The sequence below is a fragment of the Mixophyes fleayi genome, chromosome 4, assembly GCF_038048845.1.
Source record: "Mixophyes fleayi isolate aMixFle1 chromosome 4, aMixFle1.hap1, whole genome shotgun sequence".
Taxonomy (NCBI): domain Eukaryota; kingdom Metazoa; phylum Chordata; class Amphibia; order Anura; family Limnodynastidae; genus Mixophyes; species Mixophyes fleayi.
The window spans coordinates 12,565,135-12,637,223 of NC_134405.1; the positions used below are offsets into that span (position 1 = coordinate 12,565,135).

Consider the following 72,089-nt stretch of genomic DNA (forward strand, 5'->3'; position numbering starts at 1 on the left):
TGTGGTGACCCACTCCTCTACGCAGTCCAGGTACAATTATTGGTGCGAATCATAAAGGTTCAGGGTTTTTAAGATATTGTGGTGACCCACTCCTCTACGCAGTCCAGGTACAATTATTGGTGCGAATCATAAAAGTTCAGGGTTTTTAATATATTGTGGTGACCCACTCCTCTACGCAGTCCAGGTACAATTATTGGTGCGATTCATAAAAGTTCAGGGTTTTTAATATATATTGTGGTGACCCACTCCTCTACGCAGTCCAGGTACAATTATTGGTGCGAATCATAAAAGTTCAGGGTTTTTAAGATATTGTGGTGACCCACTCCTCTACGCAGTCCAGGTACAATTATTGGTGCGAATCATAAAAGTTCAGGGTTTTTAATATATTGTGGTGACCCACTCCTCTACGCAGTCCAGGTCCAATTATTGGTGCGAATCATAAAAGTTCAGGGTTTTTAATATATTGTGGTGACCCACTCCTCTACGCAGTCCAGGTACAATTATTGGTGCGATTCATAAAAGTTCAGGGTTTTTAATATATATTGTGGTGACCCACTCCTCTACGCAGTCCAGGTACAATTATTGGTGCGAATCATAAAAGTTCAGGGTTTTTAAGATATTGTGGTGACCCACTCCTCTACGCAGTCCAGGTACAATTATTGGTGCGAATCATAAAAGTTCAGGGTTTTTAATATATTGTGGTGACCCACTCCTCTACGCAGTCCAGGTCCAATTATTGGTGCGAATCATAAAAGTTCAGGGTTTTTAATATATTGTGGTGACCCACTCCTCTACGCAGTCCAGGTACATTTATTGGTGCCATTCATAAAAGTTCAGGGTTTTTAATATATATTGTGGTGACCCACTCCTCTACGCAGTCCAGGTACAATTATTGGTGCGAATCATAAAAGTTCAGGGTTTTTAAGATATTGTGGTGACCCACTCCTCTACGCAGTCCAGGTCCAATTATTGGTGCGAATCATAAAAGTTCAGGGTTTTTAATATATTGTGGTGACCCACTCCTCTACGCAGTCCAGGTACATTTATTGGTGCGATTCATAAAAGTTCAGGGTTTTTAATATATATTGTGGTGACCCACTCCTCTACGCAGTCCAGGTACATTTATTGGTGCGATTCATAAAAGTTCAGGGTTTTTAATATATATTGTGGTGACCCACTCCTCTACGCAGTCCAGGTACAATTATTGGTGCGAATCATAAAAGTTCAGGGTTTTTAATATATTGTGGTGACCCACTCCTCTACGCAGTCCAGGTACAATTATTGGTGCGAATCATAAAAGTTCAGGGTTTTTAATATATTGTGGTGACCCACTCCTCTACGCAGTCCAGGTCCAATTATTGGTGCGATTCATAAAAGTTCAGGGTTTTTAATATATATTGTGGTGACCCACTCCTCTACGCAGTCCAGGTACAATTATTGGTGCGAATCATAAAGGTTCAGGGTTTTTAAGATATTGTGGTGACCCACTCCTCTACGCAGTCCAGGTACAATTATTGGTGCGAATCATAAAAGTTCAGGGTTTTTAATATATTGTGGTGACCCACTCCTCTACGCAGTCCAGGTACAATTATTGGTGCGATTCATAAAAGTTCAGGGTTTTTAATATATATTGTGGTGACCCACTCCTCTACGCAGTCCAGGTACAATTATTGGTGCGAATCATAAAAGTTCAGGGTTTTTAAGATATTGTGGTGACCCACTCCTCTACGCAGTCCAGGTACAATTATTGGTGCGAATCATAAAAGTTCAGGGTTTTTAATATATTGTGGTGACCCACTCCTCTACGCAGTCCAGGTCCAATTATTGGTGCGAATCATAAAAGTTCAGGGTTTTTAATATATTGTGGTGACCCACTCCTCTACGCAGTCCAGGTACAATTATTGGTGCGATTCATAAAAGTTCAGGGTTTTTAATATATATTGTGGTGACCCACTCCTCTACGCAGTCCAGGTACAATTATTGGTGCGAATCATAAAAGTTCAGGGTTTTTAAGATATTGTGGTGACCCACTCCTCTACGCAGTCCAGGTACAATTATTGGTGCGAATCATAAAAGTTCAGGGTTTTTAATATATTGTGGTGACCCACTCCTCTACGCAGTCCAGGTCCAATTATTGGTGCGAATCATAAAAGTTCAGGGTTTTTAATATATTGTGGTGACCCACTCCTCTACGCAGTCCAGGTACATTTATTGGTGCCATTCATAAAAGTTCAGGGTTTTTAATATATATTGTGGTGACCCACTCCTCTACGCAGTCCAGGTACAATTATTGGTGCGAATCATAAAAGTTCAGGGTTTTTAAGATATTGTGGTGACCCACTCCTCTACGCAGTCCAGAAAGATACCTTGTTGCAACGTTTTGGACTAATAACTATATTGTGAGGTGTTCAGAATACACTGTAAATTAGTGGAAATGCTTGTTATTGAATGTTATTGAGGTTAATAATAGCCTAGGAGTGAAAATAAGCCCAAAAACTTGATTTTTAAACTTTTTATGTTTTTTTCAAAAAAAATCCGAATCCAATACCTTAAATCCGAACCGAGACCTTTCGTCAAGTGTTTTGCGAGACAAATCCGAACCTCAAAAATAACGAAAATCCGGATCCAAAACACAAAACACGAGACCTCAAAAGTCGCCGGTGCACATCCCTAATTTCCTTACACCAATGTACACAAGAGACTTTCTAATCAAAGACTTATTGTATCAGATATATGCATTAGAAATAATGCATTTCCTCTAGCAAGGTTAAAACAGAAAAAAAAACGAAGTTACATAGTTGATGAGGTTGAAAAAGACACCAGTCCATCAAATTCAACCTATTTTGGATCTCCTGCGATCCCACACTTATATTTGAAATTGATCCAGAGTAAGCAACCGCCAATCTGTTTCAATTGTGAAAATCCCCCCAGACCCAATATTGCAGTCCTATTTTTACCCAATATCCACTACTATCCTTCATTTTAATTAACGGTTGTATCCCTGGATACACTTTTCCGCAAAAAATTTGTCTAACCCTTTCTTAAACATATCTATTGAATCTGCCATCACAACCTTCCCTAGCAGTGAGTTCCATATCTTGACTGCCCTTACTGTAAAGAAACATAATGTTCACTGTAACAACCATCTGAGATAACCGTTTAATAAATATTAATGTCCGGTAAGAAAAGTCACCAAATTTTACTATTAAAGTCTGGTTATTTTTCATGTTCTGCAATATTACATTTGTAACAATATTCCCAGAATGACCGGATAATTGGGTCCAGCGAGTCCTTCCAATCATTTATGATCTCCTTGGTTCACCAAACTGCTCAATTCCAGAGTGTAGCTGTTTGGGGTTTTACAATTTGCAGACCTCTTGTTTGGGGACAGAGTGAAGAGAACACATGTACTAATGAGATGTTTATCCAAAGCATTAATTAATGAGGGGCTGTATGTTTGTCGGACACAGGTTTACTCCAAAGACTGCAATAATTTTTTCTCTAAACGTTCAAGCATCGATCTCCCAAGATAATTTGTGATATAAAAGAACCAAAAATTACAGGTAAATAGTATAGACAGGAAAGATCAGGTAACTAAGGTACACGTGAATACATATCCTGTAGATGTTTGGATCTTCTCCAGGGTCCAAGATACCGTAAGTAGATGTTGATAAAGTTGATGATAAATGTGGCTTAAGGTATGAAATTGGGACTGAGTAAAGGTCCTAAATAAAGATGCCATTATACATTATATAATGATTTGTAACTGGAAAAAATAATTTGCTACTATACATTGCATTTAGAATTGTTCAATTTACTAATAATCTATCCATGCTTAAAATGATTCTTATATCTAATAATGTCAATATCAGGATAAATAGTACACATGGAGTTTACAGTGGAACATTCCTACTGTCTAGAAAATGTAAAAGAAAATTCAGTATTTCTTTCCAGGATCAACTGAAAACAATAAAGGAACCTTGTCAAACATTATTTTAATTACCCTAACTATTTTGCAACAGTAAAATTTCAACTGGTTCCATAGTAAACTGTATTTCCTAATGTTAGTATGCGTGTATGTGTGTGTGTCTGTCTGTCTGTGTGTGTGTGTGTGTGTGTGTGTGTGTGTGTGTGTGTGTGTGTGTGTGTGTGTTTGTGTAGGTGTGTGGCTTATTGCCATATCAGAATTAGTCATTAGGGGCCTGATTTATTAAGCATCTTAACTTGAGAAACTTCTTATTTCAGTCTCCTGGACAAAACCATGTTACATTGCAAGGCGTGCAAATTAGTATTCTGTTTTGCACATAAGTTAAATACTGACTGTTTTTTCATTTAGCACACAAATATCAACTTTAAGTTTCAGTGTACAAATAAGCTATCAAGTATTTGTGTGTTACATGAAAACACAGTCAGTATTTAACTTATGTGCAAATAGAATACTAATTTGCACCCCTTGCATTGTAACATGGTTTTGTCCAGGAGACTGAAATAAGAAGTTTCTCAACTTAAGATCCTTAATGAATCAGGTCCTAGATCTTCAGGTCGGTAACAGTTAAGTCAATAAAAATAAATCACAAGGAAAAATAGCATAAATGATGAACTGCACTTAAATAAAGCCTGTATATTTGGTGTAATACTATAGATATAATTAGGATATATTTGTGAGGTTGCACCAGATATTTGGAAAGAACACAAGTGTAATAACTATCAGGAATCAGCGTCTGTATAATAATTATGAACGTATCAAATTCTTGTGCTGCCTGAGCAAATATTTGAACTGAAACACAACTGTGTAAGGGAAATTGGTTTAATAAGCATCAGAGGCGTTTACCATGAGATGCTGTTTGTTGGTTAATTTATGTACCATATTTATGTTGTCTTTTCCATTTTAACCCAGTGGTATACTGTATATTTTCTATGGATTCTAGACCTCTTTGTGATCTACATTTATTTAGTGTTTATTAATGGTGTTTTGATTCATTCCATATGGAATTATTATGGATACAGGCTAAAATGATTAGTTTTTTTATTCTTTACATACATATGAAAATAATGTATTCTATCTTCTCTATGATACCTTTCTAAGGGATTTACATTTAATTAGCTATCTCCAATAAGTTATTATTCTAGATTTTCTCATTTTCCCATTTCGTTGGGATAGCTTTATGAAAATCAATATATTTGTATTTAGAGTGAGAGATATTGCTGCCTTTAATGTTTGCATTCTGTTTGCTTCAAGCGGCCCATGGCTAAATGGAAATAATAGAATTCCCTGTTAAATTTTGTTTCTCTTTAAACAATTTTAATGGACTGTTAGTTCTTAATAAACTACCATGTATTGGTAAAATAGTCATCTGACCTTGTGAAATATTTTTATAATTTCCTTCACACCCATGCATGAAGGAAATTCTAAAAACTGTTAAACTGAGCTGAAACGTTGGTAAATTATAATTTCCCTACACAAAACTAACATAGCAAGTTAACAATTTTTTTTTTTTTACTGAAACAAGAACACGTTCTATGGTTTAAACAGACAGAAATAAGTGTTATAGTATTCTTAAAACAAACATGAAAACGTGACATTCAATTCTCTTGGGGGTCATGATGTCTAGAAAGCAAACTGGAGAAAAATTACCATTTAATTCAGGGTTTTTTCTGTTGACAATCTCACCAAGAAACATTGTGCAGTAAAAGAATTCTGGGGTCCATAAAGTTTGACTTTTCGTTCTAATAACCTTAGTTTTGTGACACAAATAAACAAAATAGTTTACTTCAAATTATATACCTTTATCCTGCACCATATTTTACTGACTTTAATTAATGAATCCTAACCTAATGCCTGAATAACCTTATTATTATTATTATTATTATTCATTTTTATTTATAGGGCGCCACTAGGTATCCGTAGCGCCGTACAGGGACAGACAGAAACACGATACAGGGTGAGACAGCACGGTACAGTTAACAAAAAGCACATTAACGCAGAAGCTCAATGTACAGCTAGATGAGAGGTAAGAGCCCCCAGCGGGGTAGAGAGAGGGGTAGAAGGGCAGGAGGACCTCACAGAAGAGACAAGGAGCTGGAGAGCAGAGTTAAGGTGGTGGAGAACAGGAGGAGAGGAGGCCCTGCTCGAAGGAGCATACCATCTAAGGGGAGGGTAGGACGGACAGAGACGCAATGGTAGGAGGAGGGAAAGGGGAGAACGGAGGCAGAGACGGAGAGGGGGGGAGAACAGTATTACAAACAGTATCAATAAATGTGAGGTTTTTTTCCCAGCTATCTTGTCCATAATCTTTCCAGTCACAAAATCACCAAAGGGTAAATGTATCAAGCTGAGAGTTTTCCGATGGGTTTGAAAAGTGGAGATGTTGCCTATAGTAACCAATCAGATTCTAGCTATCATTTTGTAGAATGTACTAAATACATGATAGCTAGAATCTGATTGGTTTTTCAAACCCGCCGGAAAACTCTCAGCTTGATACATTTACCCCCAAGTGAGAACTGTCTGCTGTGCAAGGTTTTTGCACACAAACCTATCCCCACCTCGATAAAAAATGATAGAAAAATTAACCTGATTGTTTTTGGTTACACTGAAATCTCTAAAATATGTGTGAAGAGCTCTGAGACAATATGCTCTTATAACGGTGGTTAATCATATCAAAATGACTTAATAAGCTGTTGCCCGCCATAATAACAGGAGGGGGGAAATAGTAATGTCCTTTTTTGGCAAATTAAACATTTCTTTAGTAGAAATGTGATGCTACCATGGAGCCAATATGGGGGGCAACTCAATTGACACACCCAATGTTTATTTCCTCTATTGTTTCTAGTAAATAGGTTGATTCCATCTTCTCTGATTGGACAATCAACATCATTACTACAATTATAGTGAAAAACATGTTATACACATTAATCCAACATTAGTTGGGGCATTGTCAGGCGCCGTCCCTGTGCCACGTCTGCCGCACAGGGACGGGCGCCTGTCTCCTCCTGCAAGTGTCTGGTTGCTAGGCAACCAGACGCACTATGGGTCCATGTCCGTGGCGCTTCTTGTTGCCTAGCAACGCTACTCTCAGACTCCGGCGGTGGTGTTCAGCGTCACCACCGCCAATAGATAGCGCTGCCCCCTCTCCCTATAAATATCTAGCTCTGGCACCTAATGAGTGCCAGAGTATTAGGTCTCCTGTACTCCTGCGCTCCAGTACTATATTCCTGTGTTTCCTGTGCCTAGCAGTGTATGACCCGGCTATGTTCTTTGACTACTCTCCTTTTTCCAAGTGTTCCTCGTGTATGACCTGGCTACGTTACTGACCTTTCTCCAGTCTCCTGTGTTCCAAGTACCTGACCCGGCTAGTTATTTGACCTCGTTTTCGGATTTCCCTATTGGCACCTCTTGCTTGCACGGCTTGACCCAGACCGCCTGACTCCTCTTCCATCTACGCTTCACTGGTTGCTCTCTCTGAGGATGGCGACCTGCGTGTCTCCCGCAGCAAGGTCCATACTCCCTTGCGGGAGTCTCTGGCGAAGACCTGGGAAACGTTAGACCCCGCACCCCTTTGCTGAGCAGCGCAGAAACCAGTAAGCTACACACCCTTAGTTCCGTGACAGACATATTCAATTAAGCTGGCACATCGGGGTTGCGGAGGGAAACCCGCGATGTTGCGGTACTGTATTGACACTTTAAATATGCAGCCAAGCGTATCCGCGATGTGCCGACTCAATTGAATATGCCCATCAGTGTCCAATGATGCCCCCTACTTTCTAGTATATAACTAGTATATAGTTAATTCAGTATAGTAGTACTAGTATATAATGAGTACACAAATTAGCTGCAATTTTGTTATTTCTGTTTATTTTAAACGAAAAATCACTTCAATTACTCTGATTTTAAAACCATGAAAGGAACATCCCACATGGTTACTCAGTGGTCATTATTATAATACTGTAAATAAAATGATTTTAAAAACATTCAAACTGCAAGCATTTGCTAGTAATGCTATTTATGACAAATACAGTTTATACCGTGTTACCTAAAGTGTGGTAGTTATAAATGCTGTTGATGATGATTATAACAATAATCATTATCATCAATACAAAGAGGCAAAGCCCTTTCTGTATGAATGTTCTAATGATCAATGGCTTGTGGATAATTTAAATGATTAACTCTTGCCTTTCTGCTATGTAAATCTCTTTTAACCTTGATTTATTCTTATAAAATAAATGACCTATTTTCAATTTGATTAGAAAGGGAAATTGTCATTCATGCGACCTTCATCAGTACCATGTAAGAAAGTCACAGATAAGACAACTAAACTAAATCTCTATATGTGGGTGTCAGAAACAAAATATCTTTAAAGCCCATGTGGATATGTCTACTGTTTAATAGCATTTGTATTTTTTTCTAGGTTGGAGAAAGGAGGTGTCTCCGAACATGTGCACAGATAATCAGACGGAGGTGACACAACTGGTTCTCCTTGGGTTCTACAATACCGACAAGATCAAGATTATCTTATTTAGTTTGATTCTCCTTGTGCACATATTTACATTGGTTGGAAATCTTTTGATTATTCTTTTGGTTTCCACTAATTTTCTCCTTTACCGTCCAATGTACTTGTTCATCTCAAATTTGGCTCTTGCTGACCTCATTATTACCGTCAGTGTTGTGCCCAATATGTTGTGTATCATATGGCTGAATGGTCACAGCATGTCCATAACGGGCTGCATTTCACAATACTTCTTTGTATTTGTCTCAACATATGCTCAGTGTTGTCTTCTCCTGGTGATGTCTTTTGACCGATATTTGGCTATTTGTATCCCACTACGGTATTCCTCAATTATGAACAACAGTTTTTCTATCCAGTTGATACTTTGGTCTTGGTTGATTGGTATTACCCTGATTAAAGTTGAGGTAATCATGATATGTCAATTACAATTCTGCACCTCCAACGTCATAGACCATTTCTTCTGTGATTTTGCCCCTCTCCTCGCTCTATCTTCTACAGACGTCTATGTACTAACATGGCTTGACTTTTCATTTAATATCTTTGTCATATTCCTCCCATTCCTTTGTATCATTGTATCGTACATCTGCATCTTTATTGTGATCTGCAAAATTTCCTCTACGAGTGGGAAGAAGAAAGCCTTCTCCACCTGTAGTTCTCATCTAATCATTGTTTGCACTTACTATGGCTCGCTTATTGCTGTATATATGTCATCGTCACATGGAAGCGCATTGTATGAAGACAAATTTAAATCTCTGCTGTTTGTTGTCCTCACCCCTTTCACCAACCCAATAATATACAGCCTGAGAAACAAAGATATCAAAGGAGCATTGAAACAATTTTACAGAAATAGGCAACTAAGGGACTAGGTCTAATAAATTGTGAACAAAATCAAATGATTACTGTAAATCTCTTTTAATCAATGGCTTTTCTTAAATTGGATTTCCAGAAGAAAGTACAAAGGCAAGCTTGTGTAAACAGAGCAGAGTAATGTTATAATGTATCCAATGTTTGTCTTGAAGTTGCGTTCTATGGACAAACATCTGCAAAATGTGGCAGCACGGTGGCTCAGTGGTTAGCACTTCTGTCGTACAGCACTGGGGTCATGAGTTCAATTCCTGACTATGGCCTTATCTGTGAGGTGTTTGTATGTTCTCCATGTGTTTGCGTGGGTTTCCTCCAGGTGCTCCGGTTTCCTCCCACACTCCAAAAACATACTGGTAGGTTAATTGGCTGCTAACAAATTGACCCTAGTCGGTGTCTCTGTCTGTGTGTGTGTTAAAGAATTTAGAATGTAAGTCCCAATGGGGCAGGGACTGATGTGAGTTCTCTCTACAGCGCTGCAAAATTAGTGGCGCTATATAAATAAATGGTGATGATGATGATATGTCCTTATTATGTCATGAGGTTGTTCACTATGAAAACTCTGACTTACTATACTAAAATCTACACTTCTTTCAGTGTCAGTCCTCATATGTGGAATTGAACAAAGACTTATGGGTGTGCTTGCTGAAAGCTCTCTCTTGGATTTGACAAGCAAACCCTCTTAACTTGAGAAAAATTGGGCCTGGGTCTTCTGCACAGTAGTGTGTATATTTAAGGATAGGAGATACAATACTGACGCAGGCAAACACCCGAGGGGTCGGTTGAGTTAGTAGAATCTGAGTAGGGTGAATTGTAAATTTGCTTGGTTTACCTGACTTCTGTACTGGGATTTCCCAATAATGATACTAAGTGGTTTCAATCTCATACTTTATTTCCTATTTTACCCAATTCTAAAACTTTGTTACAAATTTTTGTTTTACTACTATAATATATGCATTGGTCCATCCACTCTTCTGATCATTCCAGCTCCTAGTTTTTCTTCACTTTGCTTTTTTGTTTTTTGTTTTGTATAGTTTATTTGTATTTTTATGTGCTGTGGTAAACAAAACAAAGGAAAATATACTTTGCCACAATTCTTCCATTTATCATTTTCATGCAATTGGCCTAGATATCTACCCACAGATTTAATCAGCTTTATCTCCTGGGTATAATGAAATCAAATATATATTCTCACACAACATCTGATGCATGTATAGGACCCTGGAAATAATGTAAACATTGTAGTTTGAGAAAAAAAATTCCATGGTTGGTCCAACGCATAAGTTCCAGGGGTTTGGCCACTATCATCATCATCATCATCATCTATTTATTTATATAGCGCCAATAATTATGCAGCGCTGCACAGAGAACTCATTCACATCAGTCCCTGCCCCATTGGAGCTTACAATCTAAATCCACTAACATACACACACACAGACACAGACCGAGAGAAACTAAGGGAAATTTAATAGCAGCCAATTAACCTACCAGTATGTTTTTGGAGTATGGGAGGAAACCGGAGCACCCAGAGGAAACCCACGCAAACACAGGGAAAACATACAAATTCCACCTAGATAAGGCCATGATGCTGAGTCGCTCCCACCCTCTGAGGATCCGCACCATCCATCTTCACTGAGGTTCCAACTCTGCTTAAAAGAGGCCCCAACTCTTCACCATTATGCAGAGTGGGGGTCCAGGAAGGCTAAAGCTGCATTGGGTAGAAATATTGCACTATTATTCCCCTACATTGCACTTGTACCCAGGTGTAATACACCCATGGACACAAATCAGTAGTGCAAATTAGAGGGAACATGGCTCTGGGTAGTGGGGAACCTGAGATGGTGGCAACTTGGTTTAGAGCAATATTCATTCTATGTGTCATTGAAACATTGTTACATTAATTTATAATTACCAAAAAGAATGTGTAATGTGAAAAATTCATTAGTGTCACATTATTGTTATTAGAGATGAGCGCACTCGGATTTCTGAAATCCGAGCCCACCCAAACGTTGCCGATCCGAGTCGGATCCGAGACAGATCCGGGTATTGGCGCCAAATTCAAATCTGAAACTGAGGCTCTGACTCATAATCCCGTTGTCGGATCTCGCGATACTCGGATCCTATAAATTCCCCGTTAGTCGCCGCCATCTTCACTCGGGCATTGATCAGGGTAGAGGGAGGGTGTGTTAGGTGGTCCTCTGTCCTGCTATATCTCGTGCTGTTCAGTTCTGTTCAGTTCTGTGCTGTGCTGTGTAATGCTGTGCTCAGTCCAGTGGTGCTGTGTCCTGTGCTCTGTCCTTCTGAGGTCAGTGGTGCTGCTGGGTCCTGTGCTGTGTCCTGTTCAGTCCAGTGATGCTGTGTCCTGTGCTCTGTGCTTCTAAGGGCATAGTTATTTCCCCATTATTCCCAAGTTTTTAAAAAAAAGTTATAAAAAAAATTAAAATAAAAAATGAAAAAAAAAAATAATTATAACCAAATTTGCAAAACCAATCCAGCAGTATAAGTCCATTGGTACTGCAATATTATCAAGTTCACACATTCTGCAGTATCTTGTGCTACATATAATGGAGACCAAAAATTTGGAGGATAAAGTAGGGAAAGATCAAGACCCACTTCCTCATAATGCTGAAGCTGCTGCCATTAGTCAATGCCATCAACGTCGTCTTCCAAGCCCGATGCCCAATCTCGTAGTACAGGGCATGTAAAATCCAAAAAGCCCAAGTCAAGAAAAAGTAGCAAAAAGAGAAACTTAAAATCATCTGCGGAGAAACGTAAAGTTGCCAATATGCCATTTACGACACGGAGTGGCAAGGAACGGCTTAGGCCCTGGCCCGTGTTCATGACTAGTGGTTCAGCTTCACCCACGGATCTTAGCCCTCCTCCGCCTCCCCCCCCCTACAAAAAATTGAAGAGAGTTATGCTGTCAGCAACAAAACAGCAAACAACTCTGCCTTCTAAAGAGAAATTATCACAAATCCCCAAGGCGAGTCCAAGGGTGTTGGTGGTTGTCAAGCCTGACCTTCCCATCACTGTACGGGAAGAGGTGACTCGGGAGGAGCCTATTGATGATGTAGCTGACGCTGTGGAGGAACTTGATGATGAGGATGGTAATGTGGTTATTGTAAATGAGGCACCAGGGGGGGAAACAGCTGATGTCCATGGGATGAAAAAGCCCATCGACATGCCTGGTCAGAAGACCAAAAAATGCACCTCTTCGGTCTGGAGTTATTTTTATCCAAATCCAGACAACCAATGTATGGCCATATGTAGCTTATGTAAAGCTCAAATAAGCAGGGGTAAGGATCTTGCCCACCTAGGAACATCCTCCCTTATACGTCACCTGAATAACCTTCATAGTTCAGTGGTTAGTTCAGGAACTGGGGCTAGGACCCTCATCGATACAGGGACACCTAAATCCCGTGGTCCAGTTGGATACACACCAGCAACACCCTCCTCGTCAACTTCCTCCACGATCTCCATCAGATTCAGTCCTGCAGCCCAAGTCAGCAGCCAGACTGAGTCCTCCTCAATACGGGATTCATCCGAGAAATCCTGCAGCGGTATGCCTACTACTGCCACTGCTGCTGTTAGTCGGTCATCTTCCCAGAGGGGAAGTCGTAAGACCGCTATGTCTTTCACAAAACAATTGACCATCCAACAGTCGTTTGCCATGACCACAAAATACGATAGTAGTCACCCTATTGCAAAGCGTATAACTGCGGCTGTAACTGCAATGTTGGTGTTAGACATGCGCCCGGTGTCCGCCATCAGTGGAGTGGGATTTAGAGGGTTGATGGAGGTATTGTGTCCCCGGTACCAAATCCCATCGAGATTCCACTTCACTAGGCAGGCGATACCAAAAATGTACAGAGAAGTACGATCAAGTGTCCTCAGTGCTCTAAAAAATGCGGTTGTACCCACTGTCCACTTAACCACGGACATGTGGACAAGTGGTTCTGGGCAAACGAAGGACTATATGACTGTGACAGCCCACTGGGTAGATGCATCCCCTTCCGCAGCAACAGCAACAGCTGCATCAGTAGCAGCATCTACAAAATGGCTGCTCATGCAAAGGCAGGCAACATTGTGTATTACAGGCTTTAATAAGAGGCACAACGCTGACAACATATTAGAGAAACTGAGGGAAATTATCTCCCAGTGGCTTACCCCACTTAGACTCTCATGGGGATTTGTGGTGTCAGACAATGCCAGTAACATTGTGCGGGCATTAAATATGGGCAATTTCCAGCACGTCCCATGTTTTGCCCACACCATTAATTTGGTGGTGCAGCATTACCTCAAGAGTGACAGGGGTGTGCAGGAGATGCTTGCGGTGGCGCGCAAAATTTCTGGACACTTTCGGCATTCAGCCAGTGCCTACCGCAGACTAGAGGCACATCAAAAAAGCATGAACCTGCCCTGCCATCACCTCAAACAAGAGGTTGTGACCCGCTGGAACTACACCCTCTATATGCTGCAGAGGATGGAGGAGCAGCAAAAGGCCATTCAGGCCTACACAGCCACCTACGACATAGGCAAAGGAGTGGGGATGCGCCTGAGTCAAGCGCAGTGGAGACTGATTTCCGTGTTGTGCAAGGTTCTGCAGCCATTTGAACTTGCCACACGAGAAGTCAGTTCCGACACTGCCAGCTTGAGTCAGGTCATTCCCCTGATCAGGCTGTTGCAGAAGCAGCTGGAGAAAGTGAGGGAGGAGCTGGTAAGCCATTGCGATTACACCAAGCATGTAGCTCTTGTGGATGTAGCCCTTCGTACGCTTTGCCAGGATCCGAGGGTGGTCACTCTTTTAAAGTCAGAGGAATACATTCTGGCCACCGTGCTGGATCCTCGGTTTAAAGCGTATGTTGTGTCTCTGTTTCCGGCGGACACAAGTCTACAGCGGTGCAAAGACCTGTTGGTCAGGAGATTGTCCTCTGAAGAGGACCGTGACATGCCAACAGCTCCACCCTCATTTTCTTCCACATCTATGGCTGCGAGGAAAAAGCTCAGTTTTCCTAAAAGAGGCGCTGGCGGGGATGCTGATAACATCTGGTCCGGACTGAAAGACCTGCCAACCATTGCAGACATGTCTACTCTCGCTGCATTGGATGCTGTCACAATTAAAAAAATTATGGAGGATTACTTTGCTGACACCATCCAAGTAGACATGTCAGACAGTCCATATTGTTACTGGCAGGAAAAAAAGGCAGTTTGGACCCCCTGTACAAACTGGCTCTATTTTACCTGAGTTGTCCCCCCTCCAGTGTGTACTCGGAAAGAGTTTTTAGTGCAGCGGGGAACCTGGTCAGTGAGCGGCGAAGGAGGTTGCTTCCTCATAAGGTTGAAAAAATGATGTTTATAAAAATGAATAATCAATTCCTCAATGAAGTACAGCACTGCCCTCCAGATAGTACAGAGGGACCTGTGGTTGTGGAGTCCAGCGGGGACAAATTGATAATGTGTGATGAGGAGGAAGTACACACTTTAGGGGGAGAGGAATCAGAGGTTGAGGATGAGGACGACATCTTGCCTCAGTAGAGCCTGTTTAGTCTGTACAGGGAGAGATGAATAGCTTTTTTGGTGTGGGGGCCCAAACAAACCAATCATTTCAGCCAAAGTTGTTTGGTAGGCCCTGTCGCTGAAATGATTGGTTTGTTAAAGTGTGCATGTCCTATTTCAACAACATAAGGGTGGGTGTGAGGGCCCAAGGACAATTCCATCTTGGAACTTTTTTTTTGCATTATATGACCAATCAACAGTCGTTTGCCATGTTCAAAAAGTAAAACCAAATTTAAACAAATTCAAGAAATTAAACCAAAAGTAAAATGCCCTGTCATAATTTAAAACAAGAGGTATTGACGTGCTCTAAAACTACTGTATTGTTGTTTATATTTTATAAACCCTACACTTGAAAGCTTGAGTCTTTCAATGAAAAAGTAACTCTCCATTGCATGAATATTTGCAACAGGGACAATTTTAGGGTTAAGAAAGTCAACAAATAACACTTCGACGCTGTCTGTCTTTATAAACACTACACTTGGAAGTTGGAGGAGGTATTGTGGCCCCGGCACCAAATTTACTACCGGGGCCACTCCACTGTGCAGTCCATATTTAGGTGTATCAGATATTAAACAACGGTGAAAGTTGATGCCCAATTTTTTAATTATATTGTTGGCGCTGTAAAAAATTGTGTTCCGGGCACACCACACTACGCAGTCCATACCCTTTTTTGGTGGAATTCTGACCCGTGGAGGGTTTTTTAATTATATTGTGGCCTCGGTACCAAATTGTGTACCGGGGCCACCACACTACGCAGTCAAGAAAGATAGATGCGTATCATAGATAAAGTACATTCAGTGTTGTGGGGCAAATTGAAAAATATTCAAAATGCACTGACATTATCAAAAACAAGAGGTTTTCACACGCTGAAACTCCAACATGTATATGATGGAGAGGATGGAGGAGCAGCCATATGTGCAGTGTAATGCAGACCTGTTGAAGGTTTTTTATATATTTTATTGTGGTGGCCAGTGCCCACTACTCTACGCAGTCCAGATACTATTTTTGGGTTTTATTCAGAGCTGTTGAAGGTTTTCTATATATTATATTGTGGTGGCCAGTGGCCAGTCCTCTACGCAGTCCAGATACTATTTTTGTGATTTATACTATAGCTGCAGCCTCCTAGGGTTTTAGTGTTCAGGGTTTTGTGTTGGAGAGTCCATGCGTTGGAGTTTTTGGATTCAACTGGACTAATGCTTGCTCACACTATCTGAGAACATCACCTAATGAGTGTGATAGTGTGATGAGCAGTGGGCCTTTTTTTATCAGCTTTTTACCACACTGGTGGAGAAAAAAAAATTGGGCAAAGCTGCCTGGTCTCAGAGATACAGGAGAAGAGGTGACTGCAGTTCTCTGGGCTAGAGGGGTAATTGACAGTCTGTGTGTTAAACCCAACTGGCCTTTGTTTAAATTGTATTTTTATTCTGGTGTATTGTAAAAGAAATAAAAGTACCTCTGTACTTGATAACTGATCCACCTGAGTGATTGGTGACTGCGTATACTTCTAGAAAGGTGGTGAGACTTGTAGCCTGCGGGTTGCAGGGTTTTATACCTCTAGAAAGGTGGTGAGACGAGTAGCCTGTGGATTGCAGCATAAGATACCTATATAATGGTGGTGAGATGAGTAGCCTGCGGGTTGCAGGGTTGGATACCTCTAGAAAGGTGGTGAGATGAGTAGCATGCAGATTACAGGTTTGGATACCTCTGGAAAGGTGGTGAGATGAGTAGCCTGCGGAATGCAGCGTTAGAGAACCTCAAGAAAGGTGGTGAGATGAGTAGCCTGTGTGTTGCAGGTTTGGATACCTCTGGAATGTGGTGAGACGAGTAGCCTGCATGTTGCAGGGTTGGATATCTCTGGAAGAGTGGAGAGATAAGTAGCCTGCGGATTGCAGGGTTAGATATCTCTAGAAAGGTGGTGAGATGAGAAGTCTGTGGGTTGCAGGATATATATATCCAGAAAGTCCAACATATCTCCTGGCAAACAGGAGCCGCAGGAGGCAGATCATGACAGATATCTTCACAATCATCAGCAGCACCTATCTAGCACTAGTACCCTACCCCTTCACTCCCCCATTCTCTCCACACGTAAAGAAGTGCAATGTGCAGATAACTTTAAGTCTGCACATAGATTGAGACATAGACCATTTTTCTGCACATGCACAGTACGGAAAATTGAATTTGGCACTTCAGAGATGAATTTGTGTTGAACTTATAGTCATTGCTCCATATGGTCCATAGTGTACATTATACATAATCCCAGATAGTCAGGGGACATAATCAGCATGTACACAGCATATGCATAGCCATTTACATTATTTCAAATAATTCTCTTTACATAGGTCTCTAATAGATATTACAAGGATGTGTCTACAAATCTTAAAAGTAAAATTTGTAAAACTTTGCATAGACCATACACCGATCAGTCACATTAAAATGAGTGATAAGTGAATTGAGTAACATTGATTATCTTGCAATGTTACAATGACACCTGTCAAGGGGTAAGATATATTTTGCAGGAAGTGAACAGTCAGTTCTTGAAGTTGATGTGTTGGAAGCAGGAAAAATGGGCAAGCATAAGGATCTGAGCGACTTTGACAAAGGCCAAATTGTGATGGCTAGACGACTGGGTCAGAGCATCTCCAAAATGGCAGGTCTTGTGGGGTGTTCCCGGTATGCAATGGTTAGTGGTCCCATGAAGGGCAACCGGTGAAGCAGCGACAGGTTCATGGGCGCCCAATGCTCATTAATGCGTATACGGAGCGAAGGCTAGCCCATCTCGTCCAATCCCACATGAGAGCTACTGTAGCACAAATTGCTGAAAAGTTAATACTGGCTATGATAGAAAGGTGTCAGAACACACAGTGCATTACAACTTGCTGCGTAGCTGCAGACCGTTTAGAGTGCCCATGCTGACCCCTGTCCAAGGCCGAAAGTGCCTAAAATGGGCATGTGAGCGCCAGATCTGGCTCATGGAGCAATGGAAGAAGGTGACCTGGTCTGATGAATCACATTTCTTTTACATCATGCGGACGGCTGGGTGCGTGCATGTCATTCACCTGGGGAAGAGATGGCACCAGAATGCACTGTGGGAAGAAGGCAAGGCGGTGGAGGCAGTGTGATGCTCTGGGCAATGTTGTGCTGGGAAATCTTGGGTCCTGACAGTCATGTGGATGTTACTTTGACACATACCACCAACCTAAACATTGTTGAAGACCAATTACACCCCTTCATCCCTGATGGAAGTGGCCTCTTTTAGTAGGATAATGCGAAGTGCCACACTGCAAAAGTTGATCAGGTATGGTTTGAGAAACATGACAAAGAGCTCAAGGTGTTGACTTGGCCTCAAAGTTTCCCAGATCTCAATCCGATCAAGCATATGAGGTAGGTGCTGAAGAAACAAGTCAGAGCCATGGAGGCCCCATCTTGCAAATTACAGGACTTAAAGGATTTGCAACTACCGCCTTGGTGTCATATACCACAGGACACTGTCACGGGCACTAGGAGTCTTTACCCAGGGATCACCAGGTGATAGGCTTACCAGAGCAGTATAGGTGGTAATATGGTACTCTGGTAGCAGGGTGATCACGGAACAGGAAATAGCAGATGATGAGATGCTCAGGAAAGTCTATGACTAGCAGCACTGGTAATATGGAGGTAATAATACACGAGGAACTGTATGGACAAAGGACACGTGAAGGTAGTCAGTGGTCTGCGGTAGCAAGTTGTACCACTGCTATAGTGAGGTGGAATGTCCAACAGAAGCGAGGAGGTGATGAGAGTCAGCGGTCTGCGGATAGCAAGTTGTACCGCTGTCTGAGTGAAGGAATGGAATCCAAGTGGAGGTATCCGGGGAGTCAGTGGTCTGCGTTAGCAAGTTGTACCACTGCTATGTGAGAGGATACTGGAACAGGTGACACAGGAAACAGGGATCAGTGGTCTGCCTCTAGCAAGTTGTACCACTGAATATATATGTGAGGAGGAGCACGGGGAGAGACTGCAATACAGGAGATACACGGGCACCTTAAACTTGATCCACAATAATATGCACAATATATAAATGACTGAACAGCACTGCAATAATAGAAAGTCACTTGAGGTAATCCGGCACAAGATAAAACAGTCAATGATGGCAATAGACTCAGCGGATAGCAAACTCCAGAGGAGAACCAACACAGTCCAGCAAGATATGCAATACACCAGCACAGTCAATGAGAAGTATGCATACCGTGGTTCAGAAGCAGGCTGTCAGACAGGAGTGCAGAGATACCTGAACGGCTGGAGGCCGGCAGGATGCGAAGTCCCTGGATGGGTGAAGCGGTAGTCAAGTAGGTGCAGCGCACAGGTAGGTAGACCAGCAGGGGAACAAATACTCAGGAAGCAGTAGAGTGTGGAACTGGACTCCTGGAGGACCCTGAAGAGTAGCGATGGTCTAGTTGAGAGGTAAGTAGTGAGGCGCAGATCCGATGCTGACAGGCGGGTTGAGACCAGCGGGAACACAGGAAAGCATGGAGAGCGGATCAGCGGTTGAAGGACGAGTAGAGCTGAGGAGTAGCAGCAGCAGGACTCTGCGGACACACGGAGGTAACCAATAGCAACCAGCAGGTGCAGTAACGATGGCACACGGGAGAGCGGAGCTGAGCTGGAACAGATGATCACGGAGAGTAGCGGATAGCAATAGTAGTAGCAGTCTCGAGGAAACACGGGAGAGTTGAGATGAGCTGAAGACTGAAGCGCACAGAGGCAGCGGATAGGAATCAGCCAACAGTCACGATGAAACACAGACGAGTTGCAGGTTGAAGACTGTAGTGCACGGAGGCAGCGGATCGGAATCAGCTAACAGTCACGATGATGCACAGGTGAGTTGATGTAGATTGAAGACTGTAGTGCACGGAGGCAGCGGATAGGAATCAGCTAACAGTCACAATGATATATGGTAGAGTTGAAGTGGCTTGAAGACTGTAGTGCACGGAGGCAGCGGATAGGAATCAGCTAACAGTCACGATGATACACAGGAGGGTAGAAGTGGTATGGGAACCACAGGAGTAGAAGTGGTTTGGAAACCACAGAGGTAGAAGTGGTTTGGAAACCACAGGAATCAGCAGCGCTGAATACACGAGGAAACACAGGAACACCTTCAGAGGCTCATGGGGAATGAGACTCCAAGATCAGGCAACGTGGTATTGACCACAGGTGCTTAATATAGGGAGTGTTGCCTGATCTGCCAATTAAGTTAAAGGAACATGTACTGAAGGGTTTGAAAGGGCTGCGCATGCGCAGACCCTCAGGATGGAGGACGGCCACGGTTCCTAAATGTCCGGGAAGAAGCACTCACAGTCCGGTGAGTGACAGTACCCCCCCTTTTAAAGGTGGGCACAGAACGCCTGGAACCGGGCTTGTCCGGATTTTTGGAATAAAACTTCTTCAGAAGAGCTGGGGCGTTGAGATCTTCAGCTTTGATCCATGAACGCTCTTCAGGACCAAAGCCCTTCCAATGAACGAGGAAACGGAGAACTCCTCGCGAAATTTTTGCATCCAATACCTCAGTAATCTCGAAATCCTCCTCCTGATGAACTTGAACTGGCTGAGGTGCTGAAGGAGGAGTCGAGAAACGGTTGATGATGAGAGGTTTGAGCAAGGACACATGGAAGGCATTGGAAATCCGAAGATTTTTAGGGAGTAGAAGTTTAACACATACTGGATTGATTACTTGAATGATCCTATATGGACCAATAAAACGAGGAGCGAATTTCATAGATGGGACCTTCAAACGAATATTTTTGGTAGATAACCAGACACGATCTCCAATTTTTAGTGGTGGAATAGCCCGCCTCTTCTTATCTGCGAAAGACTTATATTTGTTAGATGTCTTCTTTAAACAGGTTTTGACCTGAGACCAGATATTTTTGAAGGTTTGACAAGCAGTCTCCACAGCAGGAACTTGGGTGGGAGGGAGGGCAGGAAATTCCGGAAAAGACGGATAGTGACCGTAGACCACAAAGAATGGAGTTTTGGATGATGACTCATGGTACATGTTGTTATGGGCGAATTCAGCCCAAGGAAGCAATTCTACCCAGTTGTCTTGATTGGCTGATGAGAACATCCTTATAAAGGTCTCGAGATCTTGATTGACCCGTTCAGTTTGTCCGTTGGATTGCGGATGGTAAGAAGATGAGAGTGCTAATCGTATGCCCAAGGTTTTACAAAGGGCCCGCCAGAATCTGGAAACGAATTGTACTCCTCTATCTGACACAATCTCAGACGGACATCCATGGATACGAAAGATTTCTTTAATGAAATGTTCAGCCAGAGTAGACGAGGAAGGCAAACCAGACAAAGGGACAAAATGAGCCATCTTCGAAAATCTGTCTACCACTACCCAAATAGTATTATAATTCTTACTAGGTGGCAAATCAGTAACGAAATCCATACTAATATGGCTCCAAGGCTTGGACGGAATGGGTAGTGGTCGCAGCAACCCTGCTGGAGTTCTGCGGGAGGATTTGAACTGAGAACATAAATCACAGGAAGCAATAAACTCTTTGACGTCTCTCCTCATCGAAGGCCACCAGTAACTTCGAGAGAGAATCTCAAGGGTCTTGCGTTCACCGGCGTGTCCAGAAAAACGAGAGGCATGGAACCACGAAAGGATTTTCCTCCTCAGAGTAGGAGGCACGAGGGTCTTCCCAAATGGTAGCATTTTGGTGGATGAAGCAGCCAGCGAGATACATTTGGGGTCTAGAATAGTATGGTTGGGAACCTCTTCAACGTCAGAGGACGTCACAAAAGCTCGAGATAGAGCGTCAGCTTTTTTGTTCTTAGCAGCTGGTTTGAAGGTTATAACTAATTCAAAACGGGAAAAGAAAAGAGACCATCTTGCTTGACGAGGATTCAAGCATTGAGCAGATTGTAGATATGACAGGTTCTTATGATCCGTGAAAATCGTCACCGGATGGCGAGCTCCTTCCAATAAGTATCTCCACTCCTCTAATGCAGCTTTGATAGCCAGCAACTCCTTGTCCCCGATTGTATAATTTCTCTCTGCAGGCAGGAGACCCCGAGAGTAGAAGGCACAAGGATGGAGTTTTTGTTGCTCCGAGCGTTGGGAGAGAATGGCTCCTAAGCCCACATTAGAGGCATCTACTTCTAGGAAGAAGGGAAGTGTCACATCAGGCTGTCGAAGAATGGGAGCAGAGGAGAAGGACTCTTTGAGAATTTGAAAGGCTTGGAGAGCCTCAGATGACCATTGCTTAGTATTAGCCCCTTTACGAGTCAGGGCCACAATAGGAGATGCAATGGATGAAAAGTCTTGAATGAAGCGTCTATAGTAATTGGCAAAACCTAAAAAACGCTGGATAGCACGAAGAGTAGTTGGCTGGGGCCAATGTAATACAGCATTCACCTTGTCTGGATCCATCTTCAGGCCAACTCCGGAAACTATATACCCCAAGAATGGAATCTGGGGCAACTCGAATGAACATTTTTCTAATTTACAGAACAATGAATTTTTCCGGAGTCTGGAGAGGACCTCTGCCACATGTTGGTGATGAGAAGGCAGGTCCTGTGAAAAGATCAATATGTCGTCCAGGTAGACAACGACACATACATATAATAAGTCCCGAAAGATCTCATTGATGAAGCCTTGGAAAACAGCGGGGGCATTGCACAACCCGAAGGGCATTACTAGATATTCATAATGCCCATCTCTGGTGTTGAACGCTGTCTTCCATTCGTCACCGGAACGGATTCTAATTAAATTGTAGGCACCACGAAGATCCAACTTGGTAAAGATCCGAGCTCCCTTGATGCGATCAAATAACTCAGTGATCAGCGGAATGGGATACCGATTCTTGATAGTAATGGCGTTGAGTCCACGAAAATCAATACAGGGGCGTAGTGATCCATCCTTCTTTTTAACGAAGAAGAACCCGGCTCCAGCGGGAGAGGTGGAAGGTCGAATAAACCCTCGCTGGAGATTCTCCTGTATGTACTCAGATGTGGCTTAAATTTCAGGTAACGAAAGTGGATAGACCCGACCCCTGGGAGGAGTCTTGCCAGGTAGAAGGTCAATCGGACAATCCCAAGAACGATGAGGAGGAAGACGTTCAGACTGAGCTTTATCAAACACATCGGCAAATGAAGCATACTGAGGAGGGAGTCCCGGTGAGGAAGATGAGATGGAAGATTGCTGTACTTTAAGAGGAATGACTTTGGAAAGGCAACGATGATGACATTCAGCTCCCCAAGACGTAACTTGAGGAGTGCGCCAGTCAATCTGGGGAGAGTGACACTGAAGCCATGGAAGGCCTAAGACAATCGGACTTGTCGTAACTGGAAGAATTAAAAAACGAAATTTCTTCATGGTGCAGCACACCAATCTGAAGTGTTACTGGAGACGTACTCTGGGTGATGAGACCATTGATGAGACGTGATCCATCTATAGCAGTCACAGTAATCGGTGTTTTTAAAGTAATCACTGGTAGAGACCATTGATTCACTAGGGATTTAGAAATGAAATTTCCTGCTGCTCCAGAATCAATCAATGCCTGTGACTCAAAGGATTTGGTAGCAAAGGAAATCGTAACATCAAAAGCGCAGACTTTTAATTTCATAGAAGATGGAGAGGACTCCATGGACCCTAACCTTATCTCCCCAGTATTGGTTAGAGCCCAGCATTTCCTGGGACAAGAATTGAGCATATGCGTAGAATCGGCACAATAGATACAAAGTCTATTCTTTATTCTTCGGTCCCTCTCCTCTAAAGTTAATTTGGAGCGACCTATCTCCATGGGTATCACCGGAGATGAAGCTGGGTGAAATTGAGGATTTGAGAGAAGAGGTGTTTTAACCGAAGTTGTTTTCTCAGGTTCTCTTTCACGAAACCTCAGGTCTACACGATGGCAAAGAGAGATCAAATCTTCTAAAGAGGAGGGTAGTTCTTGTGAAGTCAGTGCGTTTTTAATTTTATCGGAATGCCCCTGCCAGAAGGCGGTGATCAGTGCCTCAGCGTTCCACTGAAGTTCAGAGGCTAATATCCGAAATCGAATGACGTACTGAGCCACCGTGCGAGATCCTTGGCGAAGACGGAGAATGCTGGATGCAGCGGAAATAACACGACCTGGTTCATCGAATACACTTCGGAACGTGGAAATAAATTCGGCACTATGCTGTAACAATGGATCGTTTCTTTCCCACAGAGGGGAAGCCCTAGCCAGAGCTTGTCCAGAAAACAATGAGATAAGATAGGCCACTCTGGAACGATGGGTAGAAAAATTTTGAGGTTGGAGCTCAAAATGAACTGAGCATTGGTTAAGGAAACCCCTACAAGTTTTGGGGTCTCCATCGTACTTTGACGGAGTAGGCAGGTGAAGCGTGGGAGCTGTAGACACCTGGGATGGCACTGGGGAAACGGAGGAAAGCACAGGAGCTTCAATATTAGCTGTAACAGTCTGTCCAGATGTTCCTTGGAGGGTTAACGATTGGTAACATTGAAGTAACAGCTGTTGGCGAGCATCCTGTTGCTCCACACGGGTGACCAGATGCTGCAGCATCTCTTTGGCTGTAGGTTCCGTATCTGGGTCTGTCATGGCCTGATCTTACTGTCACGGGCACTAGGAGTCTTTACCCAGGGATCACCAGGTGATAGGCTTACCAGAGCAGTATAGGTGGTAATATGGTACTCTGGTAGCAGGGTGATCACGGAACAGGAAATAGCAGATGATGAGATGCTCAGGAAAGTCTATGACTAGCAGCACTGGTAATATGGAGGTAATAATACACGAGGAACTGTATGGACAAAGGACACGTGAAGGTAGTCAGTGGTCTGCGGTAGCAAGTTGTACCACTGCTATAGTGAGGTGGAATGTCCAACAGAAGCGAGGAGGTGATGAGAGTCAGCGGTCTGCGGATAGCAAGTTGTACCGCTGTCTGAGTGAAGGAATGGAATCCAAGTGGAGGTATCCGGGGAGTCAGTGGTCTGCGTTAGCAAGTTGTACCACTGCTATGTGAGAGGATACTGGAACAGGTGACACAGGAAACAGGGATCAGTGGTCTGCCTCTAGCAAGTTGTACCACTGAATATATATGTGAGGAGGAGCACGGGGAGAGACTGCAATACAGGAGATACACGGACACCTTAAACTTGATCCACAATAATATGCACAATATATAAATGACTGAACAGCACTGCAATAATAGAAAGTCACTTGAGGTAATCCGGCACAAGATAAAACAGTCAATGATGGCAATAGACTCAGCGGATAGCAAACTCCAGAGGAGAACCAACACAGTCCAGCAAGATATGCAATACACCAGCACAGTCAATGAGAAGTATGCATACCGTGGTTCAGAAGCAGGCTGTCAGACAGGAGTGCAGAGATACCTAAACGGCTGGAGGCCGGCAGGATGCGAAGTCCCTGGATGGGTGAAGCGGTAGTCAAGTAGGTGCAGCGCACAGGTAGGTAGATCAGCAGGGGAACAAATACTCAGGAAGCAGTAGAGTGTGGAACTGGACTCCTGGAGGACCCTGAAGAGTAGCGATGGTCTAGTTGAGAGGTAAGTAGTGAGGCGCAGATCCGATGCTGACAGGCGGGTTGAGACCAGCGGGAACACAGGAAAGCATGGAGAGCGGATCAGCGGTTGAAGGACGAGTAGAGCTGAGGAGTAGCAGCAGCAGGACTCTGCGGACACACGGAGGTAACCAATAGCAACCAGCAGGTGCAGTAACGATGGCACACGGGAGAGCGGAGCTGAGCTGGAACAGATGATCACGGAGAGTAGCGGATAGCAATAGTAGTAGCAGTCTCGAGGAAACACGGGAGAGTTGAGATGAGCTGAAGACTGAAGCGCACAGAGGCAGCGGATAGGAATCAGCCAACAGTCACAATGAAACACAGACGAGTTGCAGGTTGAAGACTGTAGTGCACGGAGGCAGCGGATCGGAATCAGCTAACAGTCACGATGATGCACAGGTGAGTTGATGTAGATTGAAGACTGTAGTGCACGGAGGCAGCGGATAGGAATCAGCTAACAGTCACAATGATATATGGTAGAGTTGAAGTGGCTTGAATACTGTAGTGCACGGAGGCAGCTGATAGGAATCAGCTAACAGTCACGATGATACACAGGAGGGTAGAAGTGGTATGGGAACCACAGGAGTAGAAGTGGTTTGGAAACCACAGAGGTAGAAGTGGTTTGGAAACCACAGGAATCAGCAGCGCTGAATACACGAGGAAACACAGGAACACCTTCAGAGGCTCATGGGGAATGAGACTCCAAGATCAGGCAACGTGGTATTGACCACAGGTGCTTAATATAGGGAGTGTTGCCTGATCTGCCAATTAAGTTAAAGGAACATGTACTGAAGGGTTTGAAAGGGCTGCATGCGCAGAGCCTCAGGATGGAGGACGGCCACGGTTCCTAAATGTCCGGGAAGAAGCACTCACAGTCCGGTGAGTGACAGACACCTTCAGAGATCTTGTGGAGTCCATGCCTCGACGGGTCAGAGCTGTTTTGGTGGCACGAGGGGGACCTACACAATATAAGACTGGTGGTAGTCATTCACTGGAAGTATTCTGTCTGTTCAGTTAATATAACATTTGGTCAAGCTTCTTGCTGAAAAGTCAATTCTCTGTTGGAAACTACAGATGTAATAGATTGCATATAGTTTTTTCAGTTGTGCATCATGCAAAACAATCTGTGATATTGGTGACTGGCTCACAAAATGAAATTAAATTGGTCGACCTAATTTCAGAAACTGCTTGCAAAGTTGTATCAAGTGATGATAATGCAGAGGAAACAATCAGCTGTTATTCAGCAGGTACATGATAATCATCATAAAGTGGTTCACCCAGTAACCACACAACTCCCCCATTCTGTCCCCAATGAAAAAAAAAACAATATATTGTGAATGAAAGTGTATTTTAATAGAGGCAATGTGAGACTGATAGTGCAATATCCGACTGTTCCATGGCTGCTAAATCTCCTTCACGTACAACCCTACAAGAACAAGTAACAGTAACTCTGGTATATCAAATCAGTGGTGTAACTACAGAATGAATATATATTATATAAAATTCCCATTCACCCCATCCCCATCTTTCTACTCTACGTTGTTCAGGAACAGGTTTCTCCTGTGTTTCAGTTTCTCAACATCACCTAAAGTAGGCTACAGTTCTCCTATGTAAGTGTCGGGGCTGTAAACAATGAATGTTGGAATGGATCCCACCATGGTCTGGCATAAAGTAAGTGCTGCAAAGATTGCACGTTGACATGTATTTCCTTTTGTGGCTGGACTGCAATTAAGACTAAAATATTGGTAAACCAAAATAGTATAATTATCCATAGTTTTCACATATGCTTGTAATACCGCTTTCATACTGCCACCCAGGCAATATCCCGGGTATATGAACCCAGGATATTGCCGTGGGACAGAGGGGGGCAGAGCCTCCTCTGGAGTCAAAATCCATGGCAACATCACAAGAGGAGCTCTGATTGGCTTCTGTTGTGATGTTTCTTTTTTTTTTTTACTTTAACATTGTGTCTGGTGAGACCCGGGTTGAAAAACTCGGGTCGCACCATTCCTAGTGCAGTCTTCTCAGGGCAGACCTGGGAAATACCCCACCAGAAGACCCGGGTCTAATTCTCAGGTCATCAGACCCGGGAATTAGATCTGGGACCATTCATACTGCACCTCAACCAGGGTCGTCTGGGCTTGCCCTGGCACAAACCCAGGTTTAGGGTGCAGTATGAATGGGGTATTAATGAACAGCTGAAAGTATACTACATAATGCCTTCAGTTCTGTAATCTAACAACAAATAGGACATTTTTTTGGAGATTTGTGTATTACAAGTGTAAGATGTAACAGCGATGATTACAGGTGTACACTTATGAATACAAACAGACACAGGTGTAAAGGTTACAGATTTCTTTAAACTGTATAACTGAGATGATCAAGCCCCAAAAACAGAGATACAATCGTGCACCCCACACCTGTGGAACAGGCAGGTGTAGGTCTATTTCTGCAGGAGTTTCAGCGGGGAGTTGAGCAGCCTGGCAGATCTTTTAACCACCTTCACCAGCCCCTGCCAATCCAATCAGTGACTGTCACTGCCTTCCAGAACTAGACCTAAGCAGCAGAACGCTGTTACCGTGCACACTCCATCAGTATCAGAAGACAATTCTTTCTCTCTTAGACTAAATGAATGACTAATGCAGCAAAGGGGCAGCTGTCCACGTGCCAAAGAGCCAATTTTGGGGTTCCAAGCAGACGTTTACCTAGCTTATATGGTAGCTGTCCAGGATGCTATTATAAGGTGCCGTCTTGCTGCCTCGCTCCCAGATGGTTATCAAGTAACTGCAACCGTCATCTTTTCTATATACTGCTGGCTTGTAGTAGGTTGTTATGGAAACAACAGGCGCCTAGCAAGTACATTCATCATTGCCTGCTGCAGTTACTGCAGCTAATTAGGCTGGGCACTTCCCATTGGTCCTCCTCTGAATAACAGCCCCTTTGAGAAGAAGTTTCTAGTGGTTTCTAAATCTCTTCCTATATTGCCATAACATTTTCACCAGCTGTATGTTTTTAGACCTGACACACTTCACCAGCTCAAATCCTAGCCAACCAGCTGCAAGCTCTTTCGCAGATTGTCCAGATTGTCCTCTTGAGCTGAATATCAGCTCAAGAGAATGCAGCCTGGTTAGTACGAGTTGTCACTCTTTCAGTGAAGGAGCCAAAGATTATTTTTTTGCACAGGTAATCTGAAGACTGCAAATTGTTTTGGTGTTTCCAGGAAAGCTGCAAACTATATTTTAAATTCAGGTCATCATCTGAATGCTGCACAAAGTTTCACAGGTGGTCCTTAAGATTGTTAATGCAAGGGCCCAGCTCTCAGAAGTGAAAACCACATAGAGCTTTTTTAAATGAAACAGAGTCTTTATTTAGGAAAAGAATCACACAGGTAATACTAGATGCAGGCATTGGCAACTTCAGTAGCACAAGTCCATAGGCATACCAAGAACAGGATACCAGGTTGCCAGGATTGCCAGGTTTGACAGATGAAGCAGGAAGCATGAGACACAGGTTAGCCAGGAGGCACGGGGCACTGGATGATTCAAGGGAGAATCAGGCAAAAGCAGGGTCAGGTAAGCCAGGGGTCATAAACCAACAATATAACAGGGAGTAAGCAGGAGCAGGGTAAGCCAGGATCTGGGTCACAAGAAGAGGTGCAAAATATAGAATCAATGCAGAGGTCAAATACCAAGAAGAAGGTGAGGATCCAAACAGGAGTTTCACAGAAAGACCAGCAGCAGAGGCAAAGACAAACAAACTGGCACTGGCATGTTGGAAAAGGCAGTCTTAAGAAGGCCAGAAATAGGTGATCATGATCCTGATCTGATTGTAAGAGCTTATCTCCTTGCAGGCAAGAAATACTCCAGGTATAAGAGCAGCACCTCTGACAGCATAGCGGTACTGCAGGCCAAATTCAGATATAAAGAGCCCTAACAAGAAGTCAGTTTATAGTGAATTTGGTTAATCATATGTAAGCTTGGAGTATCTGATACAGTTTTCAATAAAACTTGATAGATGGCATAAGGAATGCTGCTAAGAGAAAGTTTCTACCATAATAATGTTTTCTCCTTTTCCACCGCGATCTTGAAAAGATTTTACTGAACCTATGCATATAGGCATTTGCAATCTTACCCACGAAGAGAAAACTAGGAGATACAATCAGGTATTGTGTCTTTTAAAAAAACAATGACATCTAATGCCTGAGTCCACAGATAAGTTTGGAAACTCCAGGTCCTAGGTAAGGGCAGGGAACTTCCCCTAGACCTTCTTATCCAGAAGGCTACTAACTCCCTTCAAATTGCTGTTGAAATATCTTTTAATCTGGAGCATTTTCATTCAGCTGCTTTTGTGGATAGTGGAGTTGCTGGTAACATTGTTGATCAGGAGATTGTTTATAAGTTTAAGTTACCTACTGCTCTATTGGAAACTCCATTCTTCATTTCCAGATTAGACATTAACCCGCTTCCTGGAAGTTCTACTAAACTAAAAATAACTCCTCACACATTGCGGTTGAGTTACCTTCAGTCAGAGGTCATATCTTTTTATATTGTGCATTCTCCTAGTTCTCCTATAATTCTGGGCTTTCCCTGGTAGTCTCAATAAGGATTTTATATAGATTGGACAACCAGTCGAATTGTTCATGGGGGAGCATTTTGCCTGGACTCTTCTCTTTATCTTCCAGTTAGGTTGGCCACTACTATGCTTATGCCTATTTCTGCTCCTTATACTGAGTTCACTGACAATTTTTGCAAAGAAGCAGAGGAGTCTCTATCACCCCACAGATTATATGATTGTGTCATAGATCATGTGCCAGGAGCTAAATTACACAAGGATAAGGTTATTTACCCTTTCTTCTCCCGAACTTAAGGCTGTGGAGGATTACATCTCTGAATACCTTGCTGAAGGCTTTCAAAGGTACCTCTAGGGGTGGGCTTGTGCTATGTGGTTTAAATAAGTGTAAAAGGGGTGCACAAACTAATACAGATCCTTCAAGTAGACAAATGGAATAACGCCTACAATACTCATATAGGGCATTAAAAGTACCTATTGATGCCCTTCAGGCTAAGTAATATCCCAGTTGTGTTCCATGATCTAATTATTAACACCCTAAGAGAAATTCTTGCAAAGTTCATCAGAGTCTATTTGGGTTTATACGGACCATAAAAACCTACAATACATTGAAACAGCAAAGAGGCTAAATCCAAGACAGGCTCTATGGACCCTTTTCTTTTCTAGATTCAGTTTCACCATCACTTGCTCTGAGAATCTGAAGGCTGACGCTCTTTCCAGATGCTGTCTGTAATACTGTGTCTCCATCTCTCCTCTTTTTATGTATGTTTATGCATGTCTGATAAAATATATAGAGGTTTAGGGGGGTGGGGGAGTTTGGATAATATTTATTAGCGTTGTTATTTTTAAGAATAAATATAATGCATTAAACGGTATTTTTCTAGGAACCGTGAATTCTAAAGATTAGGATAAATAATGTTATACTTATGTGATAAAAACATAGTTTATTATATATGTCTTAGAGGAACTGAACAGGGATAATTAAGTTTATTTATATAGTAAAGAAGACTATTAAGGTGAGAATTGTTTCCATCCCATCACCTTTTCTTATGAATATCTGAATATCAGATGGAATTAAAGATAAATAAGGTAGGCTGAGAAGTTCCATCCAATTGCCCTATATAACAGATAGTACTAAGCATGCAAAGTCCAAGCGGCTTGGAAGAAGTGCCTCATCTGATTGAATAGTTACAGAAATCAGCAGAAAATCACATTGGTCAATAGTGAAGCAGATTGGAACGTAAGCGCAGCTCTCATCATCATCATCCCCATTTATTTATAAAGTGCCACTAATTCCACAGCGCTCTACAGAGAATTCATTAACATCGGTCCCTGCCCCATTGGAGCTTACAGTCTAAATTCCCTAACATACACACAGAGAGAGAGAGAGACTAGGGTCAATTTTGATAGCAGCCAATTAACCTACTAGTATGTTTTTGGAGTGTGGGAGGAAACCGGAGCACCCGGAGGAAACCCATGCAAACACGGGGAGAACATACAAACTCCACACAGATAAGGCCATAGATAGGAATTGAATGCATGACCCCAGCGCTGTGAGGCAGAAGTGCTAACCACTGATCCAACGTGCCAGCTGGGAGATGCAAATACCTGAAATTACTAGCTGATTAATTAAAACAATGTGGAGCACTCTGACAGGTAAACTAGTACCTGAATATTGAGGTAAAATCTTATAATATTTATAAATGTCTATACAACTAAGTATATGCATATCAGTCTATTGGAATATTGGTACTTGTGACTTGGATGGACTAATCTACTAATCCAGCAGTTTGTGGTGATAATTTATTCTAATCTACTCATCAAAGAGAGTTTCTAAATTATTTACTTAAGACTGTTTAACAACCACTGTTCTTATCAAATGCATCTTGAGAATAGTGATGGCCTCTCTTTCTCTGGCAGCCACTCGGCCATTTTTTTTTTTAGGTTGGGGGCAAGGAGTGGCTGTCTACCAAAAAGATTAGGCTCAAACAACCATCAGTCAAATAAATTTGGTCTGTTTAGGATTATTCAGAGAATAAGTTGTGTATGTTTTTCAACTGGATCTTCCTGATTCTTTAACGATTCCTAGAAATTTTCATTGTTTGCTAATTAAGTCGATACATCAACTAAAAATATTCAAGACCAGTTCCACTGTCAGACCGTCTCTAGTATTAGTTGATGGTCAAATGTAGTTTGTGGTGGAAAAGATTCTGAAAGCAAAAAAAAATTCAACGACAAGTTCATTATCTGGTCCATTGGAAGAGATTAGGTCCATGTGGATAAGTTAAAAAAAAAAACTTTCACAAGAGAGACCCTCAAATACCCCTTGTATTGGAATCTTTTGACCCTGCCTCAAAGGTGTAGTGTTAGATGGCCTGTCCCATACCATTGTCTGTTTTCTGGATTTGCCATTAACCTCTTCCTGCCCTTACCTTGGCCAGTTAACCAGATTTTGCATTGAACTCTGCCAGCCCTGACCGCAGTCTGTGCTACTAAATTATTCTCTTGAAAGCAGCCAGATCTCCACTTGTCTATTTATCCCTGTAAGGATAAGAGGTTCTTAGATCACGCAAGCCGATGACAGATGAAGATACAATGATACTTATTAAGTAACAATACATAGCAATGGAATGCAACGGTCTTTAACAGGTAATGTTATCTTTACCAGGTGGGTTACAATTGTTGAGCAAGTGACAAGGCAAAGTCCCAGGATGGTAGCACAATGGCAAAGTCACAATATCATAAAAAGATCCCGAACCCGCCGGCACTGCAGGAGCTGACAGATACGTATCCTGCAGCTCTCCTGTGTAGTAGAGCAGAGAAAGGAGCAGCCTCACCCCCGTATCTTCAAACACACTCCTTGTTGAATTTGGAAGCACACAAAGTCCACTTACGGACTTTAAAAAACAACAAAACGCAGCCTGCGCTTAGAATACATACCTTGATGGATCAGGCCCTACATCTCAATATACCATAATTCACATATAACATCACAACAGATGAAATATGCCAGAGCACAATGCATAATAATAAAATGTCAACCTTGCGACCGCATCCCCCGTGTACGTACGATTACATGAACATTGGTGCGATAGTCTTACACATTATAATGTTCATTGCAGTTGCATATGATTTCTATTATTGTGTCCATAGCATCCTGCGTTCCTCAATCACGCGTTTGAACTCAGCCTACCCTGATCTTAGTCCTGTATTTTGCACTTTTCCTGATACTCTTATGATTGTCTGCAACCTCTTTCCATATCTTGTCCACCCACCAACAATATTGTGCTTTATAAGCTTCGATTACCAGAAGTTTAAGAGCCAGGGGCAACCGAGTACTTTTCAAGCATATTGCTTCCTTTGGAAAGCGAGCTGCTATAGGCGAAGACCTTGTGAAGAAGGTTCTAGTGGTTTTATATTCCCCTGAGATAATGCCCTAACACCTGCAAATTATAAAAGAATATCAAGCAGGTGGGTCTTTGCACTGGCTGCCCTTACACCTTTTCTCATGGCCATAAGGAAGTTTAAGATTGAGTTTTAGAACTAGTGTTCATACAAACTGACTACAGAATTCAGTTGTTTTCTGAAACTCCATTTATCACTGTGTAAGGAATTTTGCACCTCCGACCACTAGAGGTCACTATATTTGTAATATTGCCCTTAGATTTGCCCTTATTCAAGATGGCCAGTTTGGCATTGAAGAGAAACCATCTTGGATCCTGTTTCCTGTTGGGCCTATAAATGGAACTTCCTGGTTCAGATATGTGCTTGAGTATTCTGCTTGCTCAGCTCCTGCTACTTGCTACTCTACCTTGCATCTGTGACTACCTGCCTGTGTACCAGCCCAGCAAACGTCTGACTACCCTTTGTGTACCGACCCAGCAAACGTCTGACTACCCTCTTGTGTACCGACCCAGCAAACGTCTGACTACCCTCTTGTGTACTGACCCGGCAAACGTCTGACAACTCTCTGGCGGCTATTGGGCTTCAGATAATAACACCAGTATCGTTACACACTGGGGTAGCGTACATCTTCCCTGTCCTACCCAAAAACAGCACTTAGCAGAATAAATCAATCGCATATTAACTCTACTCATATTAGTTGCATGAGACGCAGGTTTACAAATACACCCGTTGAATGGAAAAGAAAAATCAAAGAGACAACAATTGAATCACACTTCGCAACTCTAAATGGCCTCTGAAAAGCTTAACTCATTTTTAAAAACTTTTCTAAAACTTTACTCAACTCTAAAAATAAGAAAATTAGAATGATGAAATAAATGACAAAACTTTATGTTAAAATAGCAAACTTTAGTAACGTATTGGGAACAAACTAACTTTATTATAAATCTACAATTACTTGGTTCGTTATCCCAATGGTACATGATCTATTTCCCATAGCAGTCTCATTTTATTCCCCACACATAGACATGTCTTATAAAAGCCTACTCAAATATTTTCGTGTTGCTGATCGGCAGCTGTACAAGTTACTTTGTTTTTGTCGAATTACTTGTCCATTGTGTCCATATTTGTTACTATTAAAGACTGCAAGAATTTCAGGTTTGGTGCTTTTATGGACAACAACCGGAGCCTGGGACACGACCACTAGGATGGATTACAGTTCATAAGACCAATCTAAGGATCTTCAGAACCATATGGTTAGTTACTGTCCTTCTCCTTCTTCTTTTCCTATTTTAACTATGTTAATAATAAAATGTACTGGAGAATTTAATGCTTCCTTCCAAAGAATAAATTAATTTGTGAATATGTAATTTTACAGTGGTGAAAATCTGCAATTTACTAGATAACAGAAGTCAATAAAAGCTTTGCAAAATACACATTAAACATCAACATTAATCATCAGCAAAATGTAACAAGGACTTGTTCTTTCTTTTTTATGCTATCACACATACATAAAAGCTCCAAAACTACTTTAAAATCCAATTAAATATAAGTTAATGACACGATTTCAAGGGGAATATTTACTAAACTTCAGGTTTGAAAAATTGGAGATGTTACCTACCGCAACCAATCAGAATGTAGCTGTCATTTTGTAGAACCCGCAGTTGTACTAAATAAATGATAACTAGAATCTGATTGGCTGCTATAGGCAACATCTCCACTTTTTAAACTCGAAGTTTAGTAAATATAAACCTACGAATTAACATGGCACATTATACAGATATAATGCAGGGTATGATGGCTATATAAATAAATGTTAATAACAGTAATAATAATATTAGTATTATACAGACAAAGCATCTTTTCCCCCCAACAAAAATCTTTTTTTATCTTGCCTATTTAACACAGAAGAACAGCTAAGTAAATTGTTCCAAAGATAATTATCTGGACTAATATTCATCATTTTGGGAACTCTGTTTCTCCCTCTGTTGGTAATTATGAAACATGTATGTGGATGCATATCTTTAATACATAAATCAATGTTTGTGGACTTATTGTGATGTCAATTTAGCTGAAATTAGAATATTTTTAAGATGATTAATAACCTAAGAAATTCAACATTCAAATTGTATTATTGGGAGTAATAGACAATATTGTTTACTTACATTTATCTTATCAGATGACATTAATGCTGAACCAAACAGCAATCAAATATTTCTTTCTTCATGGGTTCCTGGATCTTCATAGCTCAAGGATTCCACTCTTCATGTTCCTCCTCATTATCTATGGAGCCACCTTAGCTGGTAATCTTTTAATCATCATATTGGTTTCTTCCAATAGTCAACTTCATTCCCCCATGTACTTATTTCTCAGTCATTTGTCCATATGTGATGTGGCTTTAACCACAAGCGTTGCTCCAATCATGCTTCATGTAATACTAAATAGTGGTGGCACCATTTCTGTATCCAGCTGCATCATTCAGTTTCATAACTTTGCTGTAGCTTCAATTACAGAATGTCACCTTCTCACTGTGATGTCGTATGACAGATATTTGGCCATCTGTAACCTTTGCATTATTCTACCACAATGAATTCCCTCATTTTGTTTCCATCTAGTTGGGTGGTGTTGGGCATTAGGCTTCATGATATCACTTATCATTGTCATCCTGATGTCTAACCTATATTTCTGTGGACCCAATGTTATTGACCACTTTTTCTGCGATTTTGCTCCTATTGTTAAGCTTTCATGCTCTGATACATCCATTTTGGAAATGACAGTATTTAGTATTGCCACTCCTGAAACTGTTGTAGAAACACTGTTCATCATATCAACCTATGTCTGCATTACATTTTCTATATGTAAAATGACATCTGCTATTGGGAGACAGAAAGCCTTCTCCACCTGTAGCTCCCACCTTGCTGTGGTGTGTGCGTATTATGGAACTCTAATTACTGTTTATGTATCTTCATCCAAAGGACAATCATCCAGCATTAAAATGATTTTATCTCTTCTGTATACAGTGGTAACTCCATTATTTAATCCAATTATCTACAGCCTGAAGAACCAAGAAATGAGGACTAATATGAAGAAGAAAATGGACAAACACATTAAGGAATCAAAAATCTACTTTTACATGGGTTTATAATATAGACACCGGACATATATCAATAAGTATATCTGGTACACAGTGCAATGTTGTAGTACTAAAATGAAGTGAACTAAACAGATAATTGAACAGGTTCTTGAATTCTTGAATGGGGCTTCTCTGTGCTTGGTTAACAAAGTGGTTTTGTTTTTATGAAGTACTCTTAATATATATTATATTCCGACAAAGTACCCCTCCACTGGAATGACCTCCCCATGCTCTATCTGACTGTCCCCCTATAGTGCACCTTCAAACGGGAACTTAAAACTTCTCTGTTCCTCAAAGCCTACCAGCCGTCCACCTAACCATCTCCATGCTTGATCTCCTCACCTCCTCTTATCCTGTCCCTGTACTCACTTCTCTTGCACTTGATCCCCTCCACTGACTCTCCCTTGTGCCTTCAGTCTGTTTTCCTCCCTTTAGTATGTAAGCTCTTATAAGTAGGACTCACTTACCTTCTGTCTCTATACCATTTATTTTCCTCCAGTTTCACTGTACAGTACTAGCTATGAATGGAGCTATTGAATTCTTGGGGGAAAATGTATCCCAGCTGTGATTTTCCGGTGGGTTTGAAAAGTGAGATGTTGCCTGCAGCAACCCAATCACATTCTAGCTATCATTTTGTAGAATGTACTAACCAAATAATAGCTAGAAGGGGTATCAATCAGTTTCTAGCTATTATTTGTTTAGTACATTCTACAAAATGATAGCTAGAATGTGATTGGTTGCTGCAGGCAACATCTCCACTTTTCAAACCCACCGGAAAATCACAGCTGGATACATTTTCCCCCAAGAATTCAATAGCTCCATTCATAGCTAGTACTGTACAGTGAAACTGGAGGAAAATAAATGGTATAGAGACAGAAGGTAAGTGAGTCCTACTTATAAGAGCTTACATACTAAAGGGAGGGAAAACAGACTGAAGGCACAAGGGAGAGTCAGTGGAGGGGATCAAGTGCAAGAGAAGTGAGTACAGGGACAGGATAAGAGGGAGGTGAGGAGATCAAGCATGGAGATGGTTAGGTGGACGGCTGGTAGGCTTTGAGGAACAGAGAAGTTTTAAGTTCCCGTTTGAAGGTGCACATATTAGGGGACAGTCAGATAGAGCATGGGAGGTCATTCCAGTGGAGGGGGACAGCCCGGGACAAATCTTGATTTCTGGTGTGGAATGAAGTGATCAGAGTGGAGGAGAGGAGACGGTCATTGGCAGACCGCAGGGAACGTGATGGAGTTTGAATAGAGAGGAGATTGGATATATATGGCTCAGTGGAGTGAGAAGGGGCCTTGAAGGTGAGGAAAAGGATTCTGTGGGGGAAGAGGAGCCAGTGTAAGGCAAGGCAGAGGGATGAGGCAGGAGAAGTGCATGATCTTGTCACTATACATATAGTGATAAAAACACTGGATAGTGTTTTTGGGCAGGTATGTTGGTCTGAGGTTTCTAGCTTACATGTTTTAAAAACTCCAGGAAAATGTGTGTCTTTGTTTAAACGGCTTGCTAAGGACTTTTGGACTGTGGTAATAACTGGTAAAGGGTTTCCGGATAACAGAGGGAAGGAAATGGCACGAAGTAACATAAACGCTAATGTTGCACGGAGAGAGAAAAATATTGAGTATAGCAAGAGTTATATTAGTATGTTGGATGGAGCTGAGGTTCAGCCAATCAGTGGTGAGCACTAGGGAGTGGCTATACCTGGGAAGAGTTAATACGTCAGGAAATATATTTAACTTGCTCGTCTGTAAAGTTCCTGGTGAGTATATCCTGCCCTGCTGGCCTGGTGAGTATATATTGTGCAAGTGTTTTCCATTGTTTTATTGTATTTGTTTTTTTGTCTCTTTTTCCAGCATTTTGTTTCTGTGTTTTATACTTCTTTACAAACTTCCCCTCCATTTTGTCCCCTTCTTTTGCCTCTTTCTTTCTTCCCTCATTCCTTTTTTATCCCCTTTTTTCCCCTCTTCCGTTTTTTATTTTACCCTGCTTAACCTACCATTCCATTTCTATCTATCATGCTCCGAGCTAAGAGGGCCGTGTTCCCCTCCTCCACCTCTTAGAGGCTACGCAAGTGCCCCCGGCCAGTGCTAAGCGTAGAGTCCAGGACTCACAGCTGAAAGTGTCCTCTGCCCCCTCGCTTGCCGGGTTCCGGACAAGCGGGGTGAATCTGCCGCAACCTCGGCGGCTCGAAAAGTGTCTGCGCACGCACGTCACAGTGCTCGCGTGCAGACTCGGGTGCAGCTGGACGTGCATGTGCATATGCGCACAGTGTCCCCGGTGGCCATTGTAGGTGCGGGCGCTCGCGATCTCTCCCGTCACTAGGCAATAATGCTGGGGAGGGGGTTAGACATTGTTAGTTTAGGCTACCTTTAATCCCAGTCCCCCCTTGGATAAATGCCCCCCAGGTTCTTATGCAGTAGGGGCAAGTGCACAAGTGCCCCCCCACAAGTGCCCCCCAGCTCCTGTTCCTCAAGTGGTCAACAACCCCCATTCTGCTTTTCGCCCCGGTGTTCCCAGCCCTTATCATTCTAGCCTCCCCCCTGTGGCCCCACAGCCGCAGTTTTCTTCTGCCCCCTCCTTGTCTTCATGTTTAACCTCCTGCCCTTTGCACCTCCCTCTTCCCCCTGCACCCCCGTGACACAATTCCTTGCTACTCCTCAGTTTCTTGCCCCTCCCCTTCCCCCCCACGACTACTGCCCCTCCTCTCAGTTCGGCCCCTTGCAAGGGTGCAAACCCTTCCACTGGATGGTGTCCTCTCCCAGGTCTCCCACCAGCAATAGGCAGTGGGTTCGCAATGCATTATGCCCTAAATTTCCCTTCTGTCCTCTCAGCTCGTCCTGCCCCCCTTTCCGTTGGTCACATGTCCTCTTGGTCAGTGGGTCAGGGACCTAGTCATACACCTTTCTGCCCTTCTATCAATCAATATTTTCTGTGGCAAAGCATTAGTTTCGGCTGGGTCCCGCATAGCCAAAGCCCCCCTCCCCCCTCTCTCCCCCACCTCTTTTTTTTCCTTACCCATTTTCGCACCCACTTTCAAGGGCTTCTTCCTTGCTATCCGCCCCCCCCACCTCTGCTTATGGTCTCTGTTTTTCTGTTCCTATCTGTGCCAGCTCTCAAGCATTAACCATAAGTGCTTCTGCTTCCACAGCTATGGAGCTCTGTTTTTCACCGCGATGTGCAGATGGTGGCTGGTGGTCCGGGTTCAGGGCAGGATCGTGCACCCTCCCTGACGGGTTCTCGAGTAACTTCCTGCATGGTTGCACCAAATTTAGTTAACACGGTACAGCAATCAGGTCCGTTAGTGGTTGCTGAACCTAATTTGTTAGGGCATACTTCGGCACGGCCATTTGTGCGGGAACTGCTGCTCTTGGTCCAGGGAGCTCTCTTTCTGTTTCCTCCTCTGCAGGTTCGGACGGGCATATGGCATTGGGACAAGGGTCCAGGCGCGTTTCTAATGCGGAAGCTGCTTCCACGCCCACTCCGGGGTGATCTTCGCCCGCCGCCGAGCCAGGGTTTGCGAGTAACAGCTTCCTAGACGAATAGCGGCTGATGATGTGAGATTGACACTCGGGCAGGGTGTTGTAGGCTTCTAATTGAGAAAGTGGCTGAGTTATGTGGTAGGCTTAATTTGTTTCACGTGTGGTCGCAAGGGATTTGAGGGTCATCGCCTTAGAGATTGGAGCATAAATTCCTGGTGTGATAATTTGCTAGCAATAATCAATAGGCCACCTCCCCTCCTGCTTTGAGTTATTGAGACATTTAATTGTCCATTGTTTAACTTGTAACATGGTTTTTAAGGCTAGACATGATTCTGGGTCTCCTGATAGGTTTGTGGATGTTTTGTCTTGTCTGGATTCCTTAGTTCCCGATGGTAACAATGTCGGTGTCCTTGCTCCGTTTTTGTCTGGTGGTTTATAAGTTCGGTTTTATAGACGTTGCAAATCATGGGTAGCGCCAGGCTTTTTGGAGAAATATAAGGAGATCTGATCAGAGCTCGTATTGAATAGTCCTGTGCGAAAGTTAGCAAGGCAGTTAAAATAATATTTCATGGAAGTAGAGGGCGATCCGGCAATTAAGGCTTGTTTCCCATAGCTCTATAGATCAGATAGGGTGCACTGGTCGGAGATAGGGATATCTTATCTGGAGGAGCAGATTTTTAGTTCTCTTGTTTGGCTTTGAGAAGTCTCTGCGTCGTTATTTATAATTGTAAGTTAACTATTGTAGGTAAGATTATAAGAAGGGCAAAATGTCAAACGATAAGCGGATTATGGGGTTATCGATGGAGAGTGAGAGCGGACTCCATCCATTAGGCCCATTTCAGGTCTTTTGGGCCTCCAGCCTAAAGATAGACTGATTAGCACTTGCACCTGTGGAAGGGTGTTAAAAAGCAGTCAGACTAGACATCCTCTTTGCTCTGCCTGTGAGAAGGGACTGCAGAGTCTCTATAAGAGAAAGCCTGAAAATTGTTCAGTGTAAACTATATCTCTGAAACTTCTAATATTTTCTTTTATTGTTTGACAGTCAGTGTTTATTTTGAAATTTATCTTTAATTTTTGCTGCTTAATAAAACTGGCTGCGGCCAGTTGTACAAAAACCTGGGACTTGTTTGATTTCATGGCTGTTGTACACTTCCATCTGCCCCAAGAGATGGCACCTGTTCCCCTAAGCCAGCTACACTATATATATATTTATATATATAAAAGAAGAACTTTGTTTGTTGGCAAATATTTTCAACACCCCTGCACCGATTGGGATGAAACCAACGCAAGGTGGTCCAGTTGGATTCTGGCCAGGTTTTATGGGGGTTAGGGTCCCGGTTGGATCTTCTGTTGGTGTATGCTTTGCAGAACTTTCACCCAAGGAGCCTGTTCTGAGCCTTCCATTGGATGAATTTCGACCAAAACTTCACAGACTATTAAAATTGGATCGCAGAAGACACATTAGGGGGCTGTGGTCAAAGTTGGTTTTCCCATAGGTTTATGCTGGCCAAAAATTTGAACTGAGGAGCCTGTTATGAGCCTTACATTAGATGAAATTCGACCAAAACTTCACAGACTATTAAAATTGGATTACAGAAGACATATTAGGGGGCTGTGGTCAAAGCTGGTCTTCCCATAGGTTTATGCTGGCTAAAAATTTGAACTGGGAAGCCTGTTCTGGGCCTTCCAACAAATGGATTTTTAGTCCAAATCATCCAGTGGAAGACTCAGAACAGGCCCCCTGAATCAAAGTTATGCTCAGCATTCACCAAAGGGAGGTCCGACTGGGACCCTAACCCCCTCAAATCCTGGCTAGGATCCAACTGGACCACTGTGCATTGGTTTCATCCCAATCGGTGCAGGGGTGTTAAATATAATCGCCTACAAACAAACAAACGTCTTCTGATATATATGTATATATATATATGTATATATATATAGATAAATATATTTAAACACGGGCAACATTGGACACTTCAGCTAATATATATATACTAGCTGAAGTATGAAGTATCCGATGTTGCCCGTGTTTAAATCTTCAAGTTATTAAGATAACAGTGAGTTGGATGTACCTGTCAACATTTTAAAAATAATAAGCACCTCAGAAGCTCTTACGACATGCCCGTTAGGTGGCTGCACAGTATTGTTTTTGGACTCTAACGCCCTTAAAACTGGGCGAGATCCAACTGGACCACCTTGCACTGGTTTTACCACCTTGCACTGGTTTCATCCCAATTGGTGCAGGGGTGTCAAAGATATTCACCAACAAACAAACAAAGCTACAAGAAAACTTCTTAATATATATATATATATATATATATATATATATATATATATATATATATATTTATATGTTTTTCAAATCCATTCAGGGGAAGGTGAAGAACAGGTTCCCCGGGTCAAAGTCCAGGCTAGGTGTGGTAAATAGAGGTATTAATATCCCCTCGTTTCTTGCAAGCTGTGGACTATAAAGACTTATACTTTTTCTAGCCCTCTGGTTCCCCATATTTGTCAGTCATATTTAAACTTGTATATATTCTATTTGCAAGTAGTTAAAATGTCTGCCAGAATGGTTTTCTTATCTTGCAAACTAGTCCATTGTCTCAGCCTTGGCAAAAGGATTATTGTCCACCAGTCGTGTATGAATGTACATCACACCAGGGTGTTTCTTGTATTTGTTTAGCTGTGTGTCTGGGTGTGCTAGCATAGGGAAAAGGTCAAAAGATAGATGACTACATTATATATTTAAATGTAATGTCTCTAGATTGTAACCTTACTTGTTTAAACAACTTCTGCTATATAGCCACAGAACAATACCTGTCCTTAATTGTATCAAGAGCAAATCATCTGCTATCTGTGAAAAGGTAAACACAGAAAAGGACCAATCAGGCAGGTCCTGGAACTCCAAGGAAGGTCATTTCTGCCTTCAAATTCCAACTCCAGAGAACAGCAAATTGGCATTCATAACCCAGTGATAGCTGAAGTCAGGCTAGCGTTGGGTCCCCGGTCTCTGCTGTTACAGGAAAGGGACAATTGGTCCCAGGATTACTGCCTTTGCCATGAACTACTTCTCCAGGTTTTGGGGAGCTATATGTCTGCCAAAAGCGAAGTGATTCAGGACTTGCTGGTAGCCTCAAAGGAGAGAAGGGGAGAAGCTTGAATGGATAGACAGCAGTCTCCAAGAGTGGCTAGGATACTGGTAAGGTGTTTCCATTATACCCTGTATGTTGTCTGTGCCAGACTGTAGTATTATTGGCAAAACAAGAAACTATGCACCTCTGTGACAAGGCCTCTTCCACTATCAAATCAAATTTTCACTTCAGTCATCTCTAAGAAGCTTCAATCAGCTTTAAAAAATATCTGAAACTTTACCCATCTCTAAAACTAATAACGTATAATAATGAAATAAATTACAAAATTTTATTTTAAGATAGCAAAAATGAGAATTGTATTGGGAACAGACTCAAGTTATTGCAAATCTACAAAGAGCTGGTTTAATATCCCAAAGGTGCATGGTCTGTTCCCCTATCAATCTTCCTTTAATCCCCACACACAGGCACTTGGAAGTCTTATAGGAGCCTGCTACAGTGTTTTATGTGAGGCTTCTTGACTGTTTAACAGGTTACTTTGTTCTTGTTTGATTAGTTTTACATTTTGTTCACATTTGCTAAGGCTGAAGATTGCAAGAAGTTTTGTTGCATTGATGATCAAAAACCAAAGCCGGTTACCAGACCACCTTCATCAGATGAATTGCAGTTCACAAGAACATTCTAAGGATCTTCAGGATCTTCAGAATAATATGGTTAGTTTCTCTGCATACAGTGTTCTTACTGCTCTCCCAACAAAAAAATCTGTAAATATGTAAATTTACATTCAACATAATTCAACAACTTTACACTGAAGAAAACCTGTAAATTTACTAGATGATTTTTTTTTAAAGTCTATTCAAAATACAAATTAAACATCGATATGAAACATCAATAACATATTGATAAAATATGTATTTTAAAGACTCGTTCACACTTTTAGTTTATACTTTCACACCTTAATAAATGCTTGAAATCCACATTAAAATAAGCAATAGGTACAATTCCTACTGTATAAAACTTTTAAACTTCTGATGACCTATTTCTCACGTGATACCTGGATTGCACTGGGAAAGATACAACAAAGTTTTCAACCATTTTTATCCCTTTTCCAGCACATATGTGTGAAAGAGCTCTTATATGTAAGTGAAATGCAAGCAAAAGAAATCCAAAATTCATAGTGTTTTATAGGGAAGAGGGACAGAGACTTTGTAATCATTCACAGCAGTCATGGCCCCAGTGCAGCTTGTAGTCTACATTCTGTACCCCACAAACACACACAAAGTGGGGGATTCCCTCAAAAGCAAAATAACCTACCAGTAAATAATTAGACTGTGGGAGATCACTGGAGCACCTGGAGGAAACCTACAATAACACAGGGAGAACATACAGAACTCCATACAGAAGGTGACCTGGTTATATTTAAAGCCAAGGACCCCAGATCTGTGGACAGCAAAGTGCTGTTGTGGTGACATCACATTATAGTGGACCGTACTATTCCATACATGGAAACGTGGATCTATAGATGATTCCAGTCAATACCATGTAGGCTGGGAGCAGGGAGCTAAGTTTCCAGGATGAGTGGAGTAATGTGGGTATTAATCAGTGCAAATGTGTAGATAGTGTATAAGACAACAGTGTTTCCATTATAATCCTCAGCATAGGGGGTTACCAGTGCCCAGGATTCTCCAGCTCAGCCAGACACAATAAGTAAGATATAAAGAAAAAACGTGACATTGCCATTTCTAGCATTTCTACTCTCTGCTATTTGCTGAACAGGGCTCTACATAATTCCCTGTATGAATATTGTGGTAAAATCCATACCTGGAATTCCCACCCATTTAAATCCTGTGCTTCCCCCTGTAGCTCCTCTGCCCCCGGTCAGGAAACAGTATTAGACTTACGCTTCGTTGTCAGTTTACCTTTGTGTATTTAGCAATGTGAGGCCCTAAATAGTGACAGTATTCTCACATTCTATCACCGTGAACCCATTACTGTAAAATATGACAATAAAATGTAATTTTTGTGTAGAATGGAAATAATTTTGCTAAGTAGATGAACTCTATAGGTAACTTATATAAACCATTTCTGTCAGCTGAACCTCACCATTTCCCATGTCATTTCATTAGTAGAACTAAAGTATATGTTGATATTGATGATACTGATTTTTCTTTATTTGGATAATGAAAACTAGCGATTAACATAGGATATTATTCAGGTATATTGTGGAGTAAACTGGAACTATATAAAGAAATGTGAATAACAATATAATATTAATAGTCTAGAGCTGGCTTAGTGGTTAGCACTTCTGCCCCACAGCACTGGGAACATGAGTTTGGTTCCTAAACATTACCTTATCTGTGTGGAGTTTGTATATTCTCTCCGTGCTTGCATAGGTTTCCTCCAGGTGCTCCAGTTTCCTCCTACACTCCAAAGACAGACTAGTAGGTTAATTGGCTGCTATCAAATTGACCTTAGTCTCTCTCTCTCTCTCTCTCTCTCTCTCTCTCTCTCTCTGTGTATTTTAGGGAATTTAGACTGTAAGCTCCAATGGGGCAGGGACCGATGTGAATGAGTTCCCTGTACAGCGCTACAGAATTAGTGGCGCTATATAAATAAATGGTGATGATGATGAGGTAAAGGAGTTTTTACTTTCAAAAAATCTTACCCATTTAACAAACAACAACAGCTTATCTAATAGCTCCAAAACTAATTAACTGTAATAACCTGAACTATCAATTTGGGATAACAATTTCTCCATCTGTTGTAAATTTTGAGACATAAAACTGTATACGTTTCTCAGAAACACAGTGCAATGTCTGTGGGAGGATGTCGATGTCAACCAGCTGATGTGAAGGTTGTCTCTTTCTAAGTCTTTTCATAAACTTAAAGCTTCAAAATTCAAATTGTGTTGTTGACAGAGAAGACTGTGTTGATTTATTACATTTGTCCCATCAGATAACCTTAAGGTTGAACCAAACAGCAATCAAACAATTTTTTCTTCTTGGCTTCCTTGGTCTTGAAAGCTCAAGAATTCCACTCTTCATTGTCCTCCTTATGACCTATGGAGCCACCTTAGCTGGTAATCTTTTAATCATCATTTTGGTTTCTACCACTAGTCATCTTCATTCCCCCATGTACTTCTTTCTTAGTCATTTGTCCTTATGTGAAGTCACTTTCACCACAAGCGTTGCTCCAATCATGCTTCATGTAATACTAAATAGTGGTGGCACCATTTCTGTTTCTGGCTGCATCATACAATTTTATGCCTGTAGTGTAACTTTACTTACAGAATGTCTTCTTCTCACTGTGATGTCGTATGATAGATATTTGGCCATCTGTAAACCTTTGCATTATTCTACCACAGTGAATTCCTCATTATGTTTCCATATAGTTGGGTGGTGTTGGGCATTAGGCTTCATGATATCACTTATTTTTGTCATCCTGATGTCTAACCTATATTTCTGTGGACCCAATGTTATTGACCACTTTTTCTGCGATTTTTCTCCTCTTCTTGAACTTTCGTGCTCTGATACATCCATTTTGGAAATGGTAGTATTTAGTATTGCCACTCCTGAAACTGTTGTAGAAACACTGTTCATCATATCAACTTATGTCTGCATTGCAATTGCTATACTGAAAATACCATCTGCTACTGGGAGACAGAAAGCCTTCTCCACCTGTAGCTCCCACCTTGCTGTGGTGTGTACGTATTATGGAACTCTAATTGCTGTCTATGTATCTCCATCCAGAGGACGAACATCTAACACTAAAAAGATTTTATCTCTACTATACACAGTGGTTACTCCATTATTTAATCCAATTATCTACAGCCTGAAGAACCAAGAGATGAAGGCTGCAATTAGAAAGAGGATGGACAAACATATTTTGGAAATCAGAAATGTGCTTTCACATCGGATTGCTACATAGATATGTCTGAGGTTAACTGTATATTAATCTGGTATACAGTGCATTGATGTGATAATATAATGAGATAAATTGAACAGGTCATTTTGGTTAGCTTGAAATCAGAGGTTCTTGAATTCTCGAGTGGGGTGTCTCAATGTTTACAATGTTAACAAAGTGGTTTTGTTCATAGTAAGTACTCCTAATGTGTGTACATTTGATCAGTATTCTGTAATCTGAGAAATGTATACCATACCACTCATTATGCCTTTAATATAGTTTGGCATATGTTTTTTTTACAACAAATATAATGGTAGTACGAATTCTATTTAACATACTGAAGTATTCTTTGAATCTATCTAATTTGCTCATTGAGGATCATGTACCACGGGATGAGAATTTATGTCTTAGAGAGTCAATTTGAAAATTGAATATTTTTACCTACTCTTGTATTGGGTTTTTTAAATTATAAAATGTGTTCTTTCATCCTGGTTTGTTCTGGTATTAAATAAGTACCATGTCTCTGGTCGCTTTCTAGAAAATTTCTCAATCTGAATTTTTTCCACCAACAGCATTTAGCATATTATTGGTGCTACCTAATGAATAGTGTGGGGCAAAAAGCTTTGAAATCTGGAAATTAAATAGTTACAATTTAAATATAATGATAACTGTAGGAGTGTGTTTTTTGTGTTGCTTTAGTAATCGGACTACCTCCAGAAATGGTTGTGTGTGCAAGAAAGGGGAGAGGTAATGATGGTAGGCAGCTAATACCTTCCTGAGGAATGTAAAATATGATCAATATTTTACATGCATTTCTCTCCTCCAAGCCTGATGGGACTCCAATGTTCAAGGTAAGGTTGGGCTCCACTAGGCTATTTGCTTACTTTGGAATATCTAAGTAAGTGAAACAAGAATTACACCAGACCAACTCAATTAATTTCCTCAATTGAGAGGCTCATCCCATTCAAACCTGATGACAGCAGACCGGCAATCTAAATTAAAGGATTTTCTTATTAACATAATACCAGGTCAGAAGATCCACAGATTATAGCCTTTTTTTTTTATCAAACTAAAGGGATACTTCTTGTATTTTTTAGTTAGAATTTGTTTTAGGCAGTTTATATTCATTGGAACAGCTCCACCACAGATATATTTTTATAAGCAGTCCTCTATCTCTGGCATATTATTATTATTATTATTAATATTATTATTATTATTATTATTATTATTAGCTATGTCAGCTATGACTTAACAGAGTACATACAGAGAACATAGTATTTCAGATAAAGAAGCTAATGACTAGACATTGAGTTTAAGTCATAAATAATCCCTGATGGAGTAGACCTATTATCAAATAGGTTACTTTCCACAGGTTAAGAGCAACACGGACAGAGAGGGGAGGGGGGTGGGAGGTAGTGTGGGAAGAAATGAGGTTGAGATGTAGACTGAGAAGGATTGGCTGAGGGCTTTATATGTGTCTGGGGGGCATTTGAATTGGAATATATAATAAATTTTGTGTAGCTACTGATAGAGAAAGTAAGCGAGATAGAGCAGCAAAAGAAAAAAAGGGCAGTCATTGGCATTTTGGAAATTCTGAAAGAGAGGCACAGGAGGAGTCAGGTAGGCTAGAAAGGAGGAGTATTACAAGAGATTACATTAGGTGAGATATTATAAAACAGTGAATGAGGGTTTTGGATGTTTCCATGGTATCACACGCCGAACCTGCACTTGTGTCCCGGCATACTTACCTGCTCCAAGCATGTCTCCTTCCCGATGCAGACCGCCGCGTCCGCCTGATGGCAGCGGACATCTTGGATTCGGGTTTGTTCATGCGCAGACCCGATCTCCTTTTAATCCCTCTCCTTCCCTATTATTGGTGCACCATTCACCATCAGGAAATTTAAGTCATCTCACTCTGCACTCAGGTGACTGTTGTTTGTGTCAAACCCTGACAGTGTATAAGACACCTTCTCGGTTGCTTTTCAGTGCCACTCATCCACAACTATCACTTCCTCATGTTCAACTCACTTTTCTAATGATTCCTTGGTTGCTGTTCGGTGCCACTCATCCATAACTATCACTTCCTCGTGTTTAGCTCAGTGTTCCAGTGATTCCTTGGTTGCTGTTTGGTGCTACCCATCCACAAGTGTCACCTGCTCGTGGGCAGCTCCCTGTTCCAGTGAATCCTTGCTTGCTGTTCAGTGCTTTACTCTTCCACCGCTATCTTCTCCTCAAGTCTACTTCTCTGCTCTGCTGCATCTCTATATGGGTCTCGACTAACACTCTCTCTGAGGGTCCCAACCTGTGGGGCAGTGGCAATAAGATGGTTCATGAAATTTTCACCCTTGCTGAATATTCTATGGTTAACTGTAAATTATATTATTAGAAAGTGGAAGTGTTTAGTAACAACAGCATCTCAGCCACGAAGCAGAAGAAAAAAAAATCACAGAGCGGGGTCAACGACTGCCAAGGCGCATGGTGTGTAAAAGTCACCAACGCTCTGCTGATTCCATAGCTGAAGAGTTCCAAACTTCCACTGGCATTAATGTAAGCACAACAACCGTGCACCTTAATGGAATTGGTTTCCTTGGCCAAACAGCTGCAAGCAAACCTTACATTACCAAGTCCAATGCCAAGCGTCAGATGGAGTGGTATAAACCACACCGACACTGGACTGTGGAGCAGTGGAAAAGTGTTCTGTGGAGTGATGAATCACGCTTCTCTGTTTGGCAGTCACATGGGCGTGTCTGGGTTGGGCGAATGCCGGGAGAACGTTACCTGCCTGACTGCATTATGCCATCTGTAAAGTTTTGTGGAGGTGGGATAATTATATGGGGCTGTTTTTTCAGTGAAGGGCAAACTTAATGCTTCAGCATACCAAGCCATTTTGGACAATGCTATGCTTCCAACTTTGTGGCAACAGTTCGGGAAAGGCCCTTTTCTATTCCAACATGACTGTGTCCCAATGCACAAAGCAAGGACTACAAAGACATGAATTGATGAGTTCAGTGTGGAAGAACTTGACTGGCCCACATAGAGCCCTGACCTCAACCACATCGAACCCCTTTGGAATGAACTGGAACGCAGATTGTGAGCCAGGCCTTCTCATCCAATATCAGTGCGTGACCTCTTAAATGCTCTACAGAATGAATGGGCACAAATTCCCACAGAAACACACCAACATCTTGTGAAAAGCCTTCCAAGGAGAGTGGAAGCTGTTATCGCTGCAAAAGGGGGACTAACTCCATATTAAACTATATGTATTTGAATACAATGTCATTACAGTAACTGTCGGTGTAATGGACAAGGGTCCAAATATGTTTGTTCATACAGTGTATATATATTTATATATATGTATATATATTTTTATATATATATATGTATATATATATATATATATATATATATATATATATATATATATATATATATATAAATATATATATATATGTGTGTGTGTGCTCCCTTTTCACAGTTAAAATAGTTCTCTGCACATAACATCGCAATAGTCTGCATGTTACCAGCTAGGTGGTAATCGCTTCCGCGACTACGAAAAATCCGACATCGATTACACCTGCAAAAAAAGAATGATTTCAGCAAAAAACTACATCAATATTGAGAGACTTACCTCCAAAATGACTCTGCAGATATCCGATGGAGGCAGAAGGATGACAGCACCTCCTTCCGACTGGCCCGCTCTCCGGCACCACTGTCTGAAGTCAGTGCGACCTGACTGAATTAAAATTTAAAGATGCAATGTCGGGACCAGGCAGGTTAACTGTTTAAGCAGTTAACCTAAATCAAGGAATTTTCTTATCAAGACAATACTGAATCATAATATACATACAAGATAGTCTGTAGTCATGAAAATAAAGGGAGACTGCTGCTATTTTTCATGTAGGATCTATTTTTAAGCAGTTCAGATTCATTTGTACAACTCCATCACTGATAGTCCTCTGGTGCTAGCTGCTAGGATTAATGCATCTCCTGATATAATCATTTACAAAGATCTGTATAAAGGCTCCTCAATAAATGCAATCCTAGTTTTGTAAATACATACTTAGCTCTGTATGTTCCTTTTTCAGCATAAAAATACCATAAATCTCATCATGAGAAATCACACATGGCTCTGAAATGGTAAGGCTGGTAGTACTAAATCAGAGTGTCACAACAGAGGTATAAGGTATAACACGTTTAAGAGCAGGAGTAGGGAGTTCCCAGGAATGATAAGGCACTTTATTGAGCTGAGCTGAGAAACGGGAAAATATGGTATTGTAAATGCACTCAATCAGACCTATATATTCCTCTGGAGTTGAATACAGCTGGCCCTTGCTTGTATTTAAATACATATATATATAAATAAATGATGATCATGATTTAATTCAGGTGTGGGAATTTAGCAGAGCATTTCACTTTTCTAAATTTCAAGATGGCAACTGGGGATCTCCGGATTCCTGCCAAACTTTGATTGGGGTTGTTAAAAGGGGATTCTTCCATAGCTACAACATAGAAAGAGGTTCTTATCACCTAGACCATAACACCAGGTGCTTTAATCCTCAGTCAGCAACTCTAATGATGCAGATTGTGTGCCTGACAGACATGGTATTGTTTCTTCCAAGGAAGGCTGTCAATTAATGTTACATCTTCGGCAACTATCTATGACCTAATGACTTACCCCACCCCACAGCTATTCATTTTGGTGTCAGCTGGTATAAAGGTGATACAGAAACCCAAATTAGTTTATTAGATTTCCAAGCGATATCGCATGATGTAGATTAGCAAGGATACTAAGGGCTAAATGTATCAAGCTGAGGGTTTTCCGGCGGGTTTGAAAAGTGGAGATGTTTCCTATAGCAACCAATCATATTCTAGCTGTCATTTTGTAGAATGTACTAAATAAATGATAGCTAGAATCTGATTGGTATTACAAACCCACCAGAAAACTCTCAGCTTGGTACAATTACCCACAGGACCGGCTTTGTTGTACTCCAACAGATAGAGGCATCAGAGACGAGATGAATCCAACCGAACACATCAGGATGAGAACCAGGATAGGACAGGGTCTTGATGACATAGGGAACACAGCATTTGTATAAGTAGTGAGTGGTTGACAGTGTCACATGTAAAGGAAAACTAGAAGTGAGTTGTGGGCTACTGATTAAGCAGCTATTAAATCATTAACAACCTAAGTGAGTGTAGTCTCTTTGGAGTATTGGAAACTTGACTGAAGAAGGTCCAATAAGTTGTGGGAGGAAAGAAGCACATAAGGCGAGTGTAGGCAATCCTCTCTAGAACCTCGAAGTAGTAGAGGAATTGAGAGAATGCATTGTAATCTGAGACATAATTTTGGCCAGAATAATTAACTACTTGAATATTGGTGATAAGATACAAGTCTAGAAGAGGAGATTTGAAATGTTAATCCTGGGAGTGGGCCAGATTCAGCTAGGGAATCATGCTCCATGATGAACAGGCTGGTTTGTGTCATATTATGACTGGTGATGTTGAACTGCAGTTTCCCTGGTATAGTGTGACAAGTCCAGCCTGTCATAACCGTGTGAAATTATAGAGGGACCAGAAGCTGTTTGTCCACTCTCATTAGTGGTAACCAGTCCAGGCAATGCTTGGTGGTTCTCGGATAATTGTTTGTGATGTGAACACCATTTATTTTAAACTTTAAAACACCATTCATGATCAGGATGATTAATGTGGTCTTGAGTATGTAGCAGCATCATGACATGCTAAAATAAACTGCTCATCAGTGATATATTTGTTTTGAATGCTGTGAGATGACCTGTATGTAACAAATGTAGAGGAAGCTATATGTCAGGATTCACTAGGATGAGTGGGATCCTTCTGTTCTGCCTTGGATTGGTGGTACTTCACCCAGAGGCATGGAATCTAACAAAGTGGAGGGTTATTACCAGAAGATCCCGCAAGGGAATTTGGGCTTCTCAGCTTCCACCCTGCAGGTCGCGGCCCTCTAGGGGAGTTCCCAGCGAGCAGTGTACCGAGAACCGAGTACGGAGAAAAATGGTGGCACTAGATAGCCACAAATGAGTAGGAGTACTGAGTTATGCTCAGCGATAGTCCACAGAGAGATAATAGATGATTTGCAGCAGTACACTTGGAGAGATGGTAGCGATGATCTGCAGTAGTTACCACTAACGAGTGGAGCAGGTAATAGGTGATTTCCGCAGGGTGCATTAGCTGCTCCCAGGCCAGGAGTCTGACGAGAAGAACCAGCACTAAGAGGAGCTGGGACGAGCCTTATAAATGACAGGAAACCATTGGATGAACGGGACAGGTGAAAATAGGTGAGATGATCACTTGTGCATGTGCAGAGTCGATTGCCGGCCTGACAGTCGGGGAAGAAGCAGAGAATGAGGAATGAATGATGCTCAGGTTACCGGGTGGCAGCTGTGGGTGAGCAGCGTGTGATACTATACAGGTTAGACTGAATTACTAACCCTGATAGGCACTGGCTGACCAGAGGTGCAGAGTCTAACGAGTTCCCTGGTATTGACCAAGAACCGCTACAAGACAGGATGGACTTTGCTGCTGAGAACTCACAGGTTGCGATCCACTGGACTGCCACCAGAATGTAGCATTGCAGATAGAAGAGGGAGCTGCACAAGTGGGTGTGCACTGTAATGCAGCGGAGTGAAGTCAAACAAGCCCAACTTGGTATACGTGGGAGCAGCGGAATAGCCAAACAGTAAATGGTAGAATGGTCACAACTAGCCAATCTCCAGTAAATGTGCGTGCAGAGCAGAAAAAGCAGTAAACAGAAGCAGAGTCAAGGGGAAACCAGGTTCGGTACACAATAATCACATCAGGCAGAGGAGTGGTCAGTACAGGCAAAGGTTCAGTACACAGAGAGTCACAGAGTTAACATACTGGGAAGGGAGACTGAAACTAACACTGGGGAGCAGGTCCAGGAGTCAGACGCACGACAATTAAGTTTCTCTGACACTACACAAGTGTCAGAGTGCAGTTTAAGTAGCTGACTCAGTTTGCCTGCCCCGACAAGTGATCACGTGAGCTGACACCCGGAAGTGCTGGGCAGTAGAGCAAGCAGGGACGGTGCTGGAACCAAGATAGATAATTCTGTGATACTGTAAATGTCTCTGGATCCCGTACATCCCCTGCAAACCTACTCTGTGAGTTATTTGCCCCATTATTCATTTTATGCGGTTTGATGATAACAGGATGTTAGGGTAGAGACCCAGAGAGAAGTCCTTTTTCAGAGACACACAAGTAAGGAGAGAAGAAGGATGCAATAGTATTACTATTACAAAAGATGAACATTTAATGCAAACAATAGCCACTAAAGAGATATACTTTAAATCAAACACCCAAGTGCTCACCACACTCCAAGGAATGATGACAAACGAAACAGTCCTTGGGTTCCAGACAGGCCAAAATAGGGTTAGTATAGTTCTGTGGATCTCTCCACACAGAGTTCCAAAACCTCAACCTTGCTGCTAGTTTTAGATCCCTGTGTCAAGTTTTACGCTTCGTCCAGGTGGTAACCAAGTGAAGTGGTCCTGAGGCAGATACCGGGAGCCTTTGGAACTTCTGGATCAATAAAAACAATAATTTCCTGGCCAAGCTGTTCTTATGATTATCACAGTGGAGAATATAAACTCCCGCTCAAGCAGTCTTTTCAATATCGCAATGGTAATCACAAAACTCCAGTCCAAGCTATATTGTAATATCTCTGCGATACTCTTGATGTAACAGCTCCTTATCAGCGTGATAGGAATCTGAACCCCAGTCTCTCTTCTCCATTAGGCTTACCATGTGAATAGAACCATGAGCAACACCGGATGGAGCAAAGATTTGTGGCAGCAAGATATGTGGGGAAGTTGTCGGTCAAAGGCATAATCAGATGCAGGAATCACAATGGAGCTGGTGAGAGACAAAACTCTACACCAAGCTCAATAAATTCTGGAACATCTCTTAGACCCTCTGTGAGCTCTTTTTAAAGTGTCCAAATTTCCCACGGTAGGAATCCCATCCTGCCGGGATTTTTTCAGGCCAGCTCACCTCAGGATTGGCTAGAATGAAAGTATGGTTTAGAGATGGGATTCTATCCACATGTAGTTCTCCTATTCAGTGCTAGTGCCTCCAAGTCTGTACAGGAAAGAACAATAGTGGTCAAAACTGGTAAATTAGATTACTAATCCCAATTCATTAAGAGCAAATCCTTATTTTGACCCTGTACATGTGTTTGTGATGTTGTAGGGGCTTTAGCAGTCGCTTACTTCCTGTTTATCTGATGGGAGCGGGGTGGAGTTCTGGAAATTGTGCATTCATCCTTATGAAGTCTGCTAGAAGTAATGGGATGAATAGCTGCAACCCACCTGGAATACTATGTGCATTCTTATAATCATCCCCACACTGATTGACTATAGCCCAGGGTTACACAGAAAATGTAGTAGAAACAGGAACAGAAAGATAATATTGTTAACTAGCAGTCCACATACACATACTCTGCTGTGTGACAGATGGGTGATGCATATCAGACCCATGATGTAACATGTGGGAAGGTAATACACCAGGAAGTGTTAATCTTTACAATAAAATATGTTATGGATTTCACCAAGACTCTAGCATTAGTGGACAATACACTTCTTTTTATTTAAAGCTTTGTTTGCTCCCTGAAGCTGAAATGCATTTATATTTAGTTTACACAAATATTTCACATAAGCAGATGCACTTTGCATCTCAATTTATTTTATTTTATGTGATCACAGTGAAGAAGCAGCGTGGTGCTTCTATGAAGATTCCTCACCAAATAGAAGGTCCAGGCAATCTTTAACAGGATTTGCACAGGTTTAGGAGCAGCGGCACAGTGTACACTATGTAACTATATTTTTATTTTTCATATCTCTGGAATTAAATGCAGACACATACAGGGGCTGAACATTACTTCTCCGAACCCCATGGAAATATTTGGAAGGGGAAGAGATGCTATTTTGGCTTCACTGCGCTTACTCCGAATACAGAATCCGAGCGCTTTCCAAAACTTTGTTCATTATTGGGGTAATACAAGTGTCCCCTCTACCAAAAACACAACATTTCAGAATAAATTAAACCCTATCCCTACACTATCCATATTAATTCCATGAAATGCAGATTTACAAATATATCTGATGAATAAAGAAGCAAAATCAAAGACCAGAACATTGAATCACAGAACTTTTCACCTCTGTGTCATGGCCTCTTCCACTGTGAATCACACTTTCACTGCCGTCATATCTAAGTAACTACAATCACCTTAAAAAACATATCTAAAACTTTACTTATCTCTAAAAGTATTATGTATAATAATGAAATAAATTACTAAACTTTATCTTAAGACAATAATCTTGATAATTGTACTGGGAACAGACTCAAGCTATTGCAAGTTTCCAATTAGCTGATTAATTATCCCCAAGGTACGTGATCTATTTCAGACCTCCCTTAATCCCCACACACCGACACTTGAATATCTTATAAGAACCTGCTACAGTGCTACATTATTTTATATCTACATTATTTTATATGAGGCTGATCGACTGTTAAACAAGTAACCTTGTTCTTCTTTAATTATTTTTTTATTTATTAATATTATAATTGCAAACATTATAGTTTTATTGCATTGATGAGCAAGAACCAAAGCCTGTTTCATAAGATGAATTGCAGTTCCCAAGAACAATATGAGACTCTTCAGAATAATACGGTTAGTTACTCTAAATAGTGTGTTCTTAATACTCTATTCCAACAAATATTAAATTATTTCCTTCTTATGTATGGAAAGTACAGGCAGAAGAATCCGAACTTCATAGTGTTTTATAGAGAAGAGAGACTTTGTAATCATTCACTGCAGTCACTGCCCCAGTGCAGCTTGTAGTCTACATTCTGTACCCCACAAACACACACATGAACTGGGGAATCCTGTCAAAAACAATATAACCTACCAGTAAATTATTCAGCTGAACCTCACCATTTTCCCAGTTGTTTCATTAGCAAACATAAAATATATGTTGATATTGATGATATTGATTTTTTTCTTTATTTGGAAAATGAAAACTAGCGATTAACATGGAATATTTGTATAATGTGGAGTATACTGGCACTATATAAAGAAATGTGAAAAACAATAATAATAATAATAATAATAATAATAGTCTAGAGATAAAGCAGTTTTAATTTAAAAAAATCTTGTTTATCTTACCCATTTAACAAAGAGCAACAGCTTATCTAATAGCTCCAAACATAATTAACTGTAATAACCTGAGTTATCAATTTGGGATAACTGTTTCACCATCCGTTATCATTTTTGAGACATAAAACTGTATACGTTTCTCAGAAACACAGTGCAATGTCTGTGGGAGGATGTCGATGTCAACGAGCTGATGTGAAGGTTGTCTATTTCTAAGTCTTTTCATAACCTTTCAGCTTCTAAAATTCAAATTGTGTTGTTGAGAGAGAAGACTGTGTTGATTTCTTACATTTGTCCCATCAGATAACTTTAAGGTTGAACCAAACAACAATCAAACAATTTTTTCTTCTTGGCTTCCTTGGTCTTGAAAGCTCAAGAATTCCACTCTTCATTGTCCTCCTTATGACCTATGGAGCCACCTTAGCTGGTAATCTCTTAATCATCATATTGGTTTCCACAACTAGTCATCTTCATTCCCCCATGTACTTCTTTCTTAGTCATTTGTCCTTATGTGAAGTGACTTTCACCACAAGCGTTGCCCCAATCATGCTTCATGTAATACTAAATAGTGGTGGCACCATTTCTGTTTCTGGCTGCATCATACAATTTTATGCCTGTAGTGTAACTTTAATTATAGAATGTCTTCTTCTCACGGTGATGTCTTATGACAGATATTTGGCCATCTGTAAACCTCTGCATTATTCTACCACAATGAATTCTTCATTTTGTTTCCATATAGTTGGGTGGTGTTGGGCATTAGGCTTCATGATAGCACTTATCATTGTCATCCTGATGTCTAACCTATATTTCTGTGGACCCAATGTTATTGACCACTTTTTCTGCGATTTTGCTCCTATTGTTGAACTTTCGTGCTCTGATACATCCATTTTGGAAATGGCAGTATTTGGTATTGCCACTCCTGAAACTGTTGTAGAAACACTGTTCATCATTTCAACTTATGTCTGCATTGCAATTGCTATACTGAAAATACCATCTGCTACTGGGAGACAGAAAGCCTTCTCCACTTGTAGCTCCCACCTTGCTGTGGTGTGTACGTATTATGGAACTCTGATTGCTGTCTATGTATCTCCATCCAGAGGACAATCATCTAACACTAAAAAGATTTTATCTCTACTATACACAGTGGTTACTCCATTATTTAATCCAATTATCTACAGCCTGAAGAACCAAGAGATGAAGGCTGCAATTAGAAAGAGGATGGACAAACATATTCTGGAAATCAGAAATGTACTTTCACATGGGTTTACTACCTAGATATGCCTGAGGCTAACAGTATATTTATCTGGTATACAGTGCATTGATGTGATAATATAATGAGATACACTAAACAGGTCATTTTATTTAGCTTGAAATCAGAGGTTCTTGAATTCTCAAGTGGGGTGTCTCAATGTTTGGTTAACAAAGTGGTTTACTTCATACTAAGTACTCCTAATCTGTGTACATTTAATCAGTACCCTGAAATCTGAGAAATGTATACCATAATACTGATGATGTCTATAATATAGTTTGGCTTATGTTTTTTTTTTACTATGAAAATAATGGTAGTATCATGTCTCTGGTCGCTTTCTAGGTAATATCTCAATCTGAATTTTCTACACCAACAGCAGTTAGCATATTATTGGTGTTATCCAATGAACAGTGTGGGGCAAAAAGGTTTGAACTCTGGAAATGAAATAGTTACAATTTAAATATAATGAGATCTCTAGGAGTGTGTTTTTGTGTCACTTTAGTAATTGTATTATTGTTTTTTTTTTACTTTCCTTTACCTCATATTTAAAGTTTTGTTTTTTTTAAGAGAGAGGGCAAAAAAGTATTAGAAAATGGAGATATATATATATATATATATATATATATATATATATATATATATATATATATATATATATATATACACACTTTTCCAGCTCCTGTTAATGGTGATCGCAGAGAAGCAGGTCAGGTAGGTGAGTGCCAGACACAAATATTCCACGCTCAAATTGCAATGTATATTTTGAGTATATACCATTGTGACAGTATTAATGCACTAATTACAACCTCTCAAATCTATGGCATATGCACTTGATGAGTCTCACAGTGGTCTGAGTTTGTAGTCATAGACAATGCAGAACTTATAGTAAAGTACAAAGTATATAACCTCAGATGTTAGGATTGCGAGCAGTATAATATTATTGCAACAACACAGTATCACAGGTATTGTCCATCCATCATAACCAGAATATTGTGTGTTTCTTACAGCGAAATGGCCCAAGTGCTGTCAAACTGACTCAATAAAACTTGTTCTTTAATCAATCTGTTCTGGTCGTCCTGTTTGTATGTCCCACATAGAAAGAATATTAAAGAGCAAAATAGTGAAGTTCCGTTAATCAAGGTAAGATAGGACTCAAACCTGTACACTCACATTCTGCTGATGCCACCAGCAGCAGTTCTAGTAGTGTTGGAAATCTTACTTATCACTTTTTAACAGATTTTATATCCTCTGAGACAGCTGCCAACTAACAGCGAGGTATATAGAGTACAGGACAGGATTAGTAAAGATTGCTACTTTAGCCACCGTAAGGTACAACATACAAGGGGTCATGTAGAGTTAGATGCTTTTTACAACTACACATTTACATTTGAAAAACTTATGTCACATTCAGCTCTCAGACTGAGACTTATCTCCCCCTGTTACATCTCTATGCTTAGAGCGCTGGAACGAGAGAGGTAGTCAGAGGGCAGGAGTAGGCATAGTGCAGTGAAGGCACGTTAACGCTCCTTACCTACTGTGCTGGCTGGGAAGTAGATGTAGGTACACCTCTAAGATCCACGTTGATGATGATGATGATGGGCATTTTGCGTACTATTCTGGGGGTGCCTCCCACAGATTATTTCAGGGGAACCACAAGACCACAATATTAGGGGAGAATCTCTCCCCACCCTAATAAATGTGCAAAACTTGACCCATTTCCTCTATCACTAATTTTTATTCCCCAGTGCCTTCCCCTATCGCAGGCTTTATTTGCATCTATAAGGAACAACGTATACCCAAACCACAGTCTCCCTATTGACTTAAGGCCTATCATTTATTGCCTATATTATGTGCATCATTCCACTATGTAGAAATGTTGCCATCCTACTTAATTTTATCATCAGCCTTTATCAGCACAGCTGTGCATAGAATACAATGACTTCATCATAAGGATTCTATTGGCAACAATGAACATCGCTCTATGCGCATATATGTCTCACTATTTGGGTTTGAACCACGCCCCCTGTTCATGATTGGTCAAATCTCAAACCGCTGATTTAAAGAAAGTTTAAAGATGAGGAACATCTGTTCCATTTACTACTCATCCCTGATGAAGCACGCTTGTTGCAGGGGTAACTTATACTCCTAACTACATTGAAACTACATCTACTATATACCCGGGTATTGAAGTGTATAGGCTAAGCAGGGAGAAGATTTCACATCGTGATTCCTCGCTTGCTGAATCCTAACCCTGCCACGTTAGCAAAACAGCTGGGAATACAAGTTCACTTTATGCGCATGCGCGCAGTATTGGAAACGCCGCATCTACATCCTTCAAGCTCAGATTAACGCTGCCACCTGTCCACCAGGGGAGGTAAGGATGTCCACGAGATTTAGGCTTCCAAAGACTCTGCATGCAACGAGTAAGTCCCCATTTTTACCTTATGGGACATTTACAGCCCACATATGGGGTTTACTGACAATCTGCATTTCTGCGCCAAGACTTATATGTATCTCCACCTGTGTGCTTTACTGACAATCTGCAACTCTGCTTGTAGACTTATTTGCAATCTCACCAGTGTGGTTTCTATAATAGTAGGCAAGACTTAGAGCTAAAAAGTTTAAATAGAGCCGAGACACAGGATTAACCGTGTGCCTTATTGACTCTTACAGATTTATATTGCTACACTGAGGACCCAAGAGTCCCGCTTGTAGGCTATATGTCACATTTATTTTTTATGTGTTATTGTTCTGCCCAGAACTAATGTTATTTTGCTCATATACACTAATAAAGATATTTGCTTATACATTAGCTCACCTATCACATATCATTTACAGTCCCCTCTCTAGCGCAGTGAAACTTATCTTTTTCTTTGCAAAATTTCGTATAGGGATAGGGTCAACTATACTCTATTTCTCTGGCAGCTTCTTTATCACAGGGAGCGCAGTTAACCATCCCACCTGCTAGCATCACTCTCTTCTTAGGCTATGTCTCTACCCCTTTACTAGCCCTCCCCCTTCTTCATATCCTGCCCTTACTCTTTACCAATAGAAAATTAATATATTGTGTTTGTTTGGTATGTTTCTCATTTCATTGTTATTTCAAAGATATGTATAAATGTGGAAATGTACCTAATTGTGTGATCTCTTTGATATTCATTAATAAAGAATATCTAAAAAGAAATCTAATGATTCTTAATCACCTTTCCATATCATCAGACTTTCATTGATGTATCACCTCTACCGAATAAACTGTGAAGGACATATATTATATATACACACTTATATACAGATATTTCTTCAAGTTTTACATTGATTTCACCACATAATATAATTTAATACATTGTCCACGTTTAAGATTATTACTAATCTATTATATTAGAGATGAGCGCACTCGGATTTCCTGAATCCGAGCCCACCCGAACGTTGCCGATCCGAGTCGGATCCGAGACAGATCCGGGTATTGGCGCCAAATGAAAAATTGAAACCGAGGCTCGGAGTCATAATCCCGCTGTCGGATCTCGTGATACTCGGAACCTATAAATTCCCCGCTAGTCGCCGCCATCTTCACTCGGGCATTGATCAGGGTAGAGGGAGGGTGTGTTAGGTGGTCCTCTGTTCTGGTAGATCTCGTGCTGTGCTGTTTAGTTCTGTGCTGTGCTGTGCTGTGTTCTGCAGTATCAGTCCAGTGGTGCTGTGTGCTGTGCTCTGTCAATTTTGAGTTCAGTGGTGCTGTTGGGTCCTGTGTGCTGTGTCCTGTTCAGTCCAGTGGTCCTGTGTCCCGTGCTCTGTGCTTCTAAGGGCATAGTTATTTCCCCAATATTCCCAAGTGTTTAAAAAATTTAAAAAAAGTTATTAAAAAAAAATACAAAAAACTAATTAAAAAAAAAAATTAATTACAACAAAATTTGCCAAACCAATCCTGCATTATAAGCCCATTGGTACTGCAATATTACCAAGTTCACACATTCAGCAGTATCAGTCCAGTGGTGCTGTGTGCTGTGCTCTGTCAATTTTAAGTTCAGTTTTGCTGCTGGGTCCTGTGTGCTGTGTCCTGTTCAGTCCAGTGGTCCTGTGTCCCGTGCTCTGTGCTTCTAAGGGCATAGTTATTTCCCCAATATTCCCAAGTGTTTAAAAAATGTAAAAAAAGTTATAAAAAAAAATATAAAAAAATTTTTTTAAAAAAAATTTAATTACAACAAAATTTGCAAAACCAATCTTGCAGTATAAGCCCATTGGTACTGCAATATTACCAAGTTCACACATTCTGCAGTATCTTGTGCTACATATAATGGAGAGCAAAAATTTGGAGGATAAAGTAGGGAAAGATCAAGACCCACTTCCTCCTAATGCTGAAGCTACTGCCACTAGTCATGACATAGACTATGAAATACCATTAACGTCGTCTTCCAAGCCCGATGCCCAATCTCCTAGTACAGGGCATGTAAAATCCAAAAAGCCCAAGTTCTCAAAAAAAAGCAAAAAGAGAAACTTAAAATCATCTGAGGAGAAACGTAAAGTTGGCAATATGCCATTTACAACACGTAGTGGCAAGGAACGGCTTAGGCCCTGGCCCGTGTTCATGACTAGTGGTCCATCTTCACCCAAGGATCTTAGCCCTCCTCCTCCTCCCCCCCCCTACAAAAAATTGAAGAGAGTTATGCTGTCAGCAACAAAACAGCAAACAACTCTGCCTTCTAAAGAGAAATTATCACAAATCCCCAAGGCGAGTCCAAGGGTGTTGGTGGTTGTCAAGCCTGACCTTCCCATCACTGTACGGGAAGAGGTGGCTCGGGAGAAGGCTATTGATGATGTAGCTGGCGATGTGGAGGAACTTGATGATGAGGATGGTGATGTGGTTATTGTAAATGAGGCACCAGGGGGGGAAACAGCTGATGTCCATGGGATGAAAAAGCCCATCGTCATGCCTGGTCAGAAGACCAAAAATGCACCTCTTCGGTCTGGAGTTATTTTTATCCAAATCCGGACAACCAATGTATGGCCATATGTAGCTTATGTAAAGCTCAAATAAGCAGGGGTAAGGATCTTGCTCACCTAGGGACATCCTCCCTTATATGTCACCTGAATAACCTTCATAGTTCAGTGGTTAGTTCAGGAACTGGGGCTAGGACCGTCATCGGTACAGGGACACCTAAATCCAGTGGTCCAGTTGGATACACACCAGCAACACCCTCCTCGTCAACTTCCTCCACGATCTCCATCAGATTGAGTCCTGCAGCCCAAGTCAGCAGCCAGACTGAGTCCTCTCCAATACGGGATTCATCCGAGGAATCCTGCAGCGGTACGCCTACTACTGCCACTGCTGCTGTTGCTGCTGTTAGTCGGTCATCTTCCCAGAGGGGAAGTTGTAAGACCGCTAAGTCCTTCACAAAACATTTGACCGTCCAACAGTCGTTTGCCATGACCACAAAATACGATAGTAGTCACCCTATTGCAAAGCGTATAACTGCGGCTGTAACTGCAATGTTGGTGTTAGACGTGCGCCCGGTGTCCGCTATCAGTGTAGTGGGATTTAGAGGGTTGATGGAGGTATTGTGTCCCCGGTACCAAATCCCGTCGAGATTCCACTTCACTAGGCAGGCGATACCAAAAATGTACAGAGAAGTACGATCAAGTGTCCTCAGTGCTCTGAAAAATGCGGTTGTACCCACTGTCCACTTAACCACGGACATGTGGACAAGTGGTTCTGGGCAAACGAAGGACTATATGACTGTGACAGCCCACTGGGTAGATGCATCCCCTTCCGCAGCAACAGCAGCAGCTGCATCAGTAGCAGCAACTACAAAATGGCTGCTCGTGCAAAGGCAGGCAACATTGTGTATTACAGGCTTTAATAAGAGGCACAACGCTGACAACATATTAGAGAAACTGAGGGAAATTATCTCCCAGTTGCTTACCCCACTTAGACTCTCATGGGGATTTGTGGTGTCAGACAATGCCAGTAACATTGTGCGGGCATTAAATATGGGCAATTTCCAGCACGTCCCATGTTTTGCACACAGCATTATTTGGTGGTGCAGCATTACCTCAAGAGTGACAGGGGTGTGCAGGACATGCTTGCGGTGGCGCGCAAAATTGCTGGACACTTTTAGCATTCAGCCAGTGCCTACCGCAGACTAGAGGCACATCAAAAAAGCATGAACTTGCCCTGCCATCACCTCAAACAAGAGGTTGTGACGCGCTGGAACTCCACCCTCTATATATGCTGCAGAGGATGGAGGAGCAGCAAAAGGCCATTCAGGCCTACACAGCCACCTACGACATAGGCAAAGGAGTGGGGATGCGCCTGAGTCAAGCGCAGTGGAGACTGATTTCCGTGTTGTGCAAGGTTCTCCAGCCGTTTGAACTTGCCACACGAGAAGTCAGTTCCGACACTGCCAGCTTGAGTCAGGTCATTCCCCTGATCAGGCTGTTGCAGAAGCAGCTGGAGAAAGTGAGGGAGGAGCTGGTAAAGCATTGCGATCCAACAAAGCATGTAGCTCTTGTGGATGAAGCCCTTCGTACACTTTGCCTGGATCCGAGGGTGGTCACTCTTTTAAAGTCAGAGGAATACATTCTGGCCACCGTGCTCGATCCTCGGTTTAAAGCGTATCTTGTGTCTCTGTTTCCGGCAGACACAAGTCTACAGCGGTGCAAAGACCTTCTGGTCAGGAGATTGTCCTCTGAAGAGGACCATGACATGCCAACAGCTCCACCCTCATTTTCTTCCACATCTATGGCTGCGAGGAAAAAGCTCCGTTTTCCTAAAAGAGCCTCTGGCGGGGATGCTGATAACATCTGGTCCGGACTGAAGGACCTGCCAACCATTGTAGACATGTCTACTGTCGCTGCATTGGATGCTGTCACAATTGAAAAAATGGTGGAGGATTATTTTGCTGACACCATCCAAATGTCAGACAGTCCATATTGTTACTGGCAGGAAAAAAAGGCAGTTTGGAAGCCCCTGTACAAACTGGCTCTATTTTACCTGAGTTGTCCCCCCTCCAGTGTGTACTCGGAAAGAGTTTTTAGTGCAGCGGGGAACCTGGTCAGTGAGCGGCGAAGGAGGTTGCTTCCTCACAACGTTGAAAAAATGATGTTTATAAAAATGAATAATCAATTCCTCAATGAAGTACAGCACTGCCCTCCAGATAGTACAGAGGGACCTGTGGTTGTGGAGTCCAGCGGGGACGAATTGATAATGTGTGAGGATGAGGAAGTACACACTGTAGGGGGAGAGGAATCAGAGGTTGAGGATGAGGACGACATCTTTCCTCAGTAGAGCCTGTTTAGTTTGTACAGGGAGAGATGAAATTTTTTTTGGTGTGGGGGCCCAAACAAACCAATCATTTCAGCCACAGTTGTTTGGTAGGCCCTGTCGCTGAAATGATTGGTTTGTTAAAGTGTGCATGCCCTATTTCAACAACATAAGGGTGGGTGGGAGGGCCCAAGGACAATTCCATCTTGCAACTATTTTTTTGGCATTATGTGACCATTCAACAGTCGTTTGCCATGTTCAAAAAGTAAAAGAAAATTAGAAAATGTCAACAAATTCAAAAAATTTAATCAAAACTTAAATGCCCTGTCATTATTTTAAACAAGAGGGTTTGACGTGCTAGAATTAGTGTAGTGTTAATATGTTATAAACACTACACTTGGAACTTGGAGGAGGTATTGTGGCCCCGGTATCCAATTTAGTACCGGGGCCACCCTACTACGCAGTCCATATACTTGTTTGGTGGAATTCTGACCAGTTGAGGGTGTAACTATTTATTATATTGTGGCCCCGGTATCAAAGTTAGTACCGGGGCCACCCCACTACACAGAATTTTTTTGGGGGAAATTCAGAGCCGTGGAGGGTTTTTTATTATTTATATTGTGGTGACCAGACCACTCCTCTACGCAGTCCAGGTACATTATTCGGTGCGATTCATACCAGTTGATGGTTTTCTTATTATATATATTGTGGTGACTCACTCCTCTATGCAGTCCAGATACATTTATTGGTGCGAATCATACAAGTTCAGGGTTTTTAATTTATATTGTGGTGACCCACTCCTCTACGCAGTCCAGGTACATTATTCGGTGCGATTCATACCAGTTGATGGTTTTCTTATTATATATATTGTGGTGACCCACTCCTCTACGCAGTCCAGATACTTTTATTGGTGCGAATCATTCAAGTTCAAGGTTTTTAATTTATATTGTGGTGACCCACTCCTCTACGCAGTCCAGGTACATTTTTTGGTGCGATTAAGACCAGTTGATGGTTTTCTTATTATATTGTCGGGACCACTCCACTACGCAGTCCAGAAAGATACCTCGTTGCAACGTTTTGGACTAATAACTATATTGTGAGGTGTTCAGAATACACTGTAAATTAGTGGAAATGCTTGTTATTGAATGTTATTGAGGTTAATAATAGCGTAGGAGGGAAAATAAGCCCAAAAACTTGATTTTTGAACTTTTTATGCTTTTTTCAAAAAAAATCCGAATCCAAAACCTTAAATCCGAACCAAAACCTTTCGGCAGGTGTTTTGCGAAACAAATCCGAACCCAAAACATCGCGAAAATCCGAATCCAAAACAGAAAACACGAGACACCAAAAGTGGCCGGTGCACATCCCTATATTATATATGTTTATATCATATATTAATAGAAAAAATTGAATCAGTACTTAGAAATTGCTTCTCTTTGGTTAATAGCTATTGGCAGCGGTGGTAGTCAGTTTCACGATACTGACTACACCGACTGAGGATAGAACGACATGAGGACTGCGATTACCTAGTACACCGACCTTCCAAGAAAACTACTGATCGCAAACCAGATGACTTCATATTCCGATTGACTGTCTTATAGACTGCTGAAAAAGACGTGATTAGAAACAACGACTTCCCTTAAAGTGGCACTGGACGGACCCGCCTGTTATTTATTTCCTGTAAGTATGGATAAATACTGTACGAGGATAAATCTTAGGCCTTCGCTAATTTTTCAGACCGGGTAACTTTTTGGTATAGTTAACAGTTTTCGTGTCATCAGCCCTCCCCCCCCCCTTCCCCGCTCACCCCCTCTCTCCCCCTTGTCCCTTTCCCCATCCCCCCCCTTTTTTTTTTTTTCTTTCCCCCCCCCCTCCTCCCCACCTCCTATCCCTAAAGGGCGCTGACCAATTCTAGTCTGATTGACCTAAAAATAGACATGGAGTCTTATTTTGTATATTAGTATTTACTCTGGTTTTCTCCGGAGCATATATAGAACATGCTCATAGTTCTTGTTCGCACTGTTGAAAAGTTTATATGTTTGAACTGTTTTGACATCTTTTTACCTGATGCTTATATTATGCTATTTATATCACTTTGTTTTGATAATTTCTTGTGCAATCCACTTCGCCCAAGCTCATCTTACCCGCACCCGCTTGCCTTGAAAGAGCTCAAAGTGCAGATTTTGATAGTTATCTGCATTATTTTCTACGAAAAACCGCTACCCCCACTAATATTTCCACTACCAAAGAGATGGTGTCACGCAACCCGCCACATCTCTTCTATCTAGGTCCTGGAACTCACCCCGAGATCAGGACCGCCATACGTTCCCACCCGCTTTTTCCTAATGTGTCTTCCTTTCCCCACATCCAGCTACTAGTCTCAAATAAAGGTTTCAACCTCATTGTTAAAATAGAGCTTCTCTTTCATCACTATCCCCCATGAGTCTTAAAATAATATCTCTAAATGTCAACGGCCTTAACTCGCCGAATAAGCGTACAATGGCTTTACAATATTTTAAGAGGAAGAACCCAGACCTGATTTTCTTACAAGAAACGCATCTTAGGGACCCCCATCCCTCACTGGCCACTAAATCTTATCCACATGCCTTTTATTCCTCTGCAAACGCAAAACGCAGAGGTACAGCAATATTGGTACATAGTAGAGTTCCTCTGACTGTTGAATCACAGATATCTGACCCTCTTGGTAGATATGTTATTCTGAAGGGTACTCTAAATCAGAGCCCTATAACTTTAGCCTCAGTATATGCCCCAAACGTGCAGCAGGGAGCTTTTTACGCAGATTTCTTTCAGCAACTGTCCTCTCATGCAGGAGGTATGACTATCGTGGGAGGGGACTTTAATACAATCTTGGACCCAACTCTAGATAGATCCAGTCAAACTCGTATCTCCTCTGGACACTCTAAGGAGTCTAACAGGCTGAAGGACCAATTGAAGCTATTCAATTTATATGATGCCTTGCGAGTTCTACACCCTTCTTCCAGAGAATACACTCATTATTCGGCCCCTCATGACTTGTATTCAAGAATAGATTATTTCTTTGTTGATCATCGGACATCCCAGAAATTGGGAGATGTCCTGGTCTTCCCGGTGTCCTGGTCTGACCATGAGGCAATTGAGCTGTCTTTGCTTTTACCCCGGCTCTCACAATCACGTCCTAAATGGCGACTTGACGAGTCATTGCTTCTCAGAGAAGAGAACATCAATCAGATATCTCAGGCAATCACTGATTATGTTTCACAAAATGCGTCCCCGGAGATATCACAACCTATACTCTGGGAAGCCCATAAGGCTACTATAAGGGGCATCTTTATCAAAATAGCAGCGCAACAGAGACAGAAAGAAAAAGAGCGCATACGCGAACTTGAGCAGCAGATACAACAAGTTACATCTCGCCATCAAATAAATCCTAAAAAGAAACTATATTTAAAACTTCTTTCTCTTAAGGGACAGTTGAATCAAATACTATCAAAACAAGCGGCTAAGACTCTGTTGTTGGTACAGCAAAAATATTATGAAAAAGGCGACAAGGCTGATTCTATCTTGGCACGCAAACTCCGTGCCCGCCGTACTCGCAACAGAATAATATCAGTAAAAGATTCCACAGGTGCTCCTCTTTATGACCCTCAAAGAATTGCGCAACGGTTTGGGGATTATTATGCTTCTCTATACAATTTGAGTCCAACAATAGAAGATCCAGTCCAGCTTAAAGCAAATATTAAGAGCTACCTCCGCTCTTGTCAGTTACCCAAACTCAGTAGAAGTCAATTGGCAACTCTTAACGCAGAGCTTACCCCAGAAGAAATTACTGAGGCCATTAAAGCACTGAAACGTCAATCAGCCCCGGGACCGGATGGATTTTCTTCTATATATTACAAAAAATTTGTCCGCCAACTGGTCCCCATGCTTTCAGGGTTATTTAGCTCTGTACTTGAAGGAGGCAAATTTGATGGAGCTACCACCGGAGCGGGGATCGTCGTAATACCTAAACCAGACAGAGATCCGACGGAAGTGAGTAACTATAGACCCATTTCCCTGCTCAACGTTGATCTAAAACTTTTTGCTAAGATACTAGCAAATAGACTAGGGGCTGTTCTCCCTTCACTGGTCCACCCGGACCAAGTCGGATTTGTTCCAGGAAGGCAAGCCTCAGATAACACAAGAAGAATAATAGACTTAATCCATATAGCTAATAGTACGTCTCTCCCTGCCTTGGTGGTTGCTCTAGACGCTGAGAAAGCGTTTGATAGAGTGGCTTGGCCATTTATTCAGCAGACTTTAGGAAGCATGGGGATCCAAGGTTCCTTTTGTAAGGGGATCTCGACGCTGTATCATAATCCAACGGCTTCAGTTTTAGCGAACGGTCTCGCATCCACACCCTTTAAAATAAGTAATGGCACTCGACAGGGCTGCCCCCTATCACCCTTACTCTTTGCCCTTGTTATGGAACCCTTAGCAGCTAGAATTAGAAGCAATATGAAAATCACCGGTATTCCCACGAGTTCTAGAGATAATAAGATAGCCCTGTATGCTGATGATGTCATACTCACATTAACTAACCCACACACTTCATTGCCTAACCTTTTTGAAGAAATATCGCTCTATAGTTCCCTATCGAACTACAAAATTAATGCGGACAAGTCTGAAATTTTAGATCTTAATATTCCTCAACATATCACCCAGCCACTTAAAACCACTTATAATTTTCGATGGCAGCACAATAAGATCAAATATCTGGGAATATACCTAACCAAGAATTACTCCTCCCTATACGCTGCCAATTTCCCTAGACTAATTAATGCAATTAGGGGTGACCTAACTCAATGGAATAAATTTCATATTTCCTGGATTGGCAGGATGGCTTCAATCAAAATGAATGTGTTGCCCAGGTTACTCTATCTGTGGCAAACGCTCCCAATTCAGGTTCCCTTACATGTTCTCCAGCACCTTCAGCAAATGGTATCTAAATTTGTATGGGCAGGGCGTAAGCCTAGAGTGCGTATGCGAATACTCACTAAACATCAAACCTCTGGAGGACTGGGCCTCCCAAACATAATAAAGTATTATAGAGCCACGCATATGTCACAATGTATCTTATGGCACTCACCCCCACAGTATAGAGTGTGGACGCAGATTGAGGCAGACATATTGCAATTATATTCTCCATATTCCTTACTCTGGATACCATCCCAGCATAGGACTAGACGTTTAGCCCAGCTTCCAACTGCTCGTTTTTCTGTCTCATTATGGGATCAAGTGACCAGATTTTACAAGTTGCGATCTAATTACCCACTCCTTGTCCCACTTTGGAATAATAAAAACTTTGAGCCAGGGTTAGATCATAAAATGTTTCATCACTGGTCCACACATAATTTGCTCTTCATTAGGGATCTGGTCCCGGCTGGGGTTTTTCCTACATTCTCAGACTTACAGAGAAGATTACATTTGCCCCAAAAAATCTTTTATCGATATCTTCAACTTAGGCACCTCTATCGATCCTTAAACGCGCCTCCCCCCTCGGTTCGATGTTCTACTTTAGAATCTTTATGTCGCTGTTCCCCCACTACTAGAGGCTTAATTTCCACTTTGTATCAATTGATTAACAACTTTGGCCAGCCCGAAAAAGACCCTCATGAGCTTGCCTGGGAGAGGGACACCGGGGAGACACTGACTCCTAAAGAATGGTCAAAGGTAAGAGCTAATATAGCCAAGTCATCTATATCAGTTAGGATAAAGGAAAACTCTTACAAAATTTTCTACAGATGGTATTTGGTCCCCTCTCGTCTCCACTCTATCTTTCCGACTACTAGCGACAGATGTTGGAGAGGGTGCGGTCTACGAGGTACCCTGTTGCACGTTTGGTGGTGTTGCCCTAAACTACGACCTTATTGGCAACAAATTCATAATCTCATCAAGGATATTACACTGGTTAAAATGCCCGAGTCCCCCCTATACTCGCTTCTTCCTAGACGGCTCCCGGGCACTAGTCACTCCACACAAAAACTTATCAATCATATATTGAATGCCTCTAAATGTTTAATTGCCGCTCTATGGAAGAACACCTCTCCCCCCTCGCTCTCAGCCACTATCAATAAAGTTTGGTCAACCTATAGGATGGAAAGCATCACAGCTCTTCTCAAAGACAAACCAGTGAATTTCAAAAACACATGGTCTTCCTGGACGAGTTACTATGATGCTGAGCCTCCCTTGACAACCGTTTGACAAGTCTCTGTTGTTTTGATATGTACCCTTGTCAGGTTTAAGAAGGATCACTACGGTTATAAGTTTT

The 72,089-nt window shown here is 41.7% G+C and overlaps 2 protein-coding genes and 1 pseudogene across 2 annotated transcripts; all 3 read left to right on the forward strand.

Annotated features, from left to right (window-relative positions):
* The first annotated feature begins 35,816 nt into the window (after positions 1-35,816).
* Positions 35,817-36,605, forward strand: LOC142150404 (olfactory receptor 5P55-like; annotated as a pseudogene).
* Positions 36,606-43,776: 7,171 nt separating this feature from the next.
* On the forward strand, positions 43,777-47,089 carry LOC142150405 (olfactory receptor 5P56-like). The gene is made up of 3 exons (XM_075205601.1): positions 43,777-43,875; positions 45,963-46,016; positions 46,118-47,089. Exons 1-3 carry the CDS (start codon positions 43,777-43,779, stop codon positions 47,087-47,089), a joined length of 1,125 nt encoding a protein of 374 aa, XP_075061702.1.
* Positions 47,090-56,744: 9,655 nt separating this feature from the next.
* Positions 56,745-58,550, forward strand: LOC142150406 (olfactory receptor 5P56-like). The gene is made up of 3 exons (XM_075205602.1): positions 56,745-56,792; positions 57,423-57,476; positions 57,579-58,550. Exons 1-3 carry the CDS (start codon positions 56,745-56,747, stop codon positions 58,548-58,550), a joined length of 1,074 nt encoding a protein of 357 aa, XP_075061703.1.
* The last annotated feature ends 13,539 nt before the right edge of the window (positions 58,551-72,089 follow it).

Excerpts from the sequence above, each read along its gene's own strand:
- LOC142150406 (XM_075205602.1), top strand. The coding sequence starts at position 56,745 with ATGAATTGCAGTTCCCAAGAACAATATGAGACTCTTCAGAATAATACG. Across the intron at positions 56,793-57,422 it reads AGACTCTTCAGAATAATACG|AAACACAGTGCAATGTCTGT; the intron begins GTTAGTTACTCT and ends TACGTTTCTCAG. Across the intron at positions 57,477-57,578 it reads GTCAACGAGCTGATGTGAAG|ATAACTTTAAGGTTGAACCA; the intron begins GTTGTCTATTTC and ends TTGTCCCATCAG.
- LOC142150405 (XM_075205601.1), top strand. The coding sequence starts at position 43,777 with ATGATCAAAAACCAAAGCCGGTTACCAGACCACCTTCATCAGATGAAT. Across the intron at positions 43,876-45,962 it reads AGGATCTTCAGAATAATATG|AAACACAGTGCAATGTCTGT; the intron begins GTTAGTTTCTCT and ends TACGTTTCTCAG. Across the intron at positions 46,017-46,117 it reads GTCAACCAGCTGATGTGAAG|ATAACCTTAAGGTTGAACCA; the intron begins GTTGTCTCTTTC and ends TTGTCCCATCAG.